Here is a 59,935-nt window from a genome sequence, read left to right on the forward strand (position 1 = left end):
CACTCGGTAACAAATAAAGAGAAATAACAGCGCCAATCCACCGCCCCAGAGGGCTCCTTCGAGCGCTCCTTCGAGCGCTCCGACCACACGGTCCCGGGCAGGAAGACGCCAAGTAAAAACAGTACTCACCTCTCAAGACCGATAAGATCCGAATCACGGACTTACGGAGCGATTGACCAGCGAAGCACGCCAGGCCAACAGCGAGAAGATCAAAGAGACCCGAACGTAGCTATCGGCGCGTAATTTATAGACTCGCGACCAGGTGCGCTACGTGTCACGTGCGTGACTTTGTTTACATTAGTACTCGACCTGCGCAGAGCGCAAGGAGATACATCCACTCTGTTTACTGCCACTGGCAGTCAGGAGGGAACGAAACAGAACATGTTATTAAACAAATGTCCCGGTTTGTGGGACAACCAAGGATTTCTGATTCTGATTGTCTTGTTCACAGAAATGTAATGTACAGCTTACCTCTGCACCCAGCTGCTGTTGTTCCCTCATCGAGCTGCATGGCAATGTTAGCTCTGCCTAGCATGGCTAGCTTCACCGTGTTGTTGTCCATGTGTGCCCGGGATGACTCGTGTTTCTTCACCTTCTCAGAAAAACGTTTCATGTCTGTAACTCCTGACTCATCCATGCCTTATCTGTCCCAGCCGTTTTGAATAACAAACATGGAAAGCAAAATAAAGCATTAGCGTGATTGCATCCAGCTAGCCAAGCCTTCCTGGTGTACCAATTTCGGGAGAAGCCTACAGTTTACCTCTCTCCTTCTCCTGCTGGCTTATCTTTACGTCGGGCTGATCTGGTCCAAGCTCTTTGACATTAAGTTTTTCCACCACAGTTCTCCTCTCCAACGGATACTGGAGAAGAGACCGAACTGAATTCAGTGGCTGCTGAGATCCGGTATCCATGCTGGTCACTGGCGGCGTCCATGTTACATCTGCGTCACGACCAAAAACGACTCTGCCGAGTTCTACCGAACACCAACGAAACCTTTAGCGGTAGCTCTATCGCCCATCATGCTTCTGAAACAACGTCGACGCTGATTGGATACATTCCCATTCCTACCCTTTGATTTTCTTGTCAGCAATTGGACGGCTGGTCCCGTCCTGTTTGGGCGATTCAAAAACAGCCTACAACCTCCACCGCTCGGCAGAGACCGGCAGAGATCGGCAGAGACCAATATATATATATATATATATATATATATATATATATATATATATATATATATATATATATATATATATATGATTTATTTTTGTTACAAAACACACAATTAACTTAGAATATGTGATTATTGTTAATTTTATTTTTTTATTTTTTTAAATAAAAATTAAAAACACGGGAAAACTGGGAGGGCGGCGCCCTATCGCCCTCTACTGGCCAGCCGCCACTGAATCCAATCTTGGCTTGTGTTCCTGTGATGGTTATAAAACAGCTTCTGCAAAAACCTTTGAGTAATTTCTTGGCATTGGAAACTAGCTGGCCCTATTCTGATTTTATTTTTTAGTCCTATGGTAATGAATCTCTATTTCATCCAGCTGAGGCTATGCGCTTGGGTGATAGACGGCTCCACTTATGTCTGCTTCAAAAGATGTGGACTTTATGTTAAAGCTTGTTTTTTCCCCTTAATTTTCAAAAGCATTTAATGTTTGATGCGTTCAGATTTTGGTTGTTTTCACCATTTGAATGTTTTCGATGCTAACATTTAGGGGTTGATTGTAACCTCATTAGTCAACTCAGGATGTTTTGATCATGCTCTATAAATAAAGATGTTTAAAAATGTAATGAATGGTAAATAATGAATAACTTAGCGCGACCCAGGCTGCTCTCCGCGTAACGTGGTGACTTATTCCCGTCAGGAAGAGAGTGGGGAAGCTGGCACGGTCCGCACACGGCGCTTATTTTTTTTCTTTTTCCGTTTTCCCCATGTAGCTATCTCCAGGATTTCCATCCAGTTTTATTGATATCTTTTTACTTCATGTTAGGAACATGGCTGTGTTGAAGATTCAGGACCAGGTAAGGTTACATGGCGAGCTAACATCTGGTTAGCTAACTCTACTCGTCACCTCATAAGCAAAGCTGTTGTTATCGATTCGTTGTTACTTAGTAATATACTACAATAACCTCACTAATGGCACAACTTGGTAAACAGCTATAACTTCTTTCTCAGATAAATGTATGTTTAAAACAAGCCTGCAAGCTAGGCTAATGTTGCATAGCTTCTATCACGAAGTTCTCAGATCTGCCTGTTAGCCAACTAGCTAGCGGGAAAAAGTAAACAGGATAACATAAGAAGCATGCGCCCGCAGTGTAACTTGGTGCCGTATTTTTGTTGCGTTTAGGCTTTTTATATAATTATGTGGACATTTTTGCTTCTTGCTTCAGACCATTTTACGTTAGGTGTTTGTTTACATGTGGTGGTGATGCACAGCTGGTTACTTATGCTCTTGTTAGAGTGGCTAGCGGAGCTCCCTCGCCTTCCACTGTACAACAGTGTAGGCTAGTGCTAATGCAAGTGTGAATACTTTCTGTGCTCTGTAGTAGCACTAGGTTAGTGAGTGTTTTAAACTGGAGTCGTGTTGGGTGTTTAAACATTTCCTGACCCCAGGTCAGTTCTGTCTGTGTGCTCCGAGGCAGCGTCCGTCTTCAGCTCCCCTTTTTCTCTGGGCAGCTACGTGGTCAGTCACCTGTTGCAGCCGATTTCAGCAGATAAGGAGAGCTGTCAGACTGAAGTGGCAGGTGGTGTGGATCTAAACACTCCAGCTGCCTTCACTACTTAGACACAATCCCAGGGATGAGCTCCTTCCTTAGGCAAAGATTCCTCAGTGAACTCGGTCAGTGTTTTAATGGGTTCAGTTTTGCCAAACTGATTTTTAAACTGAATAAATCGTATGGAATTTTGCTGTGGGAATAAAACAGTTAACATTTGGTAAGGTAAAGTCTAGGCTTGTTGTTTTTTAGAAAAACGACCAAAACAAAATAGTTGAGCAGATAATTTTCCCTGGAGGGGAAGCATTGCATCAGCAGAAATGCCAGACTTGACTACACTTGATCAGAGCGTATCAGCACACACAGACGCCTGTCTTATCAGAGGACAGAACATCTTGACCTGCAATCAGAATATGATTGTACATTTACTCTCGGCCTGGACTTTAAAGGGCCATATCATGGAAAATCCACATTTTGGAGCGTTTTACCACGTGATATTTCCTCATGAGATATAACCCCCAAACCCGATTTTGGTTTCATTCATGCATTTTCCTGTCTCAGCTGCAAGCTTTCAGATTCTCAAACACAAGGATGGGAACTAAATGCGTCATGAGGCCTTGCTCCTCCCATGAAGCTAGTCTCAGATCTGAAACCCATCTCCTCTGGAAGTAGGTCACGAACGCCCACTTCCTCCGAGCTGCAAGCATAGACCGACCGATTCAGCGAAACAACCGGAAGTTGAGCCACCGCCATAACTGCAGTGGCAGATCCCCAGTCAGATCGCCATAAACGCTGTGCGTTAAGCAAGCTTTTGAAAATAAGCAGCAAGAAGTGGAAGTGAACATGTTTAGGAAGGCTGGGAAGAGTAAGGATTAGTCATCGGCTATTCCAAGTATAGCAGGAAACTTTTTCCCCCCATAACGGCTTTTATTAAACACAGTTATTGTGTAAAAAGGAGCATCATCATTGTTTGCCTGCGATGCCCACCTTTGTGGTGTATTTTACTTCAATAAAATGCATATTTTTTCTGAAAAATACTGCCCTTTTTTTGAGCTGCTGCTGCTGTTTTGACTTGGTCCCCAAAATGCCTTGAAACGGCCCTGGGTGTGTGACTGAGTATTGAAGGTGATCTGAATTGTATCAGATGTATAAATATTACATGTGTATAACTTATTGTTTTATACAAGTAAAAACGTGTAGTGGAGATAAATCTACCAAAACTTTACTTTTCATTGTTTTGTTTTCTTGTTTTTATTTTACTATTTCCTGTCCTGTCTGTCTCTCATCTTCCTGCGTCTCCTCCAAACTCTCCAGAAAAACTGCTGCCTGGATTCTTACTTTTTCACCTCATCAGTTAGTTTTGAGCAGATCAAAGGGATCTCCTGACCGCAAAGCGGAGAGCGCGTTTCGATGCTGCGTCAGTGAGGTGAAATCTCCGCAGCACAGGTGATGAGCTCCGCAGTAGCAGAGCGCTTCAGGCACAAATACGACAGAAAGTAGAGAACAGGTGCGGACATGAACGATCGTGTGTTAATTATAGTTTTTGGGTTGCGCCACTTTGAGAATGGACCGTGCGCTGGAAGCAGCAGCCTGGAGCGCAGCGCACCAACGATCATCGCTCTGCTGCTCTCTGTGCTCTCTGCTCAAAACAGTACATGAATGATGTAATATAGGTAGAAAACGTATTTCCGGCTCCCCAGGATGTGTAGGATATACAGCTCCCCCATAATTTGATCCCTGCTCCTGGATGAAAAACCGGACATTTTCATCAATACAAGGACCCCCCCCCCCCCGGACGACCCGGACAGAGAGTGAAAAGTGGACATGTCCGGGGAAAACAGGACGTACGGTCACCCTAGTTTAATATAAAGCGGGAGATTACAGATACAGTATTTTGCTCGTGCCCTTGCTGCCCTGGGCCCGGGCCCTTTAGAGTCCGTGGACCTCTGGGCAATTGCCCAGTTGCCCATATGGTTAATCCGGCCTTGGCCATGGCACATTGTCATGCTGGAAGTTAAATCTTCTGCCAAGTCTGAGCACTCTGGAGAAGGTTCTTGTCCAGGATATCCCTGTACTTTTCATTGTTCTCTCAATTGCCCCTCGATTGCAAACAATCATCCTGTTCCTGCACCCAAAAAGCATCCCCATGACATGATGCTGCCACCGCCAGGCTTGACTGTATTGGACAAGTGATGGTCAGTGCCTGGTGTTCTCCACACATATCGCTTAGAACAGTGTTTCCTAACCCTGGTCTTCAAGGCACACTGTCCTGAATGTTTTCCGTGTTGCCCTTTTAAACACTAGTGACTTAAATAAATGAGTGACTAACGGGCATCTGCAGCACTTGATGTCCTCCTGAGGAGGCAATGTAAATTAGGTGTGCTGAAGCAGAGACATGGAAAACATACAGGTCAATGTGCCCTGAGGACCAGGGTTGGGAAATAGTGGCTTAAAATTAAGGTCAAGAAGTTCTGTCTTGGTCTCATCAGACCAGTGATTCTTATTTCTCACCATCTCAGGGTCCTTCAGGTGCAGGGTTTCCACCAGCGCTTTATAAGCCTGGCGGCCCGCCAGTCTTTGCTTGCCCACCCGCCAGGCTAAGCGTCACGCCCTGTCCCCCTCCCCGACCCTACCGTATCCGCTGACACGAACGGTGCAGCAAAACTAGAGCCCTCCATCAGCTGATACTGGTGAGAAACAGTAGCAGAACGTGTGCAACCCCCCACCCCCCGCCCCGCTCTCACGGAAGAGCGCTGCGGGACTTAGCTCGCAAACTCCCCCCTTCCCGACGGTCAAAGCCGCCAGGCTTAACTCATTTTCTGGGGGAAACCCTGAGGTGTCTTTTAGCAAACTCCATGCAGGTTTTCATGTGTCTTGCACTGAGGAGAGGCTTCCAACAGACCACTCTGTCATAAAGCCCTGCCTGGTGGTTTGCTGCAGTGATGGTTGACCTTCTACAACTTTCTACCATCTCCTGACTGTATCTCTGGAGCTCAGTCACAGTGATCTTTGCATTTGCTTCAGGTTTGCTTTCGTTTTTGTCCATGAAGGTCGTGCTATTTTCTTTTTTCTATCCGTGGTTACTAGTCAAACCGGTTAATTCCTGCAACCCTAATCCCATCCAGAGCATTGCAACTAAAATGCTTATTGGAAATGACCAAATTCAAAGATCTTTAGAGACACAAAATATTTTGCAGAAAATAATCAAACAAAATTATGAAAACAATGAAATCTGCCTGCCGATACCTGGAGCTGAACCGGTGTCAGGGCATGGCAAAACAAGATGAAAGGCAGGTGGTTTATCTGGTGGACTACCAATCCCAATGCAATGATTGAATAGGTCTTGTGATCGTGTCGTCATCATTGACGTAGCCGCCATGTTGGTAGCCTCGTTACTCCTTTCTTGCTATTTCAGACCACATCACACTCAGTCTTCAATTGATCTATTATTCATTTAATCAACTATTGCAAATTGTTGCTGTGTTGTGGGTTGCAAAAGCACAACATCATAGATTCACCAGTGAAAGAATGTGGAAAACAGGCTAACTTTTCACCATTTTCCTGCTTGGAGGCATAACCATGGATACCAAGTAGCTAATATAACAAGGTCTTGTTGGCTCGCTTGGATCGCAGTTGTAAGTCGACCAAACATTACCTTCAGGTCTTGACGAGAGTACATTCTCTGTGCTTTCATGCTGGTAAGTTACAGGTGATAAAGGTCTTTTTTATGATTAGTTTCAACCCAGACATGCATGCCTACACATAAATACATGCTCACTGGTAGGCTAGTGCAGGCACACTGACACAAAACACAACTTCTCCTGCTACAATTCAGTTCAGTTCATTTTTATTTCAAACGTTTCACACATGTATCATTACAAAATATAATTCCATTATTTGTTTGAAAAGGAGTAGGCAGAAGTATTTACTTATTTGTCCCCACCCCCAAGTTTTACCTCTTATTCATTTGATTATCTTTCAGTCTTAAATTAAACAAACAACATATGAAAAAAAATATATATTAAAAAAAATAAACATATGGAAAACAGAGAATGTGTAAATTTGCAGATTCACCAGTTATGGAGAAAAATAAGAAAAACCAAACAACCAAAAAAACACAGAAAAAGAAGCACAACAGCATTACCGTTATGGGTTAACCCTGTTTTCTTCATTCTTATACTTATTTAAAATTAGGTTTTTATATTTTACTTTAAACTGGTTTATGTTTTTACTTTCTTTTATCTCTTCAGCTAGACTGTTCCATAATTTAACTCCTGGATTGACGTAGTTTTTAAAGTTGTTCTAGCACTTTGTATTTTTAAATTCCATTTCCCTCTTAAGTTATACCCACCTTCTCTTTTTTGAACAATAAACAGATTTCTTTTGGAAGCAACTTATTTCTTACTTTATACATTAATTGCGCTGTTTTGAGCTTCACCAAGTCTTGGAATTTAATAGCTTGCATTTCGACAAAGAGTGCATTTGTATGGTCCCTGTACCCCACATTATTTATTATTCTAATGGCCTTTTTCTGTATTATAGTTATCGTCTGTATGCTACTTTTACATGTGTTTCCCCAGACCTCTACACAGTAACTCATATTTGGCAGTAGTAAAGCACAGTATAATATGTGCAGGGCTTTCTGACCCAACATCTTCTTTGCTTTCCCCAGGATGGCAACAACCCGTGCCAATTTCCCCAGAACATAAGTAATGTGTGGCTTGCAACAGAGCTTATGGTCAATGATGACAGGAATTAAAGTTTACATTACGGAGTAAAAGTTTGGCAGACGCGTTTGTTTATATCTGGGGGAGGGGAGGGTGGACTCGGTGCTGCACACAGACAGCTGGTGTGATCAGCTCTGAAAAGCATTGATCACAATTAGCAGATCACGTTTATTTTTCACGGAGATCGGCTGTGGATTCCTCTTCCGTCGGCATACTAGGAATCGGAAAAAGAAACTTTGAACGATTCCGGGAAAAACTAGCAGTTGGAACCGGTTCCAATCGATGCTCGATGGCCAACCCTAGCCTGTCATGTGGACCTCAAGGGATAAACCATCAATCCTGCTCAATGGTCAGCTTTCCTGGTGGGGTCACCCATGTGGACAGTGGGAGGGTTAAACTGTGTAAAAATTTTATTTAAAAGCTACGTTGAGCTACTTATTACGGACTCCCTCCCTGTCATATTTGTTCATGTATCGCGGTCTATTTGTTAATTGCATTATTGTGATTGATTTGGGGTAATACATCAAAATGAAATTTCCCTAAATGTCTTGAAGCACTTCCTTTTAGGTTAAAGGCATGTTCTGAACCGTAGTCATTGTTTTTGAAGCCATCACGAATTGTGCAGCAAACAGAAGATAATAATTTTAGCCCACCATATTCTTTACTGTTTTTGTGCTGCTTGCTGATAGAAAATTGACAAAAGAACAAAAATAGTTTCACTTTAAGGAGCTTCAAAAGAACTGTTGTGGCTTTTAGCAAAACCCTTTGATGACCTCTAGGGGGACTCCTGCTGCTGAGAAACATTTAGTTTACTGACAAAGACAAGGCAAAGCTCTGCTGTATCACCCTTGCACAGAGAGAGTACAAGCAGAGCATGCTGTTTGGTTTGTTTACTGTTTTTGTGTTTTATTTAAATACATCTCAATTCCTGTTGACAATCATTACGCTCCATTCTTTATACTGCTATATTCACACACAGTCACTGACGTTCCAGACAGTTAAACGTGTAACCTAAATGATGTTATTTCATGAGCTTCTGTGTTCACTTCTTCAGCCTCTCTGGAACATTTCTCCAGAGAATTTTGTGGCTGCAGACAGCTGATGTGTAAAAAGGTTCATAAGGACTGTTGCTAATGCAGCGGTCCCTGAACATTTCTGCTTCAAACCCCAAAAACATCTCCAGCCTGTATGCTGCGAATGAGAAAGTTAAAGAATTAGTTGATGAAGGCTCAGTTTGGATCAAAAGGACCACAAGAGTCATACAGTGATATAATCAATTTAGTTTCACCATTTTTTTCCCCCGATAAAGCTGTGATGGCGAATATGCAAACAATGTAGGTTTTGAGCGCAAACGGAACACTCACCCCTCCCCTCGGATGTATGAGGCGCTTCTGCCGGAACCGGAAACCCACATTGCCGGAGGAAAGAAGATGGTGCTAAACACCAGTAGGGCTGTCGCGGTTGAGGAATTCCTCCTGCGGTGATTCAGGGTGGCTTAATATTGCGGTGTGCGATATTATTGCAGTACTATCTAAACATAATGTTTACACATTTAAAAAAGGTTAAAAATTGCCGTGCCTTCTTTTATAACACTTTACTGAATGCAGATCAAAGGGCAGTAACAACACAGATCGCAGTAACGTTTGTTTCTCCGACAGTCGGAGTCCGACTGAACTTAAAAACAACAAAATTCAGGAGGTTAAACTTTTAATTGCAAATTTGGCTGCAGCATCTAACAAATAAGAAACAAGTCCCCATTTTGTTTAGTTGTTTAAAATCAAGCATAAAAAATTACATGTACCGGGCGCGCGCGCGCCGGGGGGCGGGCGCACTATCATTTCACTTTCACACACACGAATGATGGTGATTTATAGCTCGGTCACGTCCTTGTTACCCACAAGGAAAACCAGCATGTTAGCCATATACGGTTTGAGAGAGGATCTGAGAGGGGAGGCAACATTTCCAGCAACACTGAAAACCCTCTCGGATGGTGCGCTCGTTGCACTAACGCACACGTACTTGCGTGCGGCTGGCGAGCAAAGGGAATCTCTCCCGGTTGTTGCTCCACCATGTCAGGGGGGTTTCTTTAGGGTGGATGCATTCCTCCTGCAGGTAGCGAGTGAGCTCCAGCTCGGCTCAAACTCTCTTCGGGACGGTTGCAGAAGCAGTGCTTGTCCGGGACTTCAGCAGGTCTCCGAGCGTTTATTTATTTATTTGCCGCTGGTGGCAGCTCTGTCTCGGCCAAGGACTCTGGCTGCGCAGCAGCTGACGTACTGAAAACCAAAGTGCTCCCAAAGGAGCGAAGTAACGTTTCGTTTTGATACCAGTGCAGCCATCCTTCTCAACATACATCATTGAGTTGAACCAAGTTCAGTAATCGCGGTGGCCCATGATGCAGCACGGTGGGCTTCTTCATATTGCGATATTTCATTTTTGCGGTTACCGCGACAGCCCTAAACACCAGTCAGTGTTTTCTACGTCCAAACGTCTTTTGTTGTCCGTGACTTCAAATAGTGTTGTTCTCTTTGGGACGCTGGTAGTTTGTTCTAAAGCTGAAGTGGTAGCAGCTGGCTGTTTCTCCTCTGATGTCATTGAGTGGGGAATCCCTCACACCAGAGGTGAGCTGTTGCTAAATACACAGGGGTGTAATGAATAGAGGACTCAGGGAAGTGTGGCGGTTTGGCGAGACCAACAACCGGATAGTCCAGCGTTTGATTTTGGTTGGTGGACAGGGTTTTTCCTGGCTCAAATTGAGGCAGAGGTGGTACCATCCTGACCATGCGCCAGCACATGCATACTCTGCATTCAATTGCCTCACTTTTTATAGGCAAAATATTTTTTAGTTAAGCATTCTAATTAGGGATGCACTTATTATTATTTTTTTTGTTTATTTTCATTTATTTACAAATAAAAACAAAACACAAAACAGGTTTGCAAAAACAAAAAATGAAAAAGGAACAGAAAGAAGCAAAACTTATGTTATCTGTTCCCCTTAACCCAAATAAATACAAATAACAACAAAGTTATTATAGTTAAAAAAATGTCTGACCTGGTTTACTGTTTTAACTTTGGCAAAAAATGGCTTTGGGCAGAGTGAAATCAGGCAGGGGCAGCACAAAATTAGCTGGAGGTGACCGCCACGCAAATTTGAACGTAGGAAAAACCCTGGTGGAGGTTTTTAGACAAGTACTAGAGAACCAGTCTATTAATCATTTACTTGTTTATTTATTCTTAAACTCCACAATATAATTATTGCTATACTACGTTAGAATGTTGGTTAAAAAAAGTTTTAAGCTAATTTGTTTTCCAAATTTGCTAGGGTAGCTTTAAAATCCAAAAAACCTATTTTGTAGATATGAATGTGCTTAATATTTTACAGGTGCACCGCTTTGGTATAAATTACCATCCCATGATTTAAAAAAGCTTTTAAATACCCACATGTCTCCATCCTTGTTGCTTCTGTCTGTGAGAGTGTGCCAACACACACACAGGCTGACACGTGCTGGCTTTTGTGCTGCTGCTCTGGGATTATGTTACACACACACACACACACACACACACACACGCTACCGCATACTGTTCCTTAGTCACAGCAGAGGTCATTCCATGCCTGCGGACACGCTCACCATCGCACCAGGTTTCTTTCGAAGCTGTAGAGTTGTTGATCTGAGGATATCTTGTTTATACCTGGGAGTTGATGTTTGCTCATCTGTATTTGTCTCAATTCATTGTTTATTATTCAGGAAAATAACAGCCAACCCTCCTGTTGGCTGCCAGGATGTTGCTGTGGCTTTGGTAATGCTGCTCTAAATGTCCCTAATGCTTGAGAGGAGATACACACAGCATTTTTGTTGGGTGTACATTTAGCTTTACCAAACATAATTACCATTTAATTAGTTGATGCAAAATGTCTTCTTGATTACTGTAGACATAGAGGTTGTTGAATCAGTTGAAGTTTCTAAATGACGAGGCTGTTACTCTTAAAGTTTCGAGATTCAGAATGAGTCCAGTCAACCTTTTGTGTCCCTCTCTCTGAGTTATTGGGGCTATGTGGCCTGGCAATAGGGCTTCTTTTAGGAACTGTGCTGAATGTGAAGGAGACACACACACACACACACACACACACACACACACACACACACACACACACACACACACACACACACACACACACACACAGCACAGACTGGTCTTGTTAGTTACCCTCACATTCTCTGCCAAAGCCAGTTTGTTCCAGTTTTATAATGAGATGGCACTTTGAAGCTGTGCCACTGATACACCAACAGGGTTACAAGACACAGACATGAACCCTAAACTAGCTAACATCCATTTTATTCTAAACTTTGGATTATGTTAAAGAAAAGACACTTTCTTCCAAGAACTGAACCAAACCCCTGTCTCTGTTGGTTACAGCTGGTTACATGCCCTTAGGCCTGGTCAATAAAGAGCCTTTCATTACTGACATCTGACTTTATTGTACAACAACAAACATCTGAGCTCTACTGGTTTTTCACCAAATCAGTACAAAGAGTTAGATGAATCATATAGCTGTAAATATTTATATTATATATATTATCCATAGTGTCAAAGCAGGCTTTCCCCCAGCGCTTTATAAGCCTGGTGGCCCGCCAGGCTTTGTTTGGCCACCCGCCAGGCTAAGCGCCATGCCCCGCCCCCCTCCCCGACCCTACCGTGTCCACTGACACGAACGGTGCAATGAAATTAGAGCCCTCGCATCAGCTGATACTGGTGAGAAACAGCAGCGGAATGTGTGCAACCCCCACCTCCACCCCCGCTCTCACGGAGGAGCGCTGCGGGACGGAGAGCGCCACTGTTGCCTTCAAGGACCAAATTTGCTCCCCCTGTTCATGTTCAAAATCACTGGTGCTTTCATTTGCAGCAGGTTCACTTGCTGAGCAGTGTGTGTGTGTGTGTGTGTGTGTGTGTGTAGTCGCCGAACATGCTTGCATGCAGGGGTTCTCCCCTTTTTCACCCATGACCTGTTTTCATGTCTGGGAATGCTACTGCTAGCCAAAAACTAGTAGCTCAGTGTCTCAACATCCACAAACAACAACTGCTATCACAACTTGGGATGGACAAGATACAACACACATGCCACATCTAGTGGCTCCTTTCCTTGCTGCCTCATCGAGGTTGCCATTTGCTTGTGGGGTATGTAGCTGTCCTCATTGTCTGCTATTCCTTCTGGGAGTGAGACCCCTTCTGTTTGGATTACCTTTACTTTCTTTGTCACTGTCCGACCACACTTACTGTATCAAGTTCAAACGACATTCTGATATCAGTGCTGTAGATCCTGGTGGGGTGGATCAGTGAGTCGATGTCTCGCTCGCTCACGTCATCCATGTAGAGGAGGTGGCTGACTGAGGTTGCATCCTTGAGTCGGTGTCCGTAGCCAGTCCTGGTTATTTTCATCAGAGACGGAAGTGATGCCACCAACATCGGCGAGGCTCTGTCGAAGGCAACAGCTGTAGCTGAAACAGTCAGCGAGGAAGTAAAAACAAACTTTACTCCTCTGTGTAGAAATCAGGAAAACAACACAGAACAAACGTAACAAAGATGTTCAGCATTGAACTTATGGGCTAGCAGAAGCTAACCATTAGCATTAGCAACTCAACCACATGGCAGAAACTCCTCCAGGCTTGTGTTATTTGTTGAGAAAAAACATTCCATGTTGCAGCGCAAACTGAGTTAGTGGTAGAGTTGCATTGCTGTTATCAAATCAGAGGCAAGCCATCCAAGTATCAGGAAATAAATGTCCAAATCCAGTTGTCTGCCGCTACTCTACCACCACAGACTTGTCTGTGCTGATCCAGTCCCGTCCCCCCGACATATAACTGAAGTGGCTGATGTCGACATCCTACCAATGGCTAGAAAGAGCTTGTCTGAAGGACAACACACAGGCACTCATCATGGCTGCTCAGGAAGAACAGTAGACAGTCCAGAAAAGTGCAGTTCTAGGAACAGCTACTGCACAGAACCCTCAAGCTCCCAGGCCTCTGGTACAGGACCCGGGCTTGGAAGGATGAGACCATCCGTAGAGGGTGAGATTCATTTTTAAATTATAATATTGGCTTAGTAACAGTATGTAAGCCTTCAGCAAGTGTTTACTGTCACTAAGCCGTTATTAACACTCTATTTAAGCTGAAGTAATGGATAAACTTGAGTCAGCATCCTCCAATAAGCTGCATCATTACAGTTTTCTTGTAGAACAAACCCCTAAAGTTCTTCTTCTAGTAAAACTTATTTGGTGTCTGCCTTTCTGTCAGCGTTTCCATGATGACCACATTACCCCCTATGTCACTGGCTTTGTTCATTTTTACATTTTTTTGTGTTCCTTAGAGCTTACCTGTCTACAGTTGTCTCTCTCTGTCTCCCTCTTTCGTTTTAGCTCCCTATCCCCTCCCTCTTGCCTCCCCTGTTTTTTTGAAAGAGCTGGCTTCAGCAGTCTGCCTTGATCGAGCGATGCGCTCACACACATACGTTGGGTTCTGTAGCGTCGTCCGGACCGATCACAGGGTCTGCGTGTGTTCCTGGCTGCAGCTCAGCAGTGAGGATATGTAGCTTCCTGTGTGCTGCCGGGCAGTCCGCGCTCAGTCTGCCGCATGCCTCTTACCGCCACCATTACGCAGAGGAATTCCCTGCTGTCTACACTGCTGCTGGTGCTCGCATACAGTGAGAGCGTGGGCTAGAGCGAGGAGGAGAGGAGACGAGCTGAAAAGCCACACTGACAGAGGACAGAGCCGGATTTCTCTTGGGATTTAAAACAAGGATGTGCTGTGTTGATTTCTGTGGAAAACACTGTTTGTGGGATTTGTTGCTGACCTTTGTGCGATGGGATTGCGCACATATGTAGAAAGGAACACTGTGTATCTGTGTGTGTGTGTGTGTGTGTGAGTGAGTGTGTGTGTGTGTTTTGCACGAGTGTCTGTTCCTGATGCGGTCAGAACGGGCTAGCCGTGTGTGCATTGTGGTGTTGGAGGAGGTGGAGGAAGATGAGAGCTCTTCTTCATCACCTCCTCCGATGCACAATTCATCTTTTGATCGCAGATGTCATCATGTGTCTGGAAGGGCTGCTGCTCAGGATGACAAGGTGAGAGAGGCACTAAACTGCAGTTTACCTTCGTTACATGCTCCAGGTGCATTTTGGGTTTTATTAATTAAACCCTTCAGTGGGATTATCAGTGCATTTGTCACACAGTTAGTGAAGTTTATACATGTGCTGCAGTTGCACATGTCCTACTTTATAACTACAATGGACTACCATCACCTGTCGTCTAGCACTAAAAATACCACAAGTGTAGTCGGGGTATAAGAGAAGACTCCTGATTTGTAAAGCTTAACAGATAAGTCGGGTCTTTAGAATCTTCTGGGATGGCGTCTTTATTCAAGTCAGCCTTTGTTGTTTTATTTTGTGGAAACAGCTGAGAAGAGATAAAGCCAAAGATCAGATGGATCTGATGGCAGGGTTTATGTTCAGAGTTACAGATCTGTGTCATCTTTCCCTCTTTGTTTTAGAAGATCATAATGAGATGCTGTTAGTGTGGAAAACATATTCATGTTGATCTGAGACATTGCTTCTTAGCTGGTCAGAACCCACCAGTTTATAATCACTAATCCGAGAGACCTTTTGGCCAGAAACAAGGCAGCATCCGCAACAGAGTGGATGTTATGTGACTCCTCACAGATCTGACTTTGTACTTATTATATTTAGCGGAAGGGTCTGTAAGGATGAAACGTTTCATTGGTGAGGCATGGTGCTTCAGAGGCCTATGAAGTATTCCTAAAGAGTGAATGGAAACATTGCGGAATTCAAAAGGCCTTTGAAATTTGACTCTCAATTCCCAAGAATCAGCATAGTTACATCAGCAATCTTTTCTCTCGCTGTCCTTTTGTTCATTTGAATAGATTTAAGCCCTTTTTAATACTGAGTAAACTTTACAATACTTTAAAAAAGTGATAAATAAAATTTCTTAAATAATATTAACTGAGAAGCGACAGGGGTTTTAAGGCCAGGGTCTCACTTGGCTGCAACTGCTGAAAGCTAATTCAAGACACAACATTGTGGGAATTCTGTAAACTTTCACACTGAATTTGTTCATTTGTCCTTTGTGACAGATATATCTCAACGTAGTGCTGATGCAGCTTTGATGCCACTGTTATTGTCCGCTCTTTTCACTGCTAACTTTCTCCTCTCAGCCTAGCTTTTGTTTGCGATCTTCGCTTGTAGAGTCTCAAGGATCGCCAGACTCTTTCATACTTCCCATCATCTGTGATTGGTCATGGCTCTAAACAAATACTTCAGAAAAAGTGAACAATGCCATTTAAATAATATTTAATGTTCAAAACTAATGTAAAAAAAGTACAAAACATGTCATATTTTTTACGTTGTCATATGATTCTTTCTTCAAACAATGCAACACAAAAAATATCATAAAGTCAATAAAGATGAAGATACTTTTAATAAAATACGAGCTAAATGTGATGAAAACAAAAAATTCTACATTATTTAAACTCAAGAGAAGAGAAAATAGCTAGGGATGCATGATTTTGGCTTTTTTTAAATAAATATCTGATATTGTCTAACTCTTAATTTCCAATTCTGAAATAAACCAATAATGATATATGCGGGGGTCACCCCTAATAAAATAGAAAAATAAATCATTTAGGTTGCTAACGTCACATCTCTCTCCTATCCTGCATGCTTAAGCTTTAAACATTATCTGTTCAATTTAAGCTAGTAATAGGCAAAAGTGTCATGTTTAATTTGTTTTCAACAGTAGCTGAATGACTTTCTCCTGGCAAACTCTCTGCGATGTCTTTAGGCCAAATGTCACTATTAGGTTCATGATGGAGAAAAGTTTGATTAATAAGTTCATAAATAGTAAAGTCATGATGAAAAATGTGAGCGCTGTCGACTCAGACCTATCTCTGATGCAGTTTCCTTTTCCTCCGCTCCCGGCGTTAGCGTGAAAGCTGAAACGAGACAATAGGGAGCCTAAGTCATGCCCATCCTCTTTCGGACCACGGGTCCTCGGAAGAACGAAAAATGAATGCAAGTCCTTGGGGCTAAAAATGCCCCCAAAGACGCATTCTGATGCCAAGACGGTGCTTATTTTCAAACAGGGGCACAGGTTATTTTAGGTTTTGTGTGAAAATACATCCAGCACTACAAATGTACGTCACCAAAATGACGTCATTGAACCAGACATGGAGAGGAGAAGAAGAAAAAATGGCTGTAAGTTCAGCAAGTTTTGAATCCTTTGTTCAGGAAGAACGACCCACCATTAGCAGCGACAATGGAGGAGAGGAGATGATGTGGTGACATGCGATGTTCCAACACCTGATTTGTAGTCATGCTAATTACGAATTTTTACAAACTGATACATTTCAAAATCTTCTTTGCCATTGTCATCTTTGTCCCAGTGTGACTTTATTAGTTCTCGTTTCGTTTGCAATGTAGTAAAGCTGATCGATTATCTGTTTGTACATCCACATCAATATGTACGTGTGCACTATAGTCACATCGTAGGTCTTTTATAGGGTTAATGAAAGGCCACCCAGCCCATGTCGCCCCCGTGGCCAGAATATTCCACTTGCATCTTCGGACTGGCGGGCCCGCTCTGTTGGGTCTTAAAAATTGAGCTGACTTACCTGGCGCTGCAGTCTGCTTTCAGCACGTTTCCTGCATGCTGTAGATCACAAACACAGCTGATTTGTTTAATTTAGTGATGAATTACTCCTGTAGACACTGAGGAAGGCAGAGGAGATGTTTCAGTTGTTAATTGAGGTGTTAAAAAGACAAACGCACAGCGAGGAGATAAGCTCTGCATTCAATTCTACAAACAAACACTAGGGGGTGCTAAAAGCAAGCCAAATCTGCTTAGTCTCCCTTTAACCCTCCCACTGTCCTAATGGGTGTGACTCCACGAGAAAAGTTGACCATTGAGCAGGGTTGATGGTTTATCCCTTGGGTCCATGTGGCAGGAGTGAGGAGTGAGCACCACCTCACCCCTGCCACGTGGACCTCATGGGATAAACCATCAACCCTGCTCAATGGTCAACATTCCTCGCGGGGTCACACCCATTAGGACAGTGGGAGGGTTAAATGTCTTGTTGAACACAAAACCGTTTGTGTTTTATGTACAGTTGAGGTACATTTTATTTATTCTGTGTCATAACTTAAAGTTTTATTCATATCATCTATTTAAAATTCCTAGATATTTCAATATTGCAGGGTTACAAAAACTTGTAATATGATCATAACCTCTCCCAAAATTGCTTCACTTTCTTGCACTTTCTGTCTCTCAAAAGCCAATTAAAGGTTCCAAATGTGTTCCAGACACCTGCCAAGAAGAAATGTGTTGTGGGAATTTCAGTTGTTTACAGAATTCCAACAACAGCAGAGTGAGATCCTGTGATTCAGGTGGAGAACTCTGTCAAATCTGTCAAATGTTTACATTGTACAGCCTGCAGTTGAAGCCCACTAAGAGACTGGTTTTAGGGACAAGTGGGATTTTATAATCTTAGTCACACTAACAAATGATTTACGGCTGTGGTGTTTATTTTCCTGTGTTTGACTGCATTACTTTGTAACAGAACCGGTTCTGTGCAAAGTCTTTGCTGTTTTATTTGCATGCAGGATTGTCACGACTGCAGTGATAAACTATTGTAGTATTCTGTGTTTTGGCAGTACTGTGCTCTCATCATGGTGTGTTCCACGTTAACATGTTTTACATAGTAAGTCCATGTTAATAAGCCTGTATCAGCATTAGAGAGTTCAACTGGAGTCTTATTTCTTGACATTTTGAGCATCTTCCCTCTGATTGGCTAACAGCAACACAACTCTACCTCTGACTCTGTTCTGCAACGTTGATGTTTTGTCTCCACAAATAACACAAGCCTGGAGGATTTCTGCTTTGTGGTGGAGTTGCTAATGGTAACGGTTAGCATCTGCTAGCCGATGTGATCCTGCTGTTTCCTGGATGCTAAACCAACAGCAGCCTTCCCAGTCGGTCGTCTTTGAGCGTAAAGAGACAGCGTGACATAGATCTGTCAGGCTTTTCTAATCCAAGAGTTTCACCATTTATTTTCCATCAGAAGGAGATAGGTGTAGGAGACCATTTTCATGTTCAGCCTGCATGAAAAACTCAGAGTGACTGATTATAATCAGAAATAATCATTAAAATGTGTTTTTTCAGTGATCTTTAGGGCTCTCGGACAGACTCAAGGGTTTATGTAACTGTGCACACACGTGTTCATGTGCTGCATTGTGCAGATCCAGCTCTCCTAAACAGAGAGGTGACAAAGGGCTGCGTGTGGCCTATGGCTCCGTCCCAGCCTGGGATTACACTCCTGTCTGTAGCCCTTCTAACTGTGACTGATTATAGAATGAGACAGCCTTAAAATCAAAGGTGTTGTTTTTGTGTTTCTGAAGCCATCCCTGCTGAGGGCCATCTTTAATGTGGACCCAGATGAAGTCCGTGCTCTCATATTCAAGAAGGAAGATGTCAACATTCAGGTATTTCTTTCATGATTATTTTTTTCTGCTTTCTTACGATGGGACAATCGCAGATTAGTGCCGGGTTCCTACTTCCTGGCAGCTGTAAGCTCAGGCAGGACACACGAGTTGTTTTGGTTACTGCAGCCTCTCAAATGTTGAAGGACATAACATTCACCTGATATTCTGCTTTTTTATTCTTCCTGTAAATATTTTCTCAGTTTATACTTGATTCTGTTCTGTTTGCATTGCTGGATTCATCACACCAACTCTCCCCGGAGTCAGCAACACCGGCCTGGCTTCTTAGAGCCATGTGACATTTGTTTATAGCCCCACTCTGCTGATTACTCTACTGCACTGAGATGGGGGGTGAAGAAGATGCAGCAGGGTGGTTAGACTCGATGAAGTGAAGAGATGAGATGCTTTACTCCACAGGGATTTCATCTTGTGCTTCCTGTGGTCTGCACCAGCGATTCTACAGATGGAGCTGGTGTTACTGATGGTTTGTGTGTGTGAACCGTGTTTGTCATTGTGATGTTTCCCAGGACAATGAAAAGCGGACGCCACTTCATGCTGCAGCATACCTGGGAGACGCTGAGATCATCGAGCTGCTCGTCCTCTCAGGTGAACATCAGTCATGCTTTTATAATTATAATTTATCAGTCATCCTAGCCCTCAGACTACACTATTGTTCACCTTTAATAGCTTTTTAGAAACTTACTGTAACATCTAGCTCCTCTTTGTGCACTTATCACATCTATGTTGTGCTTTTCTCACCCTGCTCCGTTTACTTTTGATGTTTCAAATCTTTTTTTGTCAAGATCAAAATGATTTTTGTTTTTAAAGGACCTTTAAAAGATAAATAACCAAACTATTAGTTAATCTCAGAACATTTGTCCCTAAAATTCTTTAAAAGTCAAATCCAAAGTAAGCTAATTAATTCTTTAAAGAGCAAAAGACTCCAGCACTTTAGTGACTCATAATCATCCCTCGTTCCGTTCAAATGCAGCTCTTCACTCCCCTTTTCTGTAAATTTCTCGTGTTGCTCTGATTCTACCTGCTCATCACAGCTGTGACGCTTCCTGTTATGTACTGATCACACGACGGGTCCGTTTTGGCTCTGAAATGACATAAGCACATGAGGGGGAGGGGCCTAAACAAACCCATCACAAACCAGAGTGGAGTGACCGTGTGTGTGAGAATGTGTCGCGCGCTTCTCAGGGTTGTTAGGAGCAACAGGTGCAACTCCAGGGCTATTTTAACACCAAGTACAGTATTTAGTGTTTTCCAGTTGCTACGGTTGGATGCAAAAAGTTTAGGCAGTCTTGTAAATCTTCATGATTTCCCTGTATAAATGGGTGGTTGTTACACCCATGTAAGTTAAGTGTACCATGTAGGAGACACTCAGTGATCATTGAGAAGTGAAATGAAGTTTATAGGATTTACAGAAAGTGTGCAATAAGTGTTTAAACAAAATTAGGCAGGTGTGTACATTTGGGCACTGTTGTCATTTCATTGATTCAAAAACCTTCAGAACTCAATATTGGAACTCAAACGTTGGTTTGGTAATCTCAGTGACCTTTGACCTCCATACACAGGTGAGTAGGGAGCCTTAAGCCTGATTCATGCTTCTCCGTCTGCGTCAGTGCGGAGACACGCAACGCCATCGTCCGTCCTTGCGGGCCTGCCGGAGAGCTCCGCAAGGACGCACGGAGTCGAGCTCTCTTTTCTAAACATCCGTCAGTCGAGACGGACAACGTAAGCTTGTGATTGGTCAGGACGCCGCTGTCGTCTAACCGCCGCCATTGCGCCCTCAAAAACATAAAGAGAGCCGAGGATAACTAGTAGCAGACACGGAGCAGCTTGAAGAACACCTTGCAAAAAAAACTCTAAAAGCATGAACGTTTAATTCCACGTGACTGGAGGAGTGAAAAGATGCGCAGCAAGCGTTTTATTTGTGGACGGAAATGACAGGAAACGTGGGTTTAGAGGTGGCGAGTGCATGAGGAGGTGGAGGAGGATGAGAGACAAATTTGTCTGTTAAAAAGTCTCTTGTATACAAAAAAACACAATATAAACACACTATCTTGGACCGATACACGACAGGATACCACAGAACAGCGCTACGCCCTCTGCTGTCCTGGTGGGAAATTGCTTTGCAACACTCCCCAGGAGACGGAGAAGTATGAGAGCAAAACATCTTCGTCCGTGCGTGCGTGTCTCTCCCTGTTGGAGTTGACGGAGAAGCATGAATCAGGCTTAAGTCTCCTCCCTTTCCGGTCGGCTCAGTCGGCCAGGAAGAATGACAAAATGAATGCAAGTCAACGAAGCTAAAACGGCTGTTTTCTAATCCGCTTTGCCCTACGCCCTGGAAACTAATGGTGCGTGTTTCGACCACGTTCGAGTCACGAACTATTAGATTCATCAGCTTGTAAAAGTTTGCTGTTAGCATGACTACAAATCAGACATCAGCACGTCGCATGTGTGACGTCACCACAGAATCTCCCCTAGCGTAGCTGCTACTTACCACATGGCCAGATTTGTGGTGGTTCTTTCTTCCTGAAGGAAGGATTTGAAGTTCGCTGAACTTACAGCCATTTTCCCTCTGTTTTTCTCCGTTTCTGGTTCGATGACGTCACTTTCGTGAAGCACATTTGTAGTCCTGGACGTTTTTTCACACAAAACCTAAAATAGCGTCATCATGCTGTGGGCTGTGTGACCAGTACAGGGACTGGGAATCTTGTTAAAGTTGAGGGACGCATGGATTCCACTCAGTATCAGCAGATGCTGGAGACCAATGTCCGGGAATCAGTGACATAGCTGAAGCTGCACCGGGGCTGGATCTTTCTACAAGACAACGACCCTAAGCACTGCTCAGCATCTACTAAGGCGTTCATGCAGAGGAACAAGTAGAACGTTCTGGAATGTTCTTCTCAGCACCAGACCTGAATGTTGTTGAACATCTGTGGTGTGAGTTAGAGAGAGCTGTCCATGCTCAGAAGCATCAGACCTGAATGAACTAGAGATGGTTAGTAAAGAAGAATGGTCCAAAATAACTTCAACCAGAATCCAGACTCTCATTGGACGCTACAGGAAGAGTTTAGAGGCTGTTATTTCTGCTAAAGGAGGATCTGCTAAATATTGGTGTCATTTATTTTTTATGGTGCCCAAACGTATGCACCTGCCTAATTTAGTTTAAACAATTATTGCACACTTTCTGTTGATTTTCTGATAACTAGTCAAAAGTTTTGCATTGTTTGGTTTTTCTTTAGATTTCTAATCGCCTTCATTTTTATTAATTTCTTATCACATCTTAAAGGACAAACATTTAAAATGCAGACCTGTCTGCTTGAGCGCTTTAACATGTTATACGTGTAATCTGTAAACATGGCATATTACTGAGATTGTGTCTTGTTTGTTCTCTTATTGAAGGAGCTCGAGTTAATGCCAAAGACAACAAGTGGCTGACTCCTCTCCACCGAGCCGTGGCCTCCTGTAGCGAGGTAGATGCATTTCTGGTGGTTCAGCTGATGTATTTGCTACCAACAGTGAAATGTGGAAGCTTTATTATAAAAGCTAAGCCCATTTCTCAGTGATGTGGGTAATAAATCCCACGTTCAGCTGTGAGGATATCTTTGATCTCTGACTAATAATCACACCGATGTCTGTCTTTAAAAGGTAACAAATGTCTGTCCGTGTGTTCTTGTTCCTGGGCAGTGTGCCCATAAAAACACAGCCACTCGTGTTCTTCACTTTCTGTTTTCATCATCAAAGCCCCTTAAGGAGTTTTTTGACTCAAGAGACACCTGCAAACACCGGCGTGTGCTCAGAGCTCTCATAAATGTTCCCCTGTGCGCTTTCGGCCTGCACGGTCTGACCCTCGCTCACTTGTGTGCAGGATGCAGTGGTGGTGTTGCTGAAGCACAGTGCAGATGTGAACGCCCGGGACAAAAACTGGCAGACCCCGCTGCACATAGCAGCTAGCAACAAGGCGGTGCGCTGTGCCGAGGCTTTAGTCCCACATCTGAGCAACGTCAATGTCTCCGACCGGGCGGGACGCACCTCCCTGCACCACGCCGCCTTCAGCGGACACGTCGAGGTATGCCGGTTTGTCTTTAACACATCAGCTTCACAGACAAACAACAATGTTAGAATAAAAACTGATTTTTTTTAAATGAAGCTAAAACTGAAATAACAAACAAAACAACAGTAAAAGTAAATAAATAAACATCTTCTGTGTTTTACAGCCAGATTGTTTTTAATTTGTTTTACTGACTTAAAACTAGTTTATGTCTTCCTTCTGAAGTTATTACTGACATGAAAAAAACCTTCACATACACGCGGTGTCTATGTTGGACCTGAGAAGCTTCGATAGGTGGATTGATGCTGCGGGCGTTGTACCGGTCTGTCGTGGTGAGGAGAGAGCTGATTTACCAGTCGATCTACGTCCCTACCCTCCCCTATGGTCACAAGCTTTGGGTAGTGACCAAAAGCACGAAAATAGCTGAGTTTTCTCCACAGGGTGTCTGGGCTTTCCCTTAGAGATAGGGTGAGAAGCTCGGTCATCTGGGAGGGGCTCTGAGTAGATCCGCTGCTCCTCCACATCGAGAGGAGCCAGTTGAGGTGGCTCGGGCATCTGGTTAGGATGCCTCCTGGACGCCTCCCTGGTGAGGTTTTCTGGGTACGTCCAACCAGAAGAAGGCCCAAAGGAAGACCCAGGACAAGCTGGAGGGACTATGTTTCTCAGCTGGGCAGCGAACGCCTTGATTCCCCCGGAAGAGCTGGCCCAAGTGGCTGGGAAGAGGGAAGTCTGAGCCTCTCTGCTTAAGCTGCCGCCCCCGCGACCCAACTCTGTGTCTGAAAATAGATGGATGGATGGATGGACCTGAGAAGCTTCAGCTGGTTACAGCTTGGATGGTCTTTACTTGTGGTTGTTTTTAAACAGGCAGGAATATGGACACCTCTAAAACAGGTTTCTGCTGTTGCTGAGCTTGTTTCCCGAGAACTCTGCTGGATGCTTGAGCAGAGTTGATGTAAAGATAGATTTTTGCATAAAACAGCTTGAGGTGCCTTTCAGGGTTTAGTTTTCTGCAGGAGCGTCAGGCTTTGTTGAATGTTTCATAACTGGCTTTTCGTAATCAGCGTTTAGCTATTAGGTTTCTTTCTTTTCCTCGAACGTTGTCGTGTTTACCGTTTCTGACCGTTACAAAACTGATAAAGCTTCTAAACTTAATTACAGATTTCGATTGGGGCTAAAACTTCCCACTTTTCTGCAAAAAGGGTTCGTATATGATCGTGTTTTTAATCGAGATAATTATGTGTCAGATGGTGAAGTTGCTGCTGTCCAGAGGAGCCAACATCAATGCGTTTGACAAGAAGGACAGGAGAGCCGTCCACTGGGCAGCCTACATGGGTGAGACCGATGGGTGAAACGGCGGTCGCTCTGACTCTTGGTTTATGTTGTGAATTAAAAGGATTTTTCTCTCCTTTGCATCAGGTCACCTGGAGGTTGTAAAGTTGCTGGTATCTAGTGGAGCGGAAGTGGACTGTAAGGACAAAAAGGCGTACACCCCGCTTCACGCAGCCGCCTCCAGCGGCATGAGCAGCACCGTTCACTACCTGCTGAGTCTGGGAGTCCATGTCAGTACCCACACACACACACACACACACACACACACACACACATACACACACACACGCGTGCGCGCGTTCTCGTCTCGTCAGTAGTGATGATCATCATTAGGAGTGTTTCCAAAGTTGGAACTTCAGAACAAATTCTGGGAGGGGGAAATTGAGCGGGTCCTCTCAGCTGTTGTGCCTCCATTTAAATTCAGCCTTTCAGGAATTTGCTCAGAAATCGCCACTGCTTCAGAGGTGAGTGATGTCACTGATCAGCGCCAAACAGCGTCCGTGGTCCTTAATAACTGTAAAAGTTTAATTCTGCCAAATTCCGGTGTAATTGAGTCCATTAGGGGGAGCTAATGTGTCATGTGAAATGTGGCGTTTAACGACAAGAAGAAGCGCCGTTTTTTCCAGTGCTCTCCGACTGCGAGTTGCATCGTTGTGGAGAACTTCATTTTGTTTTCGGTGTCGGGAGTTTAGCAACTGCGATTTTAAAGCTACGCGATTGGCGCTTAGTTGCTTTTGCTTCACCAGCAACTCATTTATACTAATGCCACTTGTTTTGGACGATTACTGCTGATGTCATTTCCTACTGAGTTACAACCAATCAGCGTGAGTTACCTGCTCAGGAACTCCACCGGGCCTTTCCGTTGGTTCCTGAAAATGGCCCGTTCGGCCCGCCTGGAAGTTCTGGTAAAAAGTTCCGACTTACCCTAACCATTACCGGTCCATTCCTGAACTTAACTAGAACTTCACGCACACCACACCTTTAAAACCAACTAGTAGAGCTCCGTAACCATGGTAACCAGACTAAAATGTCTTCACTTTGTAGTTGGGAAATGTGTCATTGGTCCACAGTATGTAATATAGACAAGTACACACACACACACACACACACACACACAGACACACGCGTCAATAAAATGTGTATATATGTGAAATGTACCCAAGCTAAAGCCAACATGCTGGAGCTTCTAAGGGATTGGTGTTTGTGTAGGTGAATGAGGTGAACGCTTATGGAAACACACCGCTCCACCTGGCCTGTTACAACGGGCAGGACGTGGTGGTGGGTGAACTCATCCAGGCAGGAGCCAGTGTCAACCAGGTCAGAGATACCATCTACATTTGCAGCGGGACCTTTTTATTCTGGGTTTAATGGTTTTGTTGGATTTTGTGTCTTTAGGTGAATGAGAGGGGTTTCTCTCCTCTCCACTTCGCTTCTTCCTCTCGTCAGGGCGCGCTGTGCCAGGATCTGCTGCTGGCTCATGGAGCACACATCAATCTGAAGGTGTGACCACGTGTAGATGTGTGTGTTTATATATATATATATACATACATGTGTATGGAAGACAGAAATGAGCATTTCAGCATCCATGTTTCCAGCTCGGGGTTCAGCAGCAACACCAACACGACAGCTTGTTTAACACTTTGGAAACCGAAGCTGGGTTTTCCACAGCCTCAAGACGTGAGGCCATATGGAAGTTTAAGGGAGAGGAGGGGCTGCCCAAGGCTGCAAGCTGCTCTGGGATTATGTTTGTGTGTGTGTGTGTGTGTGTGCTCCACCAGGGGTCTATCTCAGCTTTAGTTTCCGTTAGATCTCTAATATCTGACGCTGACCAGCCTGTTTATCCTCTCATTTACCTGCTCAGAGTAAAGACGGGAAAACCCCCCTTCACATGGCAGCTACACACGGAAGGTTCTCCTGCTCCCAGACCCTCATTCAGAATGGTGAGCCCCCCCCCCCCCGGATTCAGCTGTCTATTTTCTGGATGATTGGTCTTTTTAAAGGCATCTACACTGGTGCTCTGTGTTCACCTGTCTAGGAGCTGACGTGGACGGTGAGGACAAAAGCAGAAACACTGCCCTGCACATCGCTGCTCGCTTTGGCCATGAGCTCATCATCACAGCACTCATCAAACATGGAGCCAGCACGGTCAAGTCAGTAATAATTCACATGTAGGCGTTGTTTGGGATTCACACAGTTTAGCCCCTCTGGCCTGTTTTAGCTTGCCTTTGCCTTCCTAGGAGAGGCGTTCATGGGATGTTGCCCCTGCACCTGGCAGCTCTCAGCGGCTTCTCAGACTGCTGCAGGAAGCTGCTGTCCTCAGGTACATTCACGCTGACGCCATCACTGCCAGTAGAACCAGCTGGCTGACGCATAGCTTGATGCTGGTTGCATATTTGTGCAGGGTTTGTCATCGACACCCCTGATGACTTTGGGAGGACCTGTCTGCATGCTGCTGCAGCTGGAGGGTGAATACTTTGACATTGTTTGTATTTTTCTTAGAATTAATGCATTTATCGGTTGGATTTCTTGTGTCGTGTGTAGAAAAGCTCTGAAATATTTGCTTTGTTTATCACTTGGCTCTTGTTTGTGTGTTTTCAATGTTTGCTCTTCTAACAGAAACCTGGAGTGTCTGAACCTGCTGCTAAACATCGGAGCAGACTTCAACAGGAAGGACAACTTCGGAAGGTAAGGTCACATCCCATAATGATACCCAGATTTATGACACAGTGGTGCCGTCGCAGCTAGAAATGCTTGACTGATCACTGCAGGGCTCCGCTGCACTATGCATCAGCCAACTGTAACTACCAGTGTGTGTTTGCGTTGGTTGGTTCTGGAGCAAGTGTGAATGAGCTGGACCAGAGAGGCTGCAGCCCCTTGCACTACGCTGCTGCTGCTGACACGGAGGGAAAGTACGTTCATGCTGGTATTTAACCCAATATCAGAGTAAGGCTTTGGTGTTGAACACAGGAAATAGACATCATTTTGGTGTTTGTTAGATGTGTGGAGTACCTGTTGAGGAATGATGCTAATCCAGGAGTGAGAGACAAACAGGGTTACAGCGCCGTGCACTACGCCTCGGCTTATGGACGTACTCTCTGTCTGGAGCTGGTGAGGACAGTCTCTACAGTCGCTTATATGATTTGACAACTAAATCATCCTCGAGAGATCCTAAAGTGTGTTTTTATTTTTCAGATTGCAAGTGTGAGACCTCTTGATGTGGTGAGAAATTATACATTTTTTACATGTTTACAGTCACAGTCAGACAGAGCTACACCGGCCCGGTCCTGGTGATACAGCCACTGGTGACTCTGAACGTCTTCAGGAACAAACAAACCCTCTGACTGAAAAACAAACAGGAGGGAAAATCTGGATACGAAATGAGTAAAATGTTGTTTTTGTGTCTCAGTTATTGGAGACATCGGGAGCAGAAGTCCTGAGAGACGTGGAGAGCCAGGCCCCCCTCAGTCCGCTCCATCTGGCGGTGAGGCTTTGTTTTCTTTATTCTGTGTCTCAGATCCAGAGCTCTGTGGTTACTTTTTTACAGTTTAGATTTCCCGGTGAGTTTGCGTGGAGCGGATATGAACTAATAACGCCTTACATGTTGCTGATGGCTCTGTGGACAACCTCAGTTTGGAGAAATAGCGCTAATGGTTAGTCACAGTGGGGCCAGTTCTAAAAGGCACGCCTGAGTCTTGAAACGGCTCTAATCTAAAATAAATGTCATGTTGGATTAGGGCTGCACAATATATCGAAAAATTATCGTCATCGCGATAACAGGACGTGCGATAGGCCCATCGCAAAGCACGTTAAAAATGGCGATAAATGTTTGGTTCAAACATTTCCATCCGTGTCATACATCACCTTTTTGTAAACCAGCTCTGTTTTTTACGAGGAAGTATTATTTGACCAACCAAATGTAGCCCTTCTGATATGCGGCCAATCAGATGGGTCCGTTCACGTAATACACCCGCCCCCTACGTAGACCCTTACCCCAAAATTCCACTATCTCCGCTCCGCCCCCGCTTTCCGCTGCCGCTCGCGCGGCTTCCCTTGTTCGTCATGCTGGCTCAGATTAACGAACGCACTTTGTGCTGAGGCTTCTGGAATCAGCTCTGCTTTCAAACGTGAACGCGAGTCCGCTCTGTGTCGTTAAGCAGCTGATAGTAACCGGGCTGACTCCGACACGTGCCGGTGAACCAGCCCACCATTAGCCCCAGGCTCCGGTTAGCTTCCAGCTAAAAGGCTACAGCAGCACTCTCCTCCCAGTCCCACCCTGCTAAAGAGGGCCTGGAAAAGTTCCCCCACACATCAAAGTGATTTTTCATTTATGAGCTTTTATAACCTTGTTAATCAGGATAGTTGATTTGCTGCTGCACATAAACTGTCAGTCAGAAGATCTGCTAGCCGGTTATCTTAGAGGAGCTAGCTCAATTTGTTAGCTTGTTATCAGAATCATAGTTGCAGTTTCATCATCTGAGCTGCTTTTTAAGATCTAGGTAAACTTGTTCAATTTGGGGTTAAAAACAAACATTTCCACATATTTTCCATGTAGTTTTTTGCCAGTTCCTCTTCTGAAAGGTAGACAATTGTTTTTGTCTTTCCCTCAAAAAATCTTAATGTTCTCCTAGTTTGGCCCAGCACAGTTCACTTCCCAATTACAGCAACAGCCTTATATCATAACCACATAAGTGGAGAAAATGTTCAGTAGCAATGAGAGAATTTGCTGTTGCGTTTAAGTGATGTTAACTATTATTTAACATTTAAACTAATTTTCTGATTGTTTTTATTTATTCTAAAAACCCTGGTAAGGGATGTTTTTCTGTATTTGGAGCATCAGAAAAAGTTTTATGGAGGAGGTGATGTTTTAAAGTCACTGAGAAACTGCATGCATGCAGCTTGTTGTTTTGCTGCTAATACAGTAGCAGGTGCAGCTGCTAATACAGTAGCAGGTGCAGCTGCTAATACAGTAGCAGGTGCAGCTGCATGTTTCTGCAATAAAAATGTTATGTTGTAATGGAATTCATGCATTAGTTTTTGTTTGCTTTGAACCCAGAGCAGACGTCACACGCCAGACGACATCAACACTGCATACTTTAGTATTTGTTCATTTATCGTGAGTAATATCGATATCGCAATATTAAGCACTGTTATCGAATATCGCAGATTTTCCTAATATCGTGCAGCCCTAATGTTGGATCATGCAAATGTTTTATTTAAACCAACCGACAATATTTACAGTAGAAACTGGCAGCAGAGCTAGCTAGCTAGCCATGGCACATGGCCCTAAAATGTGAGACTTCTAGTTGTATAAAGACTTGATTTTTAGAGTTTAAGCTATTTTCAGAATGGCTTTATTGTGACTAGCTGTTAGCGCATCTGTCCAGTCAGCGATAATCTGTTTCTTCAAACTGAGGCTGTTCAATTAGCACTGCTAGATGATGGTTTGATCGGCTAAAATCCACTCAACACCATTTTTAAAGAAAGTTGTTTTTTGTGGGTCTTTCGTCCACCCAGGCGTATCATGGGCACTGTGGAGCCCTGGAGGTCCTCCTGGCGTCCCTGCTGGATGTGGACGTGCGCAGCCCAGATGGACGAACCCCCCTCAGCCTGGCGTGCTCGAGGGGGCACCAGGAGTGTGCGTCCCTGCTGCTGCATCACAGCGCCTCCCCTATGGCCCGTGACTACATCCATAAAAAGACGGCGTTGCATGCTGCAGGTAGGAACAGCTGCGCTGAAGGAAACTTGACAGCAGCGTGATTCACCTGACAAACTCTAACAAAGTGCACGTGTGCTGCAGCTATGAACGGCCACCTAGAGTGCCTTCACCTGCTTATGAGCCACAACAACCAACACATTAATGTGGACGCTCAGGACACCAGTGGACAGTGAGTGTGTGTTCTTAGAGGACACGCCGTTTTCAAATGTTCGTGATCCCACTGACGCTTCCTGTTGAGTGATGTCACATTTCCTGTCCGTGTGCAGGACTCCTCTGATGTTGGCCGTGCTGAGCGGACACACAGAGTGTGTGTACTCTCTGCTCAGCCAGGGAGCCTGTGTGGAGACTCAGGACCGCTGGGGCCGGACAGCGCTGCACCGCGGGGTCAGACAGTCACACACAGCACCAAGCCATACTTTAGAACAATGACAAATTTCAGCAGTTTGGCCCCTCTAGCATCGTCACTGTTAGAGTAACTTCAATCCTGCAGGCTGTGACGGGTCAGGACGAGTGTGTGGAGGCTCTGCTCCAGCGTGGGGCCGGTGTGTGTGTGAAGGACATCCGCGGCCGCACCCCCCTTCACCTGGCATCGGCTTGTGGTCATATGGGCGTTCTGAGTACCCTACTGCAGAGCGCCGGTGCATTTCCCCCTGACACACACCTGACTGACAATCAGGGCTACACGCCGCTGCACTGGGCCTGCTATAACGGTACAGGAGCACAGAGCAACAGCTGCTTTGTTCTGTCTGGAGTTACCACCACGCAGTAATGGCCTTGGTCTGCTTTTCCAGGGTATGATGCATGCGTGGAGGTGCTGTTGGATCATGAGATGTTCAGGAAGATCAAAGGCAACTCCTTCAGCCCGCTGCACTGTGCCGTGTAGGAACCAGCTGTCTGGACCGTCTACGTGAACCTATGTGATCTAATCGTGTGTGACGGTGTGTTTTGTGTTTCAGCATGAATGATAACGAGGGCGTAGCCGAGATGTTGATCGACTCCCTGGGTGACACTATTGTTAACGCCTCGGACTCCAAAGAAAGGTGAGAAAGATCACGGATGCTAAATTAGGTTTTATTTACCGACTCTAAATGTGAGCTGTTGTTTCAGGACCCCCCTTCACGCCGCAGCCTTTTCAGACCACGTGGAGTGTGTGTCCCTGCTTCTGAGCCACGGAGCTCAGGCCAACGTTGTTGACACACTAACACACAGGACTCCGCTGATGATGGCGGCTCTAAACGGGCAGACCAACGCTGTGGGTGAGTCATCGTTCTGAGTAAATACCACAGGCTCTTCGTCTCAGAGCCCCTTTCATGTAATCCTCTCCACTCCTGTCTTACAGAGGTTCTGGTGAGCAGCGGAAAGACGGATCTCTCTCTGCAGGATGTAAACAACAACACGGCGCTGCATCTAGCTTGTAATAAGGTACGAAAGGCTTTTGACATTATGACTTAAAAACAAGACGCTCCTTCTGGTTCTTTGTGTTGAAAGCTGCTGCTTTGATATGATCAGTTTGAAATCGGACTGAACCGTGGCAAAAATAGCAGCAGCTTCTCCAGCGAGACAGCCATCGCTACATAAACCACAAGAGAAACTGTGATGGAGCACTCCGCATCATGGCTGCGTTGCACACAAAGGAGCTGTGATGTATTTGTTAATATGTCGAGCCACGGTTCGTTTTTTCCGGCCTACCCGGAGCTTCTGAACAGCTGGTTTTACTTTTCTGCAACCCGCTCCCCAAAGTGCTGAAATAGGACAGGAGGCTGGCCCAGCTGCACGTCTGTGCTTGTTTAAATGATGCTGAACTCGGGCGGCGTGTCAAACTGAAGCCCTTTCGCTCTTCCCAGGGTCATGAAACCAGTGCCTTGTTGATTCTGGAGAAGATCAGCGACAGGAACCTCATCAACTGCACCAACGCTGCTCTCCAGACGTACGTAGTCCACCAGAGAAGTCCACCCCTCAGCTGTGATTGGACGTCTTTAACCACGTGTCTCTGTCCTGCAGGCCTTTGCACGTAGCAGCCAGAATGGGTCTCACAGTCGTTGTCCAGGAGCTGCTGGCTAAAGGAGCCAGTGTGTTAGCGGTGGACGAGAACGGTCAGCAGTCCTCTACCTGCCTAAGAACAAACTAGTTCCACCTACATGTGATGTCAAATGTCTCCTCCTCTGTTGTCTACTCTCAGGTTACACCCCAGCTCTGGCTTGTGCTCCCAATCGGGACGTAGCCGACTGTTTGGCCCTCATCCTCAACTCCATGATGCCCACCTCCCCCATGGTCACCATCGCAGCCTTACCCGCCCTGTCTCTCACTCAGACCGTCGTCAACCATCATCCGATCTCAAACCACATCTCCAAAGGTGTTGCCTTCGACACCCCCGCCACTCTGAGACCCGATCACGCCTCGTACTGCAGGCCGGAGCGGCCGCTGTCCACCGTCTCTGCAGACGAAGAACTGAATGACTCCGATTCAGAGACTTACTGAGGGTTTCTGGACAGAGACTTATAATTCTGGCAGTTGTGCCAGCCACTCAGGAGCCTTAATAACCGACAAGAGACTAAACCGTGGAGGAGTAGGGCAGGTTATTTTAGGTAAGATCTAAAAATAGTCTATTTAAAGCAGACACTTTTCTTAAGGTTCAAACAAGATGAACTCAAGCGTGTTCTCGCATCCTTTCACACTTACGCCAGTATTTTCCTTTAAGGGAGCTCATACCGAGTCAGGATGCTCTCCTCTGTGGTTTCACCGGGTTTCCTACAGGAGGGCTTGTTCTGTCCTAGCATGATGGTCTAAAGATGGGACCAGCCGTTAACTCCAAGGTTTATCGTGACACCGACGACTGTCACAAATATTGAATAGGCTGAGTAGATGACTGAAAAACCAACTGTTGCTTTGATCGCAGGAGAGAGAGTCATTGTTGAAGTCTTTGTATTTATTTGAAACGGAGACTAAACAAGAGCTCGGAGCTGCTGTCCATCTGACCCAGGCGTCTCCTCACCAACAGCCTGGGCAGGATGGTTGTTCTGCAGTGCTGGAACTATTTAATGTCTGGTGGGAACTGGTGGCAGTGTGTGTGTGTGTGTGTGTGTGAGTGTGTGAGAGAGAGATATTTCTGAATATTGCCTTTTTAGGAATATGCAAATTTGAGACCGGTTGGATGCTACTTGGTGCAATGTTTGTAAAGATTGAGTAACAGATGAATAAACGGTTTTGTTTTTAGAAGAAAAGGTCTAACAGCTGATTTTCTGGTCTCCACGGTCAGAATGGAATCAAGAATTTTCTGTAGTAGGAGTTCATTCCTGGTCCAGGTGGTACATCCGTCCATACAGACAAGCAGTGACCAGCCCTCCGCTCACACTGGAGTGTTTCATGACCACTCTCCCATCTGGAGCCTTCTCCAGTTTCTCAGGATGCTCCAGAACCAGACGGCTTGCCAGAACGGAGGGATAGACATGTCTGGTGTCAAACGTGGCCTCCAACAGGAAGTCCATCTTAGATTCAGCCTCCTCCACCTCTTGTCCACAGGAGCTGGCTTCCAGCGCCGCACAGCGGACCACCGCGCACACCTGTAGGTGGGCAGGAGGTACAGCTGAGGTCATGGATGTCATTTCAACTTCTTTATTCTTCATACTTTAAATACAAAATCATTTTTCCTCCAATCCACATTGGCTTAAACCTACATTAGGTTAAGAAGAATCCACATCTCTACAACGATCGTGATCGACTGCAGCTGTTGGTTTCTCTATCCAGCGTAAAAAGGATCACTAGATTGCCTGACACCCTGAGCTGAAGGAAATGTCCAGAAATCTCTGAGGCCTAACAAGTACGGTGGCGGTAGCATCATAATGTGGGTAGAACAACGAAGAAGAAAGCTGACCTTTGGTCCCACCTAAAACCAGCAAGTCAGGAATAACCAATCCTGGTTCTGGAGCTCTGCTTCCAGCATGTTTTAGCTGTTTCCCTGCTCCAGCCATCCAGAGTCAGTGGTTGGTTCAGCCTGGTAATCTGCTGATTCAAATCAGGTGTTGGAGCACATTTCTACACTTCGCAACGACAAAGGTAAATTGAACAAATCAGACTAACATGAAGCTTCCCGAAGCCTCAAAAGGAAAAATGGACTTTTCAAAAAAGCCGAGTTTATAACAGAAATGAACATTTTCTTTCTTTGGGCCCTTCAGGGACACCACAGCCAATCATCTGTCTCCATTTAGTCCCATCTTCTGCATTATCTACACTCACACCAACAAACTTCATGTCCTCAGTGAACGCATCCATAAATCATACAAACACACCTTCCACCTCAATCGTTTCCCTACTACAGTAATTCATTTCAGTTTATTTATATAGTGCACACCTGTTGAGCGGGAGTCTGTTAATCACCTGCTGATTAAAACCAGGTGTGTTGAAGCAGGGAAACTTGTAAACATGCTGGATTCTGGCCCCTGCTAGCTTGACCGATCCAGAACAAAATCCCTGTTTGTTAGCATGTTTGGTTCGGCTTTGATCTTACATAGATGCCAATCCTGACACAGCCCTCGCCATTTCTGGACTTGGGACAAGGAATACTGGCTTGTGAACTCTTTTGGTTGCACCAATCGAAAAAAAACAAACAAATTCTGTCAAGACAAGAAACCAGATTTCCTCTAATATTCAGCAGAAGCTCGATGACTATAGAGCACAAGGTCAAGGTTCAACTTACTAAGAGACATTTAACCAAATAGAACTGGGTGTGCAGGTATTTGAGCCCACACCAGTTTTTGTGAACGTCTGACTGCAGCTACACGGATCTGTTTTGAACATTCCTGGTTTGTACCTGCAGAGCATAATGTCCGTTCACCACGTGGGTTCCTGCAAATGCTCCCAGAGCATAGAGCTCGCTCCTTTTATCGTGTGCTATCCACTCATACTGGAGATGACAGCAAAAGGCGTCATCGCACACGCTGAGTTTTCCCCTCGTTTCATTTAGGAGGGCAAACTGAAACGGGTCGTACATCATCACCGCAGCAGCATCAGGAGGAGGAGGGAGATCAGCACAGCTCTCCCTGTGGCAGACGCCAGAGTATGGTGAGGTGGGTTCAGTCGTGTCTACAGAATCCGCTGTGGGCGAGTCCTGTCCCACCCACTGCGGGTGTAAGACTGGCACCCTGGCCAAAAGCAACCTGCCCTCCTCTGGGTCTCCTCTCCTAGCATGGTGGTAGGTGGAAGAAAACGGGGTGTAGATACCACTTCCTGTCATGATAAGTCGATCATTACGAATGTTGGCAGCCAGCAGACTGACATTCGCACCCAGACTGAAGGCCTGCTGGAACTGGATGGAGTCCAGCAGGGGGAGCTGGTTCATCCAGGCCGTAGGGAAGACCAGCTGACGCACACCCTGAAAGAGGAGCAGAAATAGGAGCTCAGAGGGAATACAGCACTGGAAAGGTTGGTGGGTTTGTTCTACCTGTTCCACCAAGGTTACTGTAGGGTCTCTAAACAGGATGTCAAAGCAGACGATGAGGCCAAACGTTCCTGCGAAAGGTGTATCAAACGTAGCGATTTCTGCTTGAGGGGGTTGATCAAAAGCCTCCTCAAAGTAGAGGTTGTGTTTATGGTAGCGGGCCACCAGGAGGCCCTCGGAGCTGTGTGACACAGAGTTTCATTAAGCTCGAGTCAAACAGGGAAACTGTTGGAGCAGGTTTTTGATTAAGGTGCGATCAGCACTTGAAAACCACATTAGTGTTGAACTGCCAGTGTCCATCGGAGGGACACGACGAGGACGGGTCCGTCTTCAGGGGACAGGGTTGGAGGTCAGCCATGTTTGCCACCAGGTAGAGGTGGTACCGACGGGCCACACAGCTCAGTCTCTGCAGAACCTGGGAGAGATATGATGAAACTCATCCGTATGCTTCTGTATGTCAGACTGTGAACAGATTTAAACGTGTGACCTTTAACCTCTGTGTTGTTGAATCTGCCCGGTTCCATGCAGGGGTTCCAGCGCTCCTCGGGGTCAGGAATGGTCTCCAAGTAGCCAGAAATGGATGAACGAGTGTAGTTGAACCCATGAATCCCATCTTCAGGATACACAATTATCTGCGCACCCTGAATGGTAAAAAAGACACAAAATTCATCTTAAAATCTTTTTAATCATCTTAAAATTCCTTGGACGAAAAAAACTTAAAAGGGTTCAGACTTAACCACGACTTTTCTGTCGATCAAACAGACTCTAATTTTCTTATATTTAACTTAATGAGGACTTTTTAATGTAGTCTCTATTTTAGATGAGATTCATCTGAAAGCACACGGAGCTAAAAATTATTCCTAACAGTAAACCCTTCCACAGGGGCGGCGTTAGGGGGTGGCTACTTGGACTCGAGCCCTTAATGTTTTCTGAAAAGCCCCGAATCTTTATTTTAGCTTTAAAAATAAAACTGCTTTGAAGTCATGTGTAGTACCGATGTCACAGAGTGGTGATGTTGCACTAATGTTATATTTTATATTGCATGTTTTACTTGTTTTTATTCTGATGTGCACGTTTTTATTGGTGTGTTTTTAGTTGTTTGGTGCAACATTGTGTGTTCATTCTGTGTAATCACCCTGATCATCTACACCTGTGGCAGAGTGTTGCCTGGACTGCCAATTAATGAACAGACGCAGGCAGGACATATTTTGTTTTTAAAGGGAGGAACGCGTGGACCAGACGAACTCAAGAGACAGCCAGGATGGCAGACAGGGCCAGCTAGAGGCAGAGACGCACCCCGGACGGCGTCTTGAGGACCTCCCCTTCTTTCATTGGGTCACTGGAGTTTAAATTAAGTGGATGAGAAACCCATGGGGAGGGCTCTGCATAAATGAGAGTAAAGTTGAATTTTAAACACGTGAAAACTGTCACAAAGTGGCGTTAAAAACAGCGTTTTATGTCACAGAGCGGCGAAAAAAGCGACGTTCAATGTCCGTACATAACGCAGTTTTTTACGCCACCCACACAGGGAATGCGTCTGGGATTAGGGTGACGTAAATAACAGCGTTCAATGTCCGGAAAAAAACGTTGTTTATTCCGGCGTTCTACTGGACCGTTAAGGCTGGCGTCAAGTACGGCGTTCTGGGAGAGTTTTCGCCGTATTTTACGACGTCTTGACACATCAAACGGCGTTTTTTCGCCATCTCTTAACTAGACGGGTTGGGAAAGTGGTGTATTTCGGCGGTTTTGGCTTTCCATAGACTTCCCTGTCGAGCTCACACAGGGCCGGACTGGACTGCTTAGTCCCCTGAGTCCCAGAGCCAGACTTTATTTAAGAGTTTCATTTTGGGCATCATCATCACGAGCTTCGGAATAAATTCCTTTTTTTTTTTATTTGCTTTTTTGGTTGCACTGCTTGCCTTGGTTTTAGAACCTATTTTAATCCTTTTAATATTAGTGGCACCATCCATTCCACCTCGTCGTGTCACACCGACATCCACCAGAGAGTGTGCAGCTGCACAGAGTAATCTGCATACAGGCCGCAAGAGTCTCCCCTGAAGAAGAAAATTTTCTGCTGCCTTCGTCCTCAGCGAAGTGCACTTGGAAGTGTGCAGTAGTGCACAAGTGGTCAACTAGTTGTCAAACTGTGATAGAGATCATCAATGCGACGCATATTGGGATGCCCTATGAGCTACTGTGAAAGTAGTTTTAAAAAATCTTTATTAAGTAACTCACTGGGCATCATAGGGCACTGCAATGAATGCAAATTTTGTAAAAAAAAATAAATAAATAAATAAATGTTTGAAAGTTGTCAAAAAAGATTTTTTAATGAAATTTACCTTCATTGCAACCCACGTTAAATCTTAGTCTCAAACATTAACCCTCTGGAGAAAGGCGTTGCAGATTTGCAACGTTAAAACCTACCTAGCTGATTTCTCCATTCTTCCGGCTCTTGGAGAGTACAGACGCTTTTTTCTCCTCTCCCTCCCTCTTATCCTAAGGCTCTTTGTCCTGTTTGTGTGCAGGGCACTTCTGCGTTTTTTCTGGAAACTGGAAATTATTTAAAATGGATCTGGTCAGCTGGTCACTCAACGCGATTGACAAAAAAATTTCAACAATGAGAACGGGAGAAGGGGCTCCCAGTTGCCCCTCTGGGACAGAGCCAGCTGGGTATATCATGGACTCCAGGAAACAGGGGAACTTGATCTGCCTCTCTCGACTGCCTGTAGAGGATTCTGAAGATGCCTGGATATTCGTGGTTTTGGTGTCAGGATTCCTGCTGTTTGGCCTGAGCGTTCCCTGGCTTACTGGAAAATTAACGAGCTTTCAAGGAATATTGGCTCAATCCCAGAGCTCAGGGATGGAATGCATCGTGCTGTGAACTCACAAACTCATATAATTGTCTAGATGAGTCGTAAGCTTGGAACTTTGGCTGAGATTCAGGCTCTGACACAGAAGTTGGATTCCGTCAAGGAGAGAGTTGTTGATGGATCAGCACGGATTGGGATAGATTAATTACGCCATTATTGAATCCAGAGGGGTTGATGACCAACAGAACTCTAAGGCAGAGAGGAAATTATCTCTGTCCCAAAACAATCCTTATCTGAATCTGGTGCCCTTGAGCCTGTGAGGCTGAAGTAAAAACTCCCCCCTCAGAAGAAATGTGGAATGTTGCTATCGTTATGGTAATGCTTCTCCCTATCCCAGCCTGGGCGGGACTGTGACCGGTGAAGGCCGTGGAACCGTATCTAGGAGTCAATGTGCTCTCCAACCCATTATCTCCCTCCCCTGTCCAAACGGAGGTAATAAGCGCTGCTCCATGCGGCTGCATGCACCGAAGTGAGGAGAGTCCCAACCCTACCTCCCCACCTAGTGGACACTTATGTTGTGTAATGTCTAAAGTGTGTGCATATCTGTCTGAGGTGTTTTTTTGCATAGCAAAGCTATCCTCTCTGGTGAGAGTAACTCTGAAGTGCCTTTTTTTTCCCTTCTCCTGACTCTATCCTCATATAAACCCTCTTGATCTATTACGGTAGCGCGACTCGGGTTGCGAATGACCACAGTTACAAATTCTTGTCATGTATGTATGTATGTTTGATCTTAGAACTGTGTGTACTGAAACTCTAATTTCCCTCTGGGATTAATAAAGTATTTTTGAATAGAATTAAGTATTTTTTTACTCCGAAGTACCCCTGAAGGACTTAGTTGTTTGTCCTTTTATCAAAACTTATTTTGAGCCTGAGAGGGTTAAGAGCAGATAAATATTAGATAAATGTTGTTAATTGTCTTAAAATGAACTGCTTTCATTTTGGGCGAAAGAGGAAATTGAAGATTTGATTTTCCATAGACATTCCTAATACATATATATATATATATATATATATATATATATATATATATATATATATATATATATATATATATATATATATATATATATATATATATATGTATATATGTATATATATATATATATATATATGTATATATATATATATATATGTATATATGTATATATGTATATATATATATATATATATATATATATATATATATATATGTGTGTGTGTGTGTGTGTTATTATTATTTTTTTTTTTTTTCATTTTTTAAAATAATCATATATGTTCACAATAAAATATTTTATATTTTTCTTGAAAGTACATAATTTTAGAAAGGGCACTTGCTTCTCCATCTCAAAATCCCAGGCAACAATGGATTGTGGGTAATTTCTTTGTGCAAAGTGCGAATCGAGGGTGCAAAGCCTGTGTTTTGTTTTCTGCACTTGTTTTGTTTTCACAGTTCTGTGCAGAAGCTAACAATATATCATATGATATATATATATATATATATATATATATATATATATATATATATATATATATATATATATATCAGTTAAGCCGTAAGGCTTCGAGGAGATTCTGGTCCACCATCTGGCGCCTCAGAAGGGGAAAGCAGTGCACTACCACCACTGTTTAAAGTGGGGATGGTGTGCTGCTGACCTCTACTCTGGACCTTGTGGATTGGTTGGCGGAGTACTTTGAAGATCTCTTCAATCCCACGGCACGTCTTCCAGTAAGGAAGCAGAGTCCGGGGACTTTTAAGTTTGGCTCTCCAATCTCTGGTGCTGAGGTCACTGAGGTGGTCAAAAAGCTTCTCTGTGGCAAGGTTCCTGGGGTGGATGAGATCCACCTGGAGTTCCTTAAGGCTCTGGATTTTGTGGGGTTGCTCTGCAAAATTGAGTGGATAACAGGAAGTTCCACTGGATTGGCAGACCAGGGTGGTGGGCCCCCTGTTTAAAAAGGGGGATCACCTGCAATGTTTACATTGTGAAGTGCCTTGAGATGAGTCTTGTCGTGTATGGGCCCTACATGAATAAACTTGAATTGAATTGAATCAGAGGGTGTGTTCCAACTACAGAGATCACACTTGTGAGCCTCCCTGGTAAGGTCTATTCAGGGGTTCTGGAGAGGAGGGTCTGTCGGATTGTCGAACCTCAGATTCAGGAGGTACAATGTGGTTTTCGTCCTAGCTGTGGAACACTGGACAAGCGTGTGGGAGTTTGCCCAACCAATCTACGTGTATTTTGTTGATTTGAAGAAGGCGTTCAACCCTCAGGAAACCCAAAGTTGAAATGTATAATAAACACAACCATTTTTTGCACAGCATGTTAAAAATACCACCACTCATCGGGCTAAGCCCCGGATCTCACTCCTAAATCCGCCCCTGATCCGGCCTACCTGCTGGGCAGCCAGGGCAGCCTGCTCCTCGTACACATCCAGATTTCTTTGCATGTGTCGAAGGGCGTCGTGGCGGGACAAGGGCGTGCGAGGCTCCGGATTCAGGATGACCGTGTGTTCATACACGGCTGCAATGTAGGAATCCAAAACCTGCTCAGTCTGACCGAGAAAAAAATAAAGGGTGAAGATGACTAGTAACATTTTCGCTGCCAAAATAACTGCTGTGCATGAAGCAGCCGAGGGGTCAGAAGTCCGCTGACTCAGCTCATGCTTTAGTTAGTGATAAGAAAAAGCCTTGCGAAACTGCTGCGTGAGTTAGCATCTAGATTTTCACACATTGACAAAAGCCTAACAGATTTTATTTTGAAAGAGACAAAAAGGAAGTACGTAGTAAATGATCCGGAACTACTTAGTCTAGCTTATCTAAACGAGACAAATGGGGCTGCGGAGCTAGCTGAGCTAGGACCGCGTTAATAATGCGGAACTAATTTTAGACAGTTACAAAACACAACGTCAAACTGAGTGAGAAGCTAACGTAACCGTGGGAAGTGTTGGTAGGATAAACAATATAAGAGAAAATGGACCTGAAGAATAGTTTAACGAACCAACCCGACAAAATTACCACAGGTAATTTAACAGGTGGGTTAGTAAGGACCCAGTTATGTGACCCAGATCTGTTTATCATCGAGTGTGTGTTTGTGTGTGTTGCAGTGAAACTGGTGGAGAGTAGCCCGGCTCCCAGTGGGGTTGAACTGGTCAGCTCCTATCAGACTAACCGGGTGGGAGACCCCATGGATCTGGTGGCCCTGGCTCAGCAAGTACAGAAGGTGTGTGTGTGTGTGTGTGTTTATCAGCATGAAAATATAATAACTAAGCAATAACAACTGTTTCCTAGGGAGATGATTATATAAAAGCCAATGCTTGCAACAAGCTGGTGGTGATTGCAGACCAGATCAGGTATCTGCAGGAGCAAGCCAGAAAGGTACAGACCCAGATCCGCCTTTTAGAGAGCAGTGTTGTGACTGAAACACTCACATACGTTGCTTTAATGCGGGTTATTTCTTCCAGGTGTTAGCGGACGCCAAAAGAGATGCTGACCTCCACCACGCTGCCTGCAATATCGTGAAGAAGCCAGGTAACAGGTATTACCTGTACCAGCGGCCTTCTGGACAGGAATACTTTTCCATCATCTCCCCTAAGGTAACGTCAGCCTGTATGAACAGGCCCTGATTATCTAACTTGCTTTCAGGAGAATTCCCTCAATGAAGATAGATTTTTAAAGTGACACTCAGCTTGCCTGTGATGTTGGCCTCCAGTGGCAAGTTCAGGTCCATGGGTTTGATGGAAATAATGTGAAGTTAAACTAGGGATGGACAATAATCAGCATCGGTATCGGACGATGTTAGTCATTTTTTAACATATCGGTATTGGTTCGATAAATAAAACCGGGTCGATATTAATAACCGATATTTTTTCCACCTCATCTCCATTTGTTTGCCTGTTTCAGAGCGTGAGGGGGGTGACGTGTAATTGTTTAGTCATGTGAACAGTGAATGAAATCATCTCAGAACCGTAAACGTGTGTTTTGTGTACATAATAATGTAAATTCAGCCTTAATAATTTTCATTCTATACAAAATCGTATGATTTTTAGAAGCAATAATGTCAGCAAATATCGGTTATCAGTCTTAACAGTGATGTTGTTTGTTACCCTAACCAAGTTTTCCCATCACAGGAAGCTGATGATAATGGCATGCTTTGTTCTGACCCATTTCTCCTCTCCTCTCTGAAGGAATGGGGACCAAGCTGCCCTCATCCCTTTCTTGGTGCATTTAAACTCCAACACGACATGTCCTGGACGCCCGCAGACGAGGTGGAGAAGAGGGATGCTGAGATCGCCATCATGGACAAACTTCTGAGCGAGCAAATGGCCTTACCACTGCACACAGGACCCAACTTCAGAAGCCTTATGGAGTAAGGGCTCCTGAAGGCAGGCTGTTTTACCTCTGACTTCCACTAAAACACTGACTTCTGACATCCCCATCCTGGTCCGACTCCTGTCCACTCATCCATTTTTAAAATGCCCAAATATTGTCAGATCCAGGAAATGAAAGTCAAATGTCTTATTTCACATTTTAGTTTCAAATAAAGTTCATTAAAGTGCAATAAATTGATTTGACATCATCTGACTTTGGCATGTTGCTTTCACACAAGCAGCTTGTGGATGTTGAAAGTTTGGTCAGCTAGTGGCGTCCTGAGATGATGTGACTGTTAGCAGGTATGAATATATGAGAGGAAGAAGCTGGCAGAGGGGATGCTGAAGTGCACGGCGTCCACCTCAGACCGGACCTTCAGCAGCAGGTGGGACTGCGGTGGAAGGAAGAAGAGCACCCTGAACTCGTCCTCATTAGCTGGATGTGAGACGAGGAAGGGACAAAAGTGTTTCCTACCAGCACCTCCTGCAGCTGGCAGCAGAACAGGCTGACAGCACAGCTGATTTCCTCCCACAGCCTTTCAAACTGCTGCAGCCACGCTTCTCCAGACCAGGACGGGAGTGGGGACAGGCAGGAAGGACTGCTGGAATGCCACATGGACATCAGGCTGAGGGGTGTGCCTGGGTAGTGAAGATGGCGCTGGTGGTTGGTCATGGCTGCCGGGGCTTCAGTCTCAGCTGCACCACAGCTGGGGGTCTCCCTTTGAAGACACATGGGACATTGATGTCTTGCAGCTGTTCATAATAGTCATCAGTGAGGACAAAGTGGAGGCGGATATTGAACAACTGCTCAAAGCGAGGGTCTTGATCCTGCATGTGGACCAGCTGATACTGCAGTGTGACGTCTGGCATAAGGCCAGGCTCACCAAACAGAGCTGTAAGTCTCCAGAGCCTCAGTCACATCCTCTGCATCCTTCTCATGCAACTCCACTTTCTCCTGGTCTCTCAGAAGGAACCAGGGTGAGATGGAGGACTGCGGTCTCCGTCTGGTGGACAGTTAGTGCACCTGTCAGTTCTTCACTCTCAGCCAGGGTTCGTTTCTTCACCTGCTGTCCATTATCTGCAGCTTCTGGGACACTTCGGTCAGGAGGGTGTCATAAAGGCGGGCGTGGTCCTGGATGTCCGTGTCTCCATAACAACAGGCCAGATGCTGCAGAATGTCTGCTAGAGGGAGGAGCAGATCGTCAAGAGTTGGGTGGAAGAGCACACGGCGGCAGACTCCCAGAAAGCTGTTCCCCAGACGCCAGTCCCCACCCACACCCAGCGGGGAGGGGGTGATAACACTGGACAGGAAGCCCTGGCTGCAGCGCTGACATATCCCTCCTTCTGCCACACAAGTCAGAACTTTAAGATGCCAGCTGAAGTCCTGCAGGGACAGCTGGCCCAGCGGAGCTTTGGTGATCCCCTTCTGGGAGCCTCTCTGGAGCCCTAGAGCCCAGGTACACTCTGGGAGTTGCTCTTGGGTCTGGTTAGACAGGTTGATGAGATGAGGAGCCAGCCAAGTGTGCTGCAGGTAGAGCTGACACAGCTGCTCACTCAGGTCCCAGCGGTAACTGTGCACCTGGCTGAAGTACAACAGGAAGAGGAAAGCAGCTCCGGAAAAGGTCACAACTATCTCTCTGCTGCTTCCACTCTCCACGATGTTCAGCATAGAAGTCAGGTGGTCGTACAGGTAGAACAGCCCCCTCTCCTCTCCCTCCTCCAGAAAGACCAGAGACTGCAGGTGGAGCTGAGCCAGCAGGGTGGCGCTGTCGTTGAACACGGCGAGCAGCAGGGTGGAAGCCAGCTGTGGAGACAGCAGCACTGGGAGGGCCTCGTCACTGTCGCTGCAGCTGATTGGACGGTTTTCTGGGAAATGCAGAATGCCGTCCATGTAGAAGAGCTTCTCAGGTATGCTCAGAAAGGGGTGCTGGGAGAGAACCAGCAGCCGCTTCAGGAGATAAGTTTCATCTGCAGTGCAGAACGGGCTGTCAGTGAAAGCACACTTCATCAGCAGGGTGGAGTGGGAAAGACAAACCTGCAGGAGGACCATCAGAGTCAGAAAGAACAAGTTCAGCTGATGTCCACCAGAGGACAGAGCAGAACTGGAAGAGACATACAGATGTGAACAACACTGTTGGTACCCTTCGGTCAATAAAAGAAAACCCCACAATGGTCACAGAAAAAAAAACTTGGATCTGACCAATAATAAAGAGAATTCTATGAAATTTAACCAATGAAAGTCAGACATTGCTTTTCAACCATGTGTGGCAGTGTGGAGTCACGGGGGCCCAGGTGGGATTCGATCACCCGGACTCCCAGGTGAGTCTGGTGAGTCAGGTGAGATATATCCAGTGAAGCTCAGGTCGGAGTCAATGATAACACCAAGATTTCTAACCTGGGTTTTTGTCTTTATTCCACTGGAGTCTAGCTGAGCAATAACATCCATTCTACCCCTCTTGTTGCCAAAAACAACAACTTCAGTCTCATCTTTGTTTAGTTGAAGGAAGTTTGACTGCATCCAGTCGTTTACTTGCTCTAGGCACTGACAGAGTGAGTCCAGCGGACAATAGATCTGGGTGTCATCGGCATATAGGCTATGTTGTTAATAAGTATGTACTGACCCAGAGGAGCATGCAAATGTGGAAAGGTGGAGACAACTGAATGGCTGCAGTTCAGCCAGTAAAATTAAAAACCAACAACGCCACCTTGGGAATTGCACCCAAGGAATTCAACAGGTCACGCAAATTCTGTTTTGCCCAGGAAGTTACAAGCAGTTTTCAGCGCTTTGAAATAATAATTTATTACAATAAAAACAATGAACTAAAATCAGTTTAAGACTGATCTAAAATAAAAGCCCATAGCCGAGGCTTACCAGTGGGGTGGGAGACCCCCACAGGCCAGTGGCAACTCCACCCACCACCATATCACCTGCTGTGTTCACACACACATGGTGCTGCAAACCAAAAGACACACAAAAAGATTGGAGATGCCACCGCCGCAAAGAGACCACCACATTGTCTGAGAGCCTCGGCTGCAAATAAAACACTAACAAATTAACACATAGAAAAGGATTAAAAACAACAAGAGAAGTCCAGCATAACAGTTCCTCCCTCCCAGAGTACTCTGTGGAGCTGGACACTCCGTCGGCGCCCCAACGCCGTCCTGGCCTGCAGTGTGGCCCCAATGGCCATTAAAACTGTTCACCAGTGGCTCCAAGGGACCAACTCATCCATGGCTTGTGCCTGAGGGAGTGGCAGCAATCAGAAAGGTGCCACCTGCCCTGGTGAACCTTTTTTTAAAGGTAGCCACCAGAGCCCTGATTGGCTGGCTCCCTAACCAAGGGAAAGTGTGAGTAGGTGGAGCAGTTTACTCCACTCTGCCACACAAAGATTGAAGAGTAGTGGTCCTAGCATTGAGCCTTGGGGGACCCCACTTGTCATAGTGATCGATTTTGATGTGTGATCCCCATTAGACACATCATAGCCCCTGTCTTTCAGATATGGGCAGGAATTGGATCTGACTTTGGTTTCAGCTGATTTGGCTGCCATGGCTTGTGGGTGGGAGGTCTTGAGTCACCTCGCTATCGGGAGTGATCATTTTCCGGTGCTGAGCAACTTTGGGAGGTTGGTGGAGCCTGATTTCCTGGTGTTGGGGTTGGTCCTTGTTTACGCAAGGTTTGGAGGACACGATCTGTCGGGTGAGGAGGGCTGGGGATGTGGATGCTTGGTATGCTGCTATTGCTGAGTGTTTGGTCTGTGGCAGAGGCTCTAATTCCTAGAAAGTGGGATCCTGCGGGTCAGTCTATGGTCCCGTGGTGGACCAAGGCCTGTAGTGAAGCCATCTGGGTTAGGAATAGGGCCTTTCGGATTCTCAAAAGACACCCTGTGGAGGCCATCGCTGTGGTCTATAAGAGGCTGAGGGTGGTAGCTTGAAGGGTGGTGAGGCCAGCGAATACAGATAGCTGGAGGGCCTTTTGTGACAGCTTAGGGCCTCGGACACCTGTGCGTTCTTTGTGGGGCTTGATCCGCAGCACAAGATACCAATACTTAGTGTGGGGGACTGTACAGTAGTCGGGGATCGGGAGAAGGCAAATCTCTTGGTGGCACATTTCCAAAGGGTCCATGGTTCGGCCAATGTCTTGGTTGAGGACTGCGCTCTTCAGGAGAGGTTAGAGAAGAGTTTTGCCGGTGATTTATTTTTTCAATGGATGAGGTGAAGCAGGGAGTGCAGTCAGGGAGGGATACTAGTCTGGGGAGGGATTTTCTGGGGTATCTACTGTTTCAACATGCTGTTGATCTCTTCCTTGAGGAAGTCCTATCCCTGATTAATTCAGTGAGGGAGGCTGGTCGGTTGCATGTGGAGTCGAAGCATTCAGTGATTGTTCCCTTTTTGAAGCCTGGGAAACCCCCTGGGTCACCGGATTCTTATAGGCTTATAGCTCTGACGTCCGTTGTTTGTAAGGTGATGGAACATATGGTCACCTCCCGCTTGGTGTACATTCTGGAGTGTTCAGGGATTTTTGCCCAGTATCAGAGCAGATTTCGGCTGGGGCATTCCACTATGGACGGTATAGCGCCATTGGATTTGGAAGTTAGGAAGGCTCTGGCAAATAAGGAGGAGGTTCTGCCAGTGTTTTTAGATATCAAGAAGGCCTGTGATATCATGTGGACAGAGGGGCTCATGATGTCTTTGTTCAATGCTGGGGTGAGTGGGCGGATGTTACGCTGGATCGGTGGATTCCTGCAAGAGAGGACATTCCAGGTTCGGGTGGGTTCTGCTCTTTCGCTGTCAGTGGGGGTGGATAATGGCGTGCCACAGGGCAGTGTGATTAGCCTAGTCCTTTTTATCGTCTTGGTCAATGGGCTTTTTGACTCCCTGAATGGTGATTTGGGGAGATCTCTGTTTGCTGACGATGGTGCTTTCTGGAAGCAGGGCCGGAATCTTTTGTATGTTTTTCATGGGGTGCAGAGGAGTTCAAATGGTGTGGTGGCCTGGGAGAGGAGTTTGGGTTTTAAACTGTCCTACTCTAAGTCTAAATATATGGTTTTTGGTTTTAGGAAGATCCCTGGATAGGGCTTGTTGTTGGGTGGGTTGGAACTTGAGCGGGTGTCTTCTTATAAATATCTGAGGTTGTGGTTTGATGAGAGACATATGTGGCGAGGGGGCCACCTTATCAATTCAAAATTCAACGCCACCTGATAATCAGAAACCAAAACCAGCTGAACCTAAAGGCACATTAGTTCAGTTTCACAGATCAAGCTTGAGACGGAGTTCCATTCCACATATGCGGAGATTTATTAAAGGAAAATAAAATTAGTTAAAATCATCTACTAAAAATACCATGCACCTAACAGATGAAAACTAATTAAAACCAAATCAACTTAGGCTGAGGCTGACTAATGGGACTACCTAAAATAGAGCCCAGAACTTAACTCTCTAGAAACACTACAAACCACAAGTAATTTCACCCCAATCACACGTGCATGCGTTCGGGGATGAAGTGACTCTGGAGCACACGCACACCATCCGATGGGACCACCACCAGGGCTCGACCACCACTGCCAGTTCACAGCCTAAATAAAAAGAAAACAAAGAGCATGGTGAGAATCCAAATACACACACACACACACACACAACAATAAAACACAGCAACAGCTGGGCGGACAGGCCGTCAGGAAATGAGCCAGCATACAGCTCGCCTGCACACCCACACACACACACACAACCAGTCTCTTAGCCTGAGCCTCAGCCGTCCTTTTAAGCTCCCGTGCTGACGACAGCCGCCCGCTGCTGGTAGGGCCCGCAGCCCCTCATCGAAATACGCGCACCCACACCGGGTGTAGGTCCTCCTCTGGTACTCGGTCCAAAGGAGCGAGAGAGAAAAGCCGCTCCCGATGGTCTCAGCCGATCCCCTATTTAACCAGCCCGAGCAGCGGGGTAGAGAGGCCTTGAAACCGGATGATGGTCCAGCACCGGATCAACAACAGGAAAACAGGGATCTGATGGAACAGTGCAGAAAAGCAGCAGAACAACCGTGGAGACACACCCCTTCCTGGATCTGGAAGACACATTAATTAGCATTACCCTACAGCCACAGCTAAGTGGAGAGGAGCGCAGATGTACATACCACTTCTATGAAGCACATAGGATAAAGAGAAGCCTTCCATTCCTCTGGGAGGACCGCATGCAACAATTCCTGCGGCAGGAACAACCAATAAATACTAGACTCCATGCAGCTACTGCAGCATTTTAGATATTACTCACAGTCCGACACGCCGGAGTCCCGTACACAATTACACTTCACCAAGGAAGCGAAAGTTGAGCCAAAGCAAAGATCACGGTAGCGCCACCTCAGGCTCTATTTATATCAGCACCTTCCCTCAATGATAGGTCATCCAATTACTTGGTGGCAGATGACTAATACCACTACACATACGTGGGGGTTGCATATTTATAGTTTGGTGGCTAATTGCGGGCGTGTGCTGAACGTTATGCGTTGCTTGGCTGGGATTGATTGGGGGGCAGGCAGGGACTTCATGTTGCTGGTGTATAGAGGCATGATTAGATCGGTCTTGGATTATGGTTGTTTTGTTTATGGCTCAGCTGCTCTTACAACCCTGAAATGCCAGGATGTGTTGCAAGCGGCAAGGGGCATTTCGTACAACTCCAGTGTCGACCCTTCTTGTTGAGGTGGTGGGTGAAATGCCGTTGGGCTTCCGCCGGGTACAGCTGAGGTTGCAATATCTGCTGAGGTTCAGGGACATGGTTGAATCCACCCCTGCGGTTGCCCTGTTGGACTGTCATTGGGAATTTGAGGGCAGAGGCGGTCTAGAGCGGCTGAGGGGACGAGCGGTGGAGCTCGGATTCCTTGAGTAGCCAGTGTGTTCCCACCTGCTCTGGACCGAGGTCTCTCCGTGGCTTCTAACGGTTCCTGAGATGGACTGTTCTTTTTTGGAACCAGGTTGAAGCGGCGGAGGAGCGGAGGCTTTTATAAAATATGTGGGGACAGTTTGGGGGTTGTCTTTGCAGCTGTACTCTGATGGCTCCATGGACCCGGAGAGCGACAATGTAGCGGTGCGGTTGGCGGTCCCTAGTTTGGGCAATCGTTGTGGTTGCAGGATTGGGGACAAGTGTGTTGTGTTCTCTGCTGCGTTGGTGGCGATTTGGTGGGCCTTGCAGTAGACTGAGGCATATTTGCTTGTTTGGATTTTGCGGGCGCTCTTTTGGCGTTGATGGAACAGCATTCCCGGTCTCAACCTGACCTGCTGGTGGAGGTAGGGATGCAGCTGCACAGGTTGGCGGTTTTGGGGTGTGCTTTGTATGGGTCCTTGCTCATGTGAGGGTAGTGTGCAATGAGGAGGCAGGGTCTTGAAAAGTCTTAAAAGTCTTGAATTTACTTAAAGGAAAATTAAGACCCTTAACTCATTCACTGCCATTGGCGACAAAAGTCATCATTTTAAATCCAACCGTTCACTGTCAATGACGACTAAAGTCTGTGGGCATGGGAACAAGCCCCTACACCATGAGAGCAAACATCCCCGCTCTAAAGCCAATCTTCTTCCGGGTATGTCACATATCACGTGATCAGGAAGCAGAAAATCCATGTGTTAGGAGATCGTTTTGGGCCGCTGCTGTAAAAAAAATTGAGGTGTGGACCGAAAAAGCTTCTGCCGATAACAATTCGACAACGGATTATGAAAGAACAGATAACGCTCAAAACGCGCGGACTCTTCGTGATGTAAGAGGTGAGTCTACTCTTTGTTTTGGTAGTTTTGGCGTTGACATCATCCTAACGTGCAACGTTCTGTGACTCTTGAAAAACGCTGAAAAAAGCTGGCAGCGAAGGGCTTTACTGATCAGGAAACGGCTGGCAGTGAATGAGTTAATAAAGTCTATTTTAGCTTTACTGTCAATGAGACAGCAGCAGTAAACATGGTAGTTAACGTTAGCCGACTAGGAGGTGCTGTTCGTGGACAAATACAGTACAGCACATTATATTTACAAAATACAAACAACAAAAATGCTTTTGTGAAAAGTAATCCCGCGAGCTATGGTCTCAATAGTCTGCCGATTAGAACCACAATAATCCACACACAGAACTCAGGCAATCTGTTAACTGCTGCTGTTATGGTTCGTGTTTGCTGGACGCTCGACCAACCTAAGATGGCAACTGCATTTCCTGTGCCCGAACGGAGTGTTATTTGTTTGTGTGATTGTTATGCGTTTTAGTTGTTTGTTGCCTTATTCTGTATTTTCTTTATGATAAATGCAAACGACTGTGATCCATGGATATATTAACTGCGTTTTCTGTATGTATTGGCAATATTTTAATAAAAATAAATTTAAGTCACGCCCTTGTACTTCTGGAACATGGGTCCCCGGAAGACAAAAAAAAAATTTTATGCAAGTCAATGGGGCTAAAAACGTAATTTTTCGACATTCCACGCAAACACACAGGGCTTTGGGAGTGAGCACATTCAACGGCATTTGGCAAAGGGATTTTTCAGCCTCGTCCTGAGAGCCGGTGCCCACTTCCAATTTTAAACTGCACTTAGACACGGAGGGATGTGGGTGTAAGTGGGGTGGTGTGGTGTGGTGGCATCAGCTGGCGTAGGCCAGACGATGCCTGCACTGCCCGCTCACCACAGCCATGGAATACACCTCATCAACACTCACTAACACTGTATTGGAGCAGGCAGAGGGAGACTAGGGATCTTAGCACACCTCTGTTGTTGCTTGGCTTCCCAGGGCTGGAGGCTAGGAGGGGGATCTGGCTGTCTGATTGGGGTCTGGGGTGGTGGGTTGCTTTGCTTAGCGTTGGGCGGGGGAGCCTGCTACACAGCACCCCAGCAGAAAGGGTCGAATTCTGGGAATTGGTGATGGTTGTACCCTTTGTGCAGTAGTACTGGGACCAGAGTAAATAGGGTGTGTATGGGGAGCATGAGTGGGAGTGTCACCCCGCAGCAGCCCGTCCACGGCTGCAGGTTCCGGATACAAGGGGGAAAACAAGCGACTCGTGGTCCAAAGAACAGGCAGGGGAACCACTTAACACTAAAACAGATCATTTATTTGCAGGAGCAAAAACAACACAAAAAGTTCAAGTCTTTAGAGACTGAAGGAGTAAAAACATAAAAGCAGTCCTAAAACAGTCCAAAACATCCTGTGCAGCACCAGGGGCGGGACGGTGTCCAGTACAAGGAGCCACCTCTTGGCTCCAGCTGACCCGTGTTGACGCAAGTAGCTGGGACCCAGTCTGCTCCACCTTGTCCTTTGGCTGTCAGGCACAAAGTCAACCTCCTGCAGCAACCCGTCTGTGCTGCCGCCATGGCTCCAGCATCGTCCCCTCACCCGCTGGCTGCTGCACACACCGCCAGTCTCTCTGCAGCCCCTTGGCACAGCTCCCCTCCTTGGACACGTCACGCCCTCCTCGGCCCAAGGCCCTAAGAAGACGCAGAGGCACCAGCACCAAAATTGCACCACTCACATGGGGGAGGAGAGGGCAACTCCCAATCCTCCACACTTGGTTGCTTGTCCACATCCTGAGATGGTAGTCCAGGTGCAATTCTGCATTCCAGGGTGGTCAGGCGTTGGTGTCCTTGCCAGAGACATCACCGTCCAGGGTGCGTCTCTCACTCTCAGACCTCACGCATGTCTCTGGTGTCTGTTGCTCTCCTGGACTCTTTCCTCAGTTCCTTTTATACCTCGTTTGGAGTCCATTGCACCTGTGGGCATTCCACACCTGTTCCCATTTGTTCTGATTAGTGTCTCTGGGAGGTACCACAAAGGGAAAAACCATTCAAAACACAAAATAAGCATGTCAACAATAAAACACAAATCATGCAACTTAAACTAAATCTAAACTTTTCCACTTTGTGACAGGAACATGAGTGGGTGTAAGTCTTAGGTTGTATGTGTATGTGTGAGCATGAGGGAGGGAGTGTGTGACTGTGTATGACACTGCATGGGGGCTGCATGGTGGCGCAGTTGTTAGCACTGTTGCCTTGCAGCACAAAGGTTGCAGGTTCGAAACTTGGCTGCAGCCTTTCTGCGTGGAGTTGCGTGTTCTCCCCATGCATGTGTGGGTTTCCTCCGGGTAATTCGGTTTCCCCCACAACATGCCCTATAGGTTATAAATTGTAAGTCGCTTTGGATAAAAGCGTCTGCCTGAATAAACATAAACATGACTGTATATGTCTGGGCCTTTTGACTCCTCCCCTCTCCTGGGACTTCTTTTCATGATATACATCTTCGCCTCCCTTCCCCCTGCCACACTTGGTGTGGAGTGTGGCGCCTTGGTCTGCCTGAGTGTTTGCAGCTCCCGGGGTCAGGGGGTCTAAGATTTTTGGGGTCTGCCTGATAAATCCCGGTGGCTGCCTGGTGGGGTCTGAGTCCCTGGGCTCTCCTGGGTCCCCGGCGGGTAGGGTGTAACGCTGGGATCAAATGACAACACCCGTCGAACTGAAGTGATATAGCTACAAGCTAACACAAAGCTAAAGCGAAGGTGGGGGCTAAGCTAACGGAGGTAGCTACGTAGCTACAACTGGAGTTAACTGTGCACAACATCTGAGCCTCTGAGTCACAGATACGCCGGGCTGACCGCTGGGTAAAACCGGGTGGAACACAGAGGTCTCCCGAGAGCTCCACAAGCCGGCAGCCCGCGCAGCAGACAGGCGCCGCTGCAGTCAGAGATGCGCTGAGCTGCTGCTGGGGAGAACCGGCTGGAAAACATCGGTTTCCATCCGAGAGCTCCACAAGACGGCAGCCCGCGCAGCAGACAGGCACCGCTGCGGTCAGAGATGCGCCGAGCTGCCGCTGAGGGGAGGGGACCATACCGATACTCGGAATCTTGCTCCTCCAACAACCCATTTTCAAAAATGCAGCATTATTTTAAATGTACTGGGTTTTACCCTATTAAATTTAAATTTCATGGTTAAACAGTGCATGTTAAAATCTAAGCTCAGCTAGTGCAAGAGCAGCAGTGACCTAAAATGCATAAATATAATTTTACTTACCCAAAAAAGAATGAAGTGGAGACTCCTTGGATGCTCTATTAGTGCAATTAATACCACAGCAAGTCATTTTGTCCAACAATTGCACAAATAATCCAAAAAAGAACGCACAAACGCTACAACTAAGTTGAGAGACTAAAAATCACGGAACAGTTTTCAGGCGAGGCCGAAACTGTCGAAAAAACTGTCGACAGGAAATAATACGTGTTTGCCAAGAGATTTTGCCTCAGGAGAAAGAGAAGATTCCCGACCATTGATGTGGCACACCGCGTTGGAAAGAAGCGCTCAGGTGATCCCAGACCAAGAGCCATCATCCTGCGCTTCACTGCCAGAAGACACCGAGATGACATCTGGAAAGCAGCCAAAGGCAGCAGCTTCTTGCAGAGGAATAACTTGCACTTCTCGGAGGACTTATGTAAAGTCGACCGCGACTCACGTCAAAAACTGTGGCCCTCCATCCGGAAAGCTCGAGAAGAAGGAAAAGCGGCGTACTTCATCGGAGGCCGGTGCTTTGTTGACGGTGCTGAAATCTCGTAGATCGCCATAATGGAACACTGAATTAGAGCCTCACATTCGTCTTTTGGCATCACTCGGTTCTTCTATTCAAAGAGTGGCTTTTTGGCCATCTGCTAATATGGGTATGTTAGCATAATTTCAAGTTAATGTGTTGCAGTTTACTTATTGGTTTAGCTGGGTACCAGTTACGGTGGTTCCATTTTATACACTTTTCAACACAGGTTGTTCAATAATAATTGAACTTTATTGTTAGTGTTCTTTGTTGTTGTTATATTATCTTTATTTTCTCTAAATGCCAGGGGGTTACGCAATATAACTAAAAGAAAAGCTTTATTTTTATTTGCTAAAATGACCAGATCAGATTTTTGTTTTTTTCAGGAAAGTCATTCTACAGTAGAGGATGTTAGGTTTTGGAAAACACAATGGGGTAATACTATTTGGTTTTCACATGGGTCTGTACATTCTGCAGGAGTTGCAACTCTAAAAAACAGATTTAATGGAGAGATTCTTTTAACGGAAAGTGACCCCTTTGGTCACTATATATGTCAGATGATTGAGGTGGAACATAGACATTTTTTCTGTGTAAATGTATATGGTTATAATAACAGAAAGGATAACACAAGTTTATTTCGCTCTCTTGAAAAGATAGTTACAACGTGGTTTAAAAACTTCCCACATGCTCTAATTTGTATGGGAGGTGATGTTAACACTGTTATGAATGGACAAACTGACAAATGGCCACCAGGGAAACCAAATGATTCCAGCTCCATTGTCATCTCTTTGATGGAAAAATTTAATTTAGTTGACATTTGGAGGGTTAAGAACGATGACACCAGTGTGTTTACCTGGTCTAACAAAACCGGTTCAAAACAATCTAGATTAGATTTCTGGTTGATCTCTAAAACTATAAATTATGATTGTGTCGATATTAAGATATCCCCTACTCCTCTCACCGATCACAAAGCCATTCAGATAACCATCAATCTCTCAGATTATAAAAACTCCAACTCCATACGCACTTATTGGAAATTGAACTGTCAATTACTACAACATGAAGAGGTTCGGGTAAAGATTTCTGAGTTAATTCACACGTTCTGGTCAAAAGCTAAAGATGAAAATAGTTTTGGATCTAACTGGGAACTTTTCAAGTTTGAATGTGGTGAGTTTCTGAGGAAATTTGGCAGTGCCAGAGCAAAATCATCTAATGCCGAGGAAGCAAATATTATACTGGGTATTTCAAAACTCTCTCAGATTCGCCCCTCTCTATTGACTAGTGAAGAACAGCAAGAGTTAGCTGAATTACAACTTAAACTAGATAATGTCTATACCCAGAAGAGTAAAGGTGCCTTTGTCAGATCGAGGAAGAGATGGCTCGAGGAAGGAGAAAAAACTCTCATTATTTCTTTAATTTAGAAAAGAGCAAGGCCACAAACAATACACTTGGCACGCTAAAAATCAATAATACAATCACAGAGGATCATAGATTAATTTCCCAATTCTGTAGCTCCTTTTGTGAAAAGTTATATTCCTCCAATCAAAACATATCATCTACTGATTCCTTTCTAAGCTCTTTGACTGTTAACACTATTTCTCAAACTGAACAACAAATTTGTGAAAATTCGATTACAATACAAGAAATTTTAGATGCAACAAATTGTCTAAAAACTAACAAATCGCCCGGGGTTGATGGTTTAATAACAGAATTCTACAAAACATTTTCCCAAGATTTAGCCCCTTTTCTATTAGAGGTTTTCAATGAAAGTATCTGAAGAGGTGTCTTTCCACCCACCTTGACTCAAGGTCTAACAATATTAATACCTAAACCCAAAAAAGATCCATTGCTCATTGATAATTGGCGCCCTATCTGTCTTCTCAATAATGATTATAAAATCCTTGCTGTCACTTTTGCTAAAAGGTTAAAATCAACTCTACACTCAATCACTGATGACACACAATCAGGCTTTATGAAGAACAGACATATCACCAATAATATTAGGCTTGTTCTAGACCTCCTAGATTACCCTGAGCTTGTTCAAGACAATAGTTTCATTTTATTTTTAGACTTTTACAAAGCCTTTGATACCATTGAGCATAATTTCATTTTTCAGTCTCTTGACAAATTTGGTTTTGGGCCTTTCTTTAAAGCTGCTATTAAATGGTAATAGCTCCATCAAGTTGAAGGCCGGTACTTCTGCCAGATTTAATATTTGTAGAGGTATCCGTCAAGGATGCCCCATCTCCCCCTATTTATTTCTTTTAGTGAGTCAAATTCTGGCCTATCACATACATTCTAGTCCTCTTAAAGGTATAACAGTAGCTGGTAGAAGCTTAATACTAACTCAACTGGCTGATGACACAACCTTATTTTTAAGAGATCACTCTCAAATTTCTGTGGCAATCATTGTAATAAATACCTTTTCCAATGTATCCGGCCTCCATTTAAATATTAAAAAATGCGAACTCATGGCAATTAAAAATTGTTCTGAATGTGAATTTGAGAATATACCTGTCCAAAATGAAGTTACTTACCTAGGGGTAATTATCACAAAAATCAACATGAAAGATGTTCAAGAAACTTTAATCCTTTAATTAAAAATACTCAGAAGAAGCTTAATCAATGGCTCATAAGAGACCTCTCTATAAGAGGTCGCATTTTGATTACCAAAGCTGAGGGTATCTCCCGGCTGACTTATGCGGCCCTAGCTCTAGAGCTTAATAGTAAAGTGTGTAAGGAGATTGATCGGTTATTACTTGACTTTGTTTGGAAAAACAAGACCCACTTTCTTAAAAAATCCTCCCTAATGAATGCGCTTGAAAATGGTGGTTTGAACTTGCTTCCCTTTTCTTTATTGAATAATACTTTTAAAATTAACTGGATTCGTCAGTTTTTCAAGTCTCCTACCTCTATCTGGCATATAATACCCCATCACATTTTATCCCAACTTGGTGGTTTAAAGTTTTTCTTGATTTGCAACTATAATGTCGAAAAGCTTCCCGTTAAGTTCTCAGCCTTTCATCGCCAGGCCTTCCTCTCATGGACACTCATGTACACGCACAATTTCTCACCTCACCGCTACTTCATCGGGAATAATAAGGACATTCTTCATAAACACAAGTCTCTGTTTTTCAACTCATGGTTCCAGAATAACATCATTTTAGTAGACCAACTCTTTAATGCAGAAGGTCAGTTACTTTCCTATGGTGAGTTTCTACAACAGTATAATATTCCGATTACGCCGGGCGAATATGCAAAGGTTTTTGGAGCCATTTCTCCAGGAGTGTGTATGTTATTCAATCAGAGACCTAGATTAACTTATAGTCAGTTCTCTCCTGTTTTTTCTCCAGTTCTGTCCCCAATCGGTGAAATATGTTTTAATGATCTCCTAATAATAAAAATAAAGCAATTAGAACTCTCTTTCTTAAAGACATGACATCTCTTCCATGTGCCATATCATACTGGAATAGATTTGTGGATGACTTGACATGGAGGAAGGTTTGGCTTCTACCCAATCAATTTTTGATCACTAACAAGGTTAAAGAAACTTCCTTTAAACTATTACATAGATTCTACCCCTCTAAATGTTATTTAAAAAAATTTAAATCAGACCTGGATGTATCTTGTACATTTTGTGAAGATCTTCCAGAAACAACAACTCATCTTTTTTGGCTGTGTACTCATTCCAAACGGTTTTGGCAGTCTTTCTGTGACTTCATCTGCTGTAAATTCTCGGTCAAGTTTAACATTTATTGGAAGCACGTTTTGTTTGGCCTTCACCAGAATATTTTCAATAACTCTATAATTTTTTTTATTAATCTGTTATTTCTTTTGGCCAAATTTCATATCCATAAATATAAATTTCTTAAAAGCAAACCCAACTTTAACTGTTTCTTAGTGGAAGTCAAGCATTATATGGACTCTATCCGGTTTTCACAAAACCAGAAGGCTGTAAAGACTACTGAAATATGTACCCGCTTTAAGATCCAGTTTTCCAGTTTCACTGCTTTGCAGATGACACCCAGCTCTACATTTCCAGTAAGCCCAACTCAACTCTCCCACCATCCTCCCTTACACTCTGCCTCTCTGAAATCAAATCATGGTTCACCTCTAATTTCCTCAAACTCAACGGCAATAAAACTGAACTTCTTCTTGTTGGCACTAACTCCACCCTCTCAACATCTGACAGCTTTTCTTTAACTATTGACAGCGCCATAGTCTCCCCCTCCCCTCACGTCAAGAGTCTGGGTGTCATTCTCGACAGCTCACTTTCTTTTCAGGCTCACATAAATAACTTAATTCGGTCAGCATACTTCCATCTACGTTCCATAAACCGTCTCCGTCCCTCACTGACCCCTCACACTGCCGCCATTCTCGTCCACAGCCTCGTCACCTCCCGTATCGACTATTGCAATTCACTTCTTTATGGTCTTCCCAACAAACTCCTTCATAAACTGCAACTGGTCCAGAATTCAGCAGCCCGTATTATCACCAGAACCCCTTCCTTTCACCACATCACGCCGGTTCTCCAGCAGCTTCACTGGCTCCCAGTTAAATTCAGGTCCATCTTCAAAATTCTCCTCCATACCTTCAAAGCAATCCACAACCTCTCTCCTCCATATATCTCAGACCTTATAAGTATTCACACCCCGTCCCGTTCACTCAGATCTTCTTCTTCCATTCTTGCGGTTCCTTCTGCCCGTCTCGCTACCATGGGGAGCAGAGCTTTCAGCCGCTCTGCTCCTCGACTCTGGAACTCACTTCCCCCAGACATCAGGAACGTCGACAGTTTTACCCTTTTCAAAACAAAACTCAAAACACACATGTTTAAATCTGCCTACAACCTCTGATTTTATTGAAATGTTTCTCTGTTTTTTCTTCTTTGGGTTTTATTATTGTTTTATTGTATTTTATTACGTGTTTTGTGTAAAGTGACCTTGGGTGTCCTGAAAGGCGCTTTTAAATAAAATGTATTATTATTATTATTATAAGATAATCTGATCCTGATTTATTACTATTTCTGTGTTGATGTTCTCTCTAGATATATGCTACTGTAATCGGTATTTTTCTGTACACCCACCTTTTTATATCCCCCTGGCACTTTTTCTTTTTTTGTTCACATCTCACTTTTCTTATTCGTTGTCAACTGTGAGCTTGTAACCTCATTGTCACATTGTATATTCTATTTTTGTTAATAAAGGTTTGTTTAAAAATTTTTTTTTAGTTCTTCCGGGGACCCGGAAGTAGATGGGCGTGACTTAGGTTCTTTATAATCAAACTCCGTTTTCCATATGACATTGCTGCAGCTGGAGTGTTTGTCATCGTTTCTGTTGTAACTACGGACCTCGTTTGGTTCGTTTTCAAACGAGCCTATCAAGCGAACGCTAGTTTCTGACAAACAGATTGATTGCTAGCTTCTGGATGCTTGTTTAGCTGTTAGCGTTAGCATAATCGTTATTCCACGATGTCAACCGAGGTCGAGCCCACCCCCTCCAAATCCACGCAGATATTTAAGAGCTGCTGGAGCTGCAGAATCATCTCCGGTGGAGGTCTGTTCCTGTCCGGAGCATATGTGTACTTTGCAGCTCGCAATGTGATGCGGCAACAAGGTGGTCCTGCCTCCATGGGAATGGTGGCGCAGTTTACATTGGCAGCATGTAAGTTTACACAGCTCATTGATG

General features: G+C 45.0%; 3 protein-coding genes and 1 pseudogene across 5 annotated transcripts; 2 read left to right on the plus strand and 2 right to left on the minus strand.

Moving 5' to 3' along the window:
• The first annotated feature begins 14,264 nt into the window (after positions 1–14,264).
• On the plus strand, positions 14,265–32,793 carry LOC107383316 (serine/threonine-protein phosphatase 6 regulatory ankyrin repeat subunit A). Its single transcript, XM_015955863.3, has 29 exons — positions 14,265–14,553; positions 18,898–18,981; positions 19,506–19,584; positions 22,393–22,463; positions 22,859–23,059; positions 24,286–24,373; positions 24,458–24,600; positions 25,580–25,687; positions 25,766–25,870; positions 26,232–26,310; positions 26,406–26,520; positions 26,608–26,690; positions 26,772–26,835; positions 26,987–27,055; positions 27,139–27,279; positions 27,367–27,478; positions 27,563–27,589; positions 27,777–27,851; positions 29,885–30,086; positions 30,168–30,255; positions 30,353–30,470; positions 30,577–30,796; positions 30,878–30,965; positions 31,043–31,126; positions 31,194–31,342; positions 31,426–31,508; positions 31,931–32,013; positions 32,088–32,179; positions 32,266–32,793. The coding sequence occupies exons 1-29, from the start codon at positions 14,398–14,400 to the stop codon at positions 32,562–32,564; spliced, it is 3,306 nt and encodes a 1,101-aa protein (XP_015811349.3). The 5' UTR covers positions 14,265–14,397; the 3' UTR covers positions 32,565–32,793.
• A 369-nt stretch (positions 32,794–33,162) lies between these two features.
• btd (biotinidase) lies at positions 33,163–41,190 on the minus strand. Of its 2 annotated transcripts, none has more exons than XM_015955866.3 (6): positions 40,761–41,190; positions 36,015–36,161; positions 35,784–35,935; positions 35,524–35,701; positions 34,894–35,454; positions 33,163–33,646 (listed from the first exon to the last, which is right to left on the minus strand). In XM_015955866.3, exons 1-6 carry the CDS (start codon positions 40,959–40,961, stop codon positions 33,374–33,376), a joined length of 1,512 nt encoding a protein of 503 aa, XP_015811352.3. In that variant the 5' UTR covers positions 40,962–41,190; the 3' UTR covers positions 33,163–33,373. The 2 variants fall into 2 exon arrangements, with proteins under 2 accessions (XP_015811352.3, XP_070412148.1); XM_070556047.1 differs by having other exon boundaries at positions 33,236–33,646; positions 35,072–35,454.
• Positions 41,126–42,943, plus strand: c11h1orf50 (chromosome 11 C1orf50 homolog). 2 transcript variants are annotated; one of them, XM_015955867.3, is made up of 5 exons: positions 41,126–41,399; positions 41,472–41,587; positions 41,656–41,742; positions 41,829–41,960; positions 42,552–42,943. In XM_015955867.3, exons 1-5 carry the CDS (start codon positions 41,339–41,341, stop codon positions 42,735–42,737), a joined length of 582 nt encoding a protein of 193 aa, XP_015811353.1. In that variant the 5' UTR covers positions 41,126–41,338; the 3' UTR covers positions 42,738–42,943. The 2 variants fall into 2 exon arrangements, with proteins under 2 accessions (XP_015811353.1, XP_015811354.1); XM_015955868.3 differs by having other exon boundaries at positions 41,126–41,387.
• A 55-nt stretch (positions 42,944–42,998) lies between these two features.
• On the minus strand, positions 42,999–46,282 carry LOC107383626 (AP-5 complex subunit beta-1-like; annotated as a pseudogene).
• Positions 46,283–59,935: the final 13,653 nt, after the last annotated feature.

Source organism: Nothobranchius furzeri, chromosome 11, assembly GCF_043380555.1.
Source record: "Nothobranchius furzeri strain GRZ-AD chromosome 11, NfurGRZ-RIMD1, whole genome shotgun sequence".
NCBI lineage: Eukaryota > Metazoa > Chordata > Actinopteri > Cyprinodontiformes > Nothobranchiidae > Nothobranchius > Nothobranchius furzeri.

What these genes read in the sequence shown, in the direction of transcription:
- LOC107383316 (XM_015955863.3), top strand. Translation starts at nt 14,398, where the DNA reads ATGCGGTCAGAACGGGCTAGCCGTGTGTGCATTGTGGTGTTGGAGGAG. An exon ending in CGGGCAGACCAACGCTGTGG is followed by an intron (nt 31,343 to 31,425) that starts GTGAGTCATCGT and finishes CCTGTCTTACAG; the next exon opens with AGGTTCTGGTGAGCAGCGGA. An exon ending in TGCATCTAGCTTGTAATAAG is followed by an intron (nt 31,509 to 31,930) that starts GTACGAAAGGCT and finishes CGCTCTTCCCAG; the next exon opens with GGTCATGAAACCAGTGCCTT.
- btd (XM_015955866.3), bottom strand. Translation starts at nt 40,961, where the DNA reads ATGTTACTAGTCATCTTCACCCTTTATTTTTTTCTCGGTCAGACTGAG. An exon ending in AACACTAATGTGGTTTTCAA is followed by an intron (nt 35,702 to 35,783) that starts GTGCTGATCGCA and finishes TGTGTCACACAG; the next exon opens with CTCCGAGGGCCTCCTGGTGG. An exon ending in CAGTAACCTTGGTGGAACAG is followed by an intron (nt 35,455 to 35,523) that starts GTAGAACAAACC and finishes CTCCTCTTTCAG; the next exon opens with GGTGTGCGTCAGCTGGTCTT.
- c11h1orf50 (XM_015955867.3), top strand. Translation starts at nt 41,339, where the DNA reads ATGGACCTGAAGAATAGTTTAACGAACCAACCCGACAAAATTACCACA. An exon ending in TACCACAGGTAATTTAACAG is followed by an intron (nt 41,400 to 41,471) that starts GTGGGTTAGTAA and finishes TGTGTGTTGCAG; the next exon opens with TGAAACTGGTGGAGAGTAGC. An exon ending in TTTCCATCATCTCCCCTAAG is followed by an intron (nt 41,961 to 42,551) that starts GTAACGTCAGCC and finishes TCCTCTCTGAAG; the next exon opens with GAATGGGGACCAAGCTGCCC.